Source organism: Pogona vitticeps, chromosome 1, assembly GCF_051106095.1.
Source record: "Pogona vitticeps strain Pit_001003342236 chromosome 1, PviZW2.1, whole genome shotgun sequence".
Classification (NCBI taxonomy): domain Eukaryota; kingdom Metazoa; phylum Chordata; class Lepidosauria; order Squamata; family Agamidae; genus Pogona; species Pogona vitticeps.
The window spans coordinates 302518219-302590307 of record NC_135783.1 but is presented as its reverse complement, the minus strand read 5'-3'; the positions used below and the strand labels follow the sequence as shown (position 1 = coordinate 302590307).

At 41.1% G+C, this 72089-nt stretch overlaps 2 long non-coding RNA genes across 2 annotated transcripts; both read right to left on the bottom strand.

Moving 5' to 3' along the window:
* Window positions 1–21820: 21820 nt before the first annotated feature.
* On the bottom strand, window positions 21821–34018 carry LOC144586740 (uncharacterized). Its single transcript, XR_013541752.1, has 2 exons — window positions 29286–34018; window positions 21821–28392 (listed from the first exon to the last, which is right to left on the bottom strand). It is a non-coding gene; the product is annotated as an uncharacterized LOC144586740 (long non-coding RNA).
* Window positions 34019–56039: 22021 nt separating this feature from the next.
* On the bottom strand, window positions 56040–63379 carry LOC144588516 (uncharacterized). Its single transcript, XR_013544128.1, has 2 exons — window positions 63222–63379; window positions 56040–62657 (listed from the first exon to the last, which is right to left on the bottom strand). It is a non-coding gene; the product is annotated as an uncharacterized LOC144588516 (long non-coding RNA).
* Window positions 63380–72089: the final 8710 nt, after the last annotated feature.

The following is a 72089-nucleotide window of genomic DNA, read 5'->3' as shown; positions in this document are numbered from 1 at the left end:
CTATAATAGCTCAGTGGTTTCGCTCTCTGAGAGTTTGATTCCCCACTGTACCTCCTTGACAGGGGCTGGACTCAATGATCAGCAATTCAAAGTTGATAATAATGAATCCTTTTGAATCCAAACTTTCCAAACTCTGGACCCTCATACCATAAAGTGTTTGCTTGTATCACTTTTAGGTAGAAGTCACAGGCTTTTTAAAGTGAAACAATTCCTTTAACATATGGCATGTGTCTTAATCTTGTCTGCTTCTTTTGCTTTGCTACCACAAAAATGATTTATTTTTGACGGAGTGAATCATGTTTGTAAACTGAACGGATGTTGGGCAAGATCCTGCATAGTTTTTCACAGTGATCAGAGCATTGCGTCAAGAAGCCAGAGCTGATTCTCATTTAAAATGTCCTGGAAATAGATACAGAGATGCGTAGGTTTATAAACTGCAGATGTTGTTCTCTTGTGGTGACAAAATCATTTAGCAGTTCTGTCTACAGATACAAATGAGTATTTTCAAGCTAATGAATTTGCGAGCAAAAGTAGTGCATTGTTGTATTTAATGTGCATTCCAAATCTTTAAGTAGCTGCAATAGGCAGAAGGTGGCTGAGCCGGTTGGAACTGTAGCAGGATTGGAAGGGGTAATCATTTAATCATTTTCACTGTGCTTTGATTTCAGTAACATCCTGGCTTAGTGTTGCTGTTTTCTAATATGAGCTTTTCTCCCAATGCAAAAAACAGTGTTACCGGTTGTACTTTTCATTCAGGATCACAGCAGAGATCCTGAATGATCTCTTTTCCCCCCACCTCCTATAATAGAATTGCCAAATCAACAAATTTCCATTCCCCAAGATCTCAAGGTCAAAGCCTGACATGGGGGGGTGGGGCGATCCTTATGACATCACAGGTAATGACCATATGTGGTATCACAGGGGGAGTCCCACATGTAACAATTACCAAATAATATGTATGTGCTTCTGTGTGTTCTCACACATGCCTGCTTGTGTGTGTGTAAAAGCGAGTGAGTGACAATGTAGTGCAGGAAATGTGATTGTAACGCTGTTAACGTTAACAAGATAAACATGATTCTTCTCACGAAATCTTGGAATTCTTAGCTTGTTCATAAGAAAACTGAGGGGTTTTTATTTTCTTTTAAAGTAGAAATCTCAAGTAAGATCTTAAATATTCAGTCTCAGCATTAAACTTCTTTGACATTTTAAAGATAGGTTAGTTAGCCCTTGGCTTGGTATAATGGGTATTGCTTCTACAGTATTAATTTTTGTTACTAGTTAATGTGACAGGACAATGCATTAACTCACAAAAACTGAAGCTAAAGTAGAAAAGGAGCTGCATTTTCAGGGCCTGTGCTGTTGCTGGGGCATCTGCAAGACTCTTGGCTAGCCCACTGGGAGATTGGGGGTCTTTTTTTACACTTCCTGTATTGCTGCTGCTGCTAGGATTCATGCAATAGGAAGGCTCATAGGTAGAGATGGGAACGAATATAAAAACGGATTGTTTTTTTCGACAAAAATAGCCAATTCATTAAAAATCCATTGATCCGTATTTCTCAAATTTTAAGTCTCAACGAATACGTATCAACAAATATTTTCCTGATTGTATTCATCCTTCATAATTAAAAAACCCACACATTCTGCCTACTGGTCATCGATCAGCTGATCAGCAGGCTGATAGGCAGACACACGCTTGCACAGCTAGCCACACCCACAGTCTACTGCCCCCCTTTCCTCTCCCTATCTTAGCCCCTCACCCCCACTGCCACCCTGTTACTGAGGTCTCCATCTGGCCTCCACAGCTGCGGTGTGTAAAAAGGGAGTCTGGCTGCCCTTTGCAAAGATGGCAGCTGTGGCTTCATTTAGATTAGGGAAACTGCAGCTGCCATCTTTGCAAAGGGCAGCCTGGATTCCCTTAGCCTGCCTTAGGCAGCATGGCGGTGGGGGTGGCAGTGGTGGGAGGGTTGTGGCAGCGGGGACGTGGGAGCAGGGCAGGGCATGTTTTTTTTAAAAATAACCCCCCACAAATCGTTGAATAACTTTGTTATTGGTCACTTCATAGGGGCAACTTCGTACTTCGTGAGTTGTCAACTTTTGATGACTCTTGAAGCAGGACGACTCTCCAAAATGGTGAGTCATCCCTATCTCTACTCATAAGTCACAATGCTGGCATTCCACCCTTTCTTACTAAAAAAAAATGCATGCAACCACTAGCCCTCTCCTGGTCTCCTTCTCTTCTTTTTCTGGATTTTGGACATGTGGATGATTCTTGAATCGAGCAGAACACTCCCATTCCTGCTTGTTCAATATGTTTTTCTATCAATTTCCTTTCTTAACCCCTTTTTATCTACTCCTAAACCCTAGCACTCTCTCCACATCTTCTTGTCCCTACTTCTCTCTAGCCCTATCTCATTCCAACTCTCCTTAAGTGTCTCTTCCAACTCTCTAACTGTCATTCTGACTCCGCCCATAATGCTCTATCCTCTGATTGACATGCATGAATGACGTCATCTTTTGGGTTCCGCTACAGTCACCCTCCTCTGGACACATTCCAGGTTGTCAACATCCTTCTTGAATTAAAGTGCCTAGAACTGGAGTGGTACTATCACTTCCCTTGATCTAGACACTATACTCCTGTTGATGCAACCAAGAATTGGATTGGCTTTCTTGGCAGCCACATCACATTGCTGACTCATGTTCAGTTTATGGTCTACCAAGACTCCTAGATGTGTTTCACAGGTGCTGTTGTCTAGCCAGGTGTCTTCCATCCTATATCTGTGCAATTCATTTTTTCTGCCTAGGTGTAGGACCTTACATTTCTCCCTGTTGAAATTCATTTTGTTAGTTTTGGCCCAGGACTCTAATCTGTAAAGGCCATTTTGAATTTTAAACCTGTCCTCTGGGGAATTAACAATCCTGTCAATTTGGTATCATCTGCAAATTTAATCAACATACTCTCTATTTATTCATCCAAGTCATTGATAAAGAAGTTGAATAACACAGGGCCCAGAACAGAACCCTGAGGCACCCCACTAGTTACCTCTCTCCAGGATGAAGAGAGAAGCCATTTGTGATCACCCTTTGGCTTCGGTCAGTCAACCAATTACAAATCCACCTAACAGTAACACTGTCTATCCCACATTCTACTGGCTTCTTTGCAAGATTATCATGAGGAACCTTGTCAAAGACTTTACTGAAATCAAGATATGCTACATTCACAGTGTTTCCTTCATCCACCAGGCCTGTAACCCTTTAAAAAAAAAGATACCAAATTAGTCTGGCATGACTTGTTTTTGAGAAACCTGTGTTGACTTCTAGAAATGACAGCATTGCTTTCTAAGTAATTACAAACTGTCTGCTTAATGATCTGCTCTAGAATGTTTCCAGGAATTGATGTCAGACTGACAGGGCAATAATTATTCGGGTCTTCTTTTCCCCCTTTTTTGAAGATAGGGACAACATTTTACCTCCTCCAATCTGTGAGGACTTCCTCTGTTCTCCAAGAATTCTCAAAGATTATTGCCAATGGTTCTGATATTATTTCTGCCAGTTCTTTTAATATCCCTCAATGTAATTCATCTGGCCCAGGAGACTTAAATTCATCCAAGACAGCCAGTAATCCTGTAATACTTCTCTACCTATTCTGTGCTGCATTTTCCACACTACTTCGCCTTCTCTTCATCCCTTGGGTTGAGTACTTAACCAATTCCAAGCTATCTTGATATTTTCAAGGATAGCAGAGGATGCTATTTTTTAAAAAAATTGAATAAATTGGCCCGTTTGCTTTTGTATATGAAATGGGAGAGAAAGCGATTGGGGGGGGGGATACCCTGCCTGGTTTACAGCATGGGCTGAAGATGCTTTGTTGTCCCTTCTTTCCACAGCAGAAAAGAAGTAGCTTTGCATTTAGAGTGATTGCTTTTTGGGTTTTTTGTTGTTGTTATTTTAAACACTCCAAGGAATGGAACATTAAAAATAAAGTGGGGCCTGAACATTTAAAGCACGCCTAGGTGTGATTTTCTTATGTGCATGGGGATCTGCGGATCAATGTGATGGTTACAGTCCCAGTCTACATGTTTCACTTCCATCAACCCAGCAGCCCACCCTCCACTCCGGCTGCACTTTGCTAGCACCTCTTTTGGCTTTAGCTAGCATTCAGCTCCTAAGGGACTGGGCAAAAAGAAAAGAAAGAAGCCTAGAAGAGGGGAAAGGTAGGTATAAGCAGGTGTCAACAGGTTTTTGCTCAATCTGCTGTTGGCATCCACATTCTGCAATGCTCTGTATTTATCATTTCCATTTTCTACTAAGTACGCATAGTAAACCGCTACTGCGATTTGTAATCTGTTTATGGGGTTTGCAGGTGACTATAACTGTGAATGAAATGTTTTCTTACAATCAGACATGGAAATAAAATAAAATAAATTGTCTTTTTCTGGGTTACTCTTCTATAACTTGGACACCTGCCCTTATCTATTGGGAGACGAGGCTACTGCAGTTACTTCCACACTGCTGTTCTCCATCTTTCGTGCTTATTGCAATGAACAGATGTAACCTCAAGCGAATCCAAGTTCCCAAACCTATTTGTAGAGAAGAATCAACCAGGTGGGAGGAGGCAGAGATGGAGATGGTATTTAAATCTTGTAAATGAATGAGTGCATAAATGAATGAGTCAGTGAATAAATGAATGAATGCTCCAATCCTCCTTGTTGAATCACATGCACAGTTCAGAGCTATGTTTGCTGTACTTCTTTTTAGCACTGATATAAATACATCAGATACATGCTTGAAATGATTCCAGTGCCATCTTCTATCATATTCAGGGGGCAAGGATCTTACCTTCTAATTAAAGGGTTTGTCAAAATAACAAGTTCATAAAACAAGATTTGGAAATATATTTATTGTCAGCCCTTGATCTGTGGAGAAGGATATTTGTTCACCATCGGGATAAACAGGATAGTCATCAATATCAATTTATTCTTCTTCTTTTAACCTTAATTCATATTCACTGTAGTTTATTCCTCCAGATACTGCTGTTAGTGTAGCATGGTACTAATACCATAGTCATTCTGTCATCATAGTCCAGAGACCACTGTGGATTTGTGTATCATTAAGCATCAATTCCAGTGTGGTGTAAAAATTGGCATGAAAGACTAGGACTCTGAGTCCTGACTTGGCCATGGAAGCTCACTGGGGGTGTGGAACTGGTAAAACCACTCCTTAAATATCTCACTTACCTTGAAAGGCCTATTGGGGTCGCTATAAGTCAGTTCCAACTTGACGGCACAGAACACATACACTACCACACACAATTTAAGATATGTAGATGACACCATCTTACTGGTAGAAAGCACCAAATGTCTTGAAATGACTTTTAGTGAAAGCGAAAGAAGAAAGTGCCAAAACAGGACCTCAGCTGGACATTAAGAAGAACTGTACACAATTTTAATGTTGACAATGAAGAAACTGAAATTATTATGGAGTTTGTATACCTTGGTTCAACCATCAAACCAAATGGAGACTGCATGCAAGGAATTAGAACAAGACTGAGACTTGGAACGGCAGCCATGAAGGAAATAGAAAAGATCATCAAGTGTAAAGATCTTGATCTTTCCAGTCACCATATATGGGTGTGAAAGCCAGACAACAAAGAAAACTGACAGGGTGGTGGTGGTGGGGATTGATTCATCTGAAATATGATACTGGAGGAGAGCTCTGTGGATACGCTGGACTGCCAGAAAGATGAACAATTGGGTCCTAGATCAAATCAAGCCTGAACTACCTCTGGAGGCAATAATAATGAAATGGAGGCTGTCATACTTTGGACACATCATGACAAAGCAGGATTGTAGGGGAGAAAAACAAAAGCACTGGGAAAGGTTGGCAGCAGCAGGAAAAGAGGAAGACCAAATATGAGATGGATTGACCTCCTAAAAGAAGCCACAGGCTTGACTCTACAAGATCTAGCCAGGACATGTTGGAGATCTGTCATTCAAAGGGTCACCATAAGCCGGAGGCAACTTGACAGGACTATTATACTGCTGTTAGTCCTGTCAAGGTGCATCTACAAAATAATAAGGGGTCTGATGTAAGGGAGAAATGCACAGGCAAAGACTTGATATAAAATGGATGTAAGCAAGAGAGTGTCTCTTGCACAGAAAAGGCACTTTTTTTTGCATGCACCACACCCAACATCTTGCACAAGCAACTGCAGTGACTCATCTGTAACCACTAGGTGGTCCTAGTGGCCCAAATTCAGGCAGCCTACAAGAAAAGCTGTACTACTTGGATTGAGCCCCAGTTCCCACCCCATTACTTGTGTCCGGGGGGGTTTGGGATTCAGGAAGTTGCAGTCCAATATAGTAACATTTCCAGCTTCTGAAAAACATTCAGAATTATTGGGGCACGGGGAGCAGTCCATGGTGGGTCTCTTTAATTGTCTATTGGGATGCCCCTCTAAAAGGACCTGTTCAGAGGCCACCTGTCCTCCTGCAGCCCCACTACAAGCACCTCCTTGCTACTTAGAAAAAGCCATTCCAGTGGTCTTTATGCAAACCATTTTCTTTGTTTCACCAGACTCACATCCAAAGAAAATAGATTTTTTTTCCCTATCATTTTCAGAATTGCTGATAAGGAACGGTGAATGTCCCATTCAGCTTGCCCAAAGGACACACAGGCTGACTCCCCGCGCAGGAGGCACGATGGGGAATCAAACTCTCATATCTAGCTCTGCAGCCAGATACCTAATCAGGTGAAAGAGCAATGGGGCTTATTTGTTGATGGTCTTATCCTGATCTATCCAGTCAGTCAGTTTTCTGTCCGTGTGTAGCTAATGAAAAGAAAATGTGTGGCGAGCAATAAAATGCAAAAGAAACACACACAGAGAGACACAAACACTTATAACCTGCAAATGCAAGTTAACTCCACAGAACTCTTCTTCAGTTCCTAGTGACTTGAGGAGGGGCACCCAGGGTGGTGCAGTGCAGTGATGCTCTAACTGGGGGTCCTCAGATGTTCTTAGACTGCAATTCCCAGAAGCCTTCACCACTTGCTATGCTGGCCAGGATTTCTGGGAGTTTTAGTCCAAGAACATCTGAGGAGCCACGTAGTGGATAGAGTGACGGGCTAGGCCCTGGAGACCAGGTTCAAATCCCTGCTCAGTCATGGAAAGTGGTCGGGAGTGGAATTGGTAAAACCGCTCCTTAAATATCTCTCACCTTGAAACCTCTATCAGGGTTGCTCTAAGGTGGTTCCAACTTGACAGCACAGAACAACAACAACAGTGATTTTTTTTAAAAGCCTGCCTTCCAGTTCTCATTGTTGAGAAGCAAGAAGTCAGTCCTCTAGCATAGCATGCCAATGGCTCTGTGCACCATCTTTGTATTCTTGTCTGCTGTCAAGCTACTTTCAAGTTGTGGCAACTTTATGCATTAAAATCCTCCAAAACAACGTTAATTTCTAGAATCACCATATTTGTAAACACACACATACACCCCCCCCAAAAAAACCCAAAGAGCCTCACAAGCCATTGAATTGGTTGATCCAGTATTATTTTTTTCTATATGCAAAAAGGCAAATGCAAACGAAGAGCTCAAAGGAGGTTGTGTTTGATGCATCTCCTCCTGACTAGAGTTCTGACGTTTCTCTCTTAGTCAGCTGGTGTGAGTAGCACAACATCACGGTTCAGGGCACTGACTTCCATTGCCCACTCACCTCCTTGCCCCCGCCCCGCCCCCCACGTGATTCATGCTTACTTTTCACATCGCTCTCTGGACAAAGCAGAAAGGAACTCATGTTCCGGTTGGTGAGGAAGTGAGGAACTGCGCGGACTTTCTGATACCATTAGTCTTCATTTCCTCAGGAAATGGTAGGGACTTGGAAGCAATTAGCTGTCAAAGTCCCCTTTTGTATTTAAGCTCTCCTGTAGGAAATGGTGTTTGGGATTCCCTAGCATTTCTCTAGGGAATGTTATCCTTGAATGAATATGATTTTTATCATTAGGTGGAACAAACATTGTGGCATCTTTGGAGACCTGTGGCATTTTTTTTGGCAGAAAGTTATTCACCTGCAAATATGCAGGTTGAGTGGAGAGTGAACAAGCAGGGAAACAGGCAGCCAGTGTTCATCCCAGAGAAGCATCACTCCTGAAGCATCTCTGGAAACCCTTCACGATTGCTCCTGCCTGCTAGCTCCAAAATGCATGCATGCAGCATGCTAATAACTCAACAGGTTGCTGAGAAAGTAACAGAGTGGGGATGCAGGCCAAACTGCAGAGAAAGACTTACATGCCTGTGACATGCATGAGAAGTATTGCTATTTGCAGTGTCTCAAACATCAGAAAAGAGTAGCACTTTTTTAGAAACATCATATTATTGCACACAGTGGTTCAGGACACTGTACAGTACTCTGCAAAAATACGGTCAGATTGCCATTCCCAGCATCCGCCACTAATGGCTATCTATACAGATGGTGACTACAGTCCTCTGTTGGCTGGCGGCACTTTGCTCAGTTCTTCTGATGCCATGAACTTCCCAATCTGGTTGCTGTGTTCATGGTGCTTTTCCTGTCCCTTGAACAATAGCCTGACACAGGTGGAAATCAAAGTAAGTTGTGCATTTCCTTGCGTGGAGATAAAAGGAAGGGGGGAAAAACTGACTCACTAGATGTTAGTATGTAGGCTATTTGTCCAGCAGCCTTCCCCAGCACCACACTCTCTGAATAAATTAGACTGCCGCTCCCATCATTCTCAGCCATGGCTGCACTCACCGGGGAAGATGGGAGGTATACTCTAGCACCTCTGAAGGGTGCCCTATTAAATGAGGTGGTGTTAAAAAAAAACAGGAAGAATATCAATTTAAAATACACTGAAGCAATATATATCAGAGATCTTGGGAAATACCCATGCTCATTGGGGGATGCTGGATGTTGTAGTTCAGAACAAATAATGTTTCTCAAGCTCCAACTTTGACTACCAGATGCTGGGGATAAACAAAAAAAAGGGAACCTAGTTTGTGTCTTGATTATCATGGCCGAGAGCCAGCAGAAGCAGCTTAGAACTGCTTAGAATGGCCGCCTAGAGTAGTCCACCGCGACTAGATAGGTGGGATATAAATTAAATAAAATGAAATGAAATGAAGAACTGGAAGGGACTCTGCCGACCATTTGGCCGCATGCAGTGGGTTAAATAGCTCTGGATCACATCCAGCTATTCTTGTGTTTTTCTTTCCTGCTGCTTGCGGAAAGGAGTACAACGATTGTCTTGAATCTTTACGAGCTCTTCCATGCACTAAATAAATGAAAGAAATTTTAAAAATCACCCAGCTGACAGGCTAGTTGGGGATTCTGGGAGTGGTAGCTTTCGAAGCAATGTTTCCAAGCTTTGCCAGAAAGAACAATGAAATGCACAGCTGAAGCTTGACATTCAATACAGTCCCATTGCATGTAAAAAGCTCTGCTAGGAAGAGGCTGTCCTGGTGTCCCACATTTTCCAAGGGAAAGAGCAGAGCTGCGTAACATGTACTAGCGGCCTAGAATCCTCCTCTCAGGAGCCAGAACCCAGGCTTTGCTTACAGGATCAACTTGTTTATGTTTTGTTGCATAGCACTCCAATTAAAGGCTGTGTTGCAGAAACTGCCACACACTCATGCTGCCACCTGCCTGCCACAGAGCTGCCAATATGTCTCAGGGCAGACACAACAGGGGTGGGGAGGGAGGCAAAGTAAGAAGAGTATCCCCCTTTCAAGGTCTCCCCATAATGATGCCATTGAAGTTGAAGTGGTGGCGGCAACCTTTAGCTACAATTTCCAGGAGAAACACAGGGTTAACCCTGCTGGTTTACAGCTAATCAGCAGCACTAGAGGAGATGCCAGTGAGGATGGAAAGTGTGAGATAGACATGCCAGCTGCTTGGCACAAACAAGCAGAAGGGACCGCAATAACAAAGGTGAGAACATTTCGGGACTGCTTTCCACTCGGCTTTTGAAATCGTACTATCTACATTTAAGAAGTACGGAACACTGGAAACCTTACACTGCTGGTTCTTCTTTTACAGAACAATTCCGGAGAAGGCAGCCTTAATTATGCGATTTACCGGTCATTTAAACAAGAAACACAGCTAAACAAACAAAAGCCAAAAAAAAAAAAAAAAAAGACATTGCGACACCTTAAAGACTGTTATATTTTAATGTAATCTTTCATGGAACATGCCCACTTCGTCAGACGTATGAGTCAGAATACAGAGATCACATGGTAAAGCAGTCATGCAACGCTCTAAAACAAAGGGACAGTGGTGTTTGGTTGCATTTCACAGCTAATCATGATTTAAGACCACTGTTCTTTTGAAGCTTAGTTCTGTAAAGGATAACAATGATTGAAGGGAACAACAGGAAAAACAACATGTGGTAAAGTAAAGAATGACAGACTTTACCTTTGAGCCTTGTTCTGAAAAGGTGTTAGTTGGGAAGGAAAATAATAGTACGTAACAACATAATAATCACATTTGATAATGGTAATTGCTTAAGAAACCTTGGCTAATATGTAATCCATTGAGATGCGTATCCAGCATGTGTATAAATTTTATCCCAGCTGTTTCCCTAGAGTGTTGTTCTTTACTTTTTCTTTTCCACTTTAATCCTTTTGAATTTTATTAAATTTCATTTAAATCTCATAATGTTCATTCCCAGCAATGGACAGTGCCTGTAACATCACTGAAAATGAGACATAGGGCCCACCCAGACAAGCTTATAGTTTTGGGTTGATGGGAGTTGGAATTGTGGTCCCATTTATTCATGACAAACTTCCATACTTTTGGTCAGTTCTCCTTCAACGTAACCCAGACAAGGATGTTCTGCACCATAACATGTCCTCTCCATTCTTCCTCCCCGTCTCCCTCCTCCCCTTCATGCCTTCCTCATGCCCCACCCTATTTCCACCTTTTATCTGTTTCCCTCTCTTGCCACTGTCTGATTTGGTAGTGGAAGTTTCCACTTTGTGAAGAAAGCTGTGTTGATTTCTTCATAACATGGAGAAAAGGCTGTAGGGTTTGAAGGAATGCTTAAAGCCATTAGTTCGTTCGTTCGTTCGTTCGTTCGTTCGTTCGTTCGTTCGTTCGTTCGTTCGTTCGTTCGTTCGTTCGTTCGTTCGTTCGTTCTTTCTTTCTTTCTTTCTTTCTTTCTTTCTTTCTTTCTTTCTTTCTTTCTTTCTTGTAAATATTTCTCGCTTTCTTGTAAATAGCATGTTACATTGATCTTGCCAGAGATGAAGCACAGAGTGAAAAGCAGCTATGCTGGGGGGGAAACTCCCACTCCCCCTCCATTTAGAGAGGCAGCCCTGCTCTATGCTGAAGAGAACACATCCTCTCAGAACTAATGTTAAGGTGAGTTCTTATTGTACATACCCCCATAGGACTCATTCGAGAGGAAGGAACACACATCTGGAGCAACCTGGACTGCAAATAAAAAGTCTAGCTCCCAAGCAAACCAAAATAACCCTAAAATTCAGGGAAGTAGGAAGGACTGATTTGAAATCCCAGTAAGATCATTTGGCTCTGCTATACTAATCTGAACCAATGGGCAACTGAACCCCCTATGAAACAGAATCATGTGAATACATTCTCAGTTCCACCTTTCTTCAAGGGATATACTGTAGATATATATGTGTGGGCCAATTCTACCATTAGACAGAATGAGATGATTGCCTCAGGAGGCAGATGTTGGTTAGTTAGGAGGAGGCTGTAATAGCTGCCCTCCTGGCTGTTCCACTGTTAAGCTGAATGACAACCTCAGGCAAAAGTTTCTGAGTGTCATGAAAGAAGAGCAAATTCCTAGGTTATTGTATTCATTATTTTACTGCTAGAGGTGCTTCATGGGTCAGAATAGTCTGGCTGGCTTTGCATGCTATGTACAATGACCTAAAGCAAGTAGGTGATGCTGTTTCCTGTGCTTTCTCAGGCAGCAAAATGTTTGGAAACAGACCTAGCTGTTGGAAGAGAGAGCTCTGTATTACCAGTAGCTGTCCCTGTATCCCCTGAGCCACCCCCCACCCCCACCCCCGTTCTCAAGCACGCTGTCCCATTGTTTGCATTAAAGCATCATTCAGCTGTTGGAAGAGTGAACATCTTTAGAGGAACACTGCGATGAATAAGGATCTCAGTGATGATATTGCCCCATGGAATTATAGCACATCTCATCCATGGCCCCTGTTTCAGAGAGTTTTAAAATGTCATCTCTCCTTCCTAGGCTTTTGATTGAAAAATGTATATGATATCCATTCATAGAATCATAGAATCTTTAAAAAAAATGAAGTTGGAAGGGGCCTACAAGGCCATCAAGTCCAATCCCCTGGTCAATGCAGGAATATAATCAAAGCATATCCGCCAGGTGATTATCTAAGTTTTTCTTGAATGACTCTAGTATTGGAGCACTCACCAGTTCCCAAGGTAACTAGTTCCACTGTCATACTGCTCTAACAGTTAAGAAGTTTTTCCCTGATATTCAACCAAAATCTGGTTTCCTTTAATTTGAGTCCATTGTTGTGTGTCCTGCACTCTGGGATGATTGAGCACAGATCTTGCCCCTCCTCTGTATGACAGCTTTTCAAATATTTGAAAAGTGCTCTCATATCACCCCTAAATCTTATTTTCTAAAGGTCTAAACATGCCCAATTCTTTCAGCCTTTCCTCATAAGACTTGGTTTCCAGCCCCCGATCATCCTTGTCACCTTCCTCTGAACTTGTTCCAATTTGTTATTATCCTTCTTGAAGTATGGTGTCCAGAACTGGACACAATACTCAAGATGAGGCCTAACCAGTGCTGAATAGAGGGGGACTAGCACCTTGCGGGATTTGAAAGTATACTTCTATTAATGCAGCCTAAAATAGCATTAGCCTTTTTTATAGCCACATCACACTGCTGACTCATATTTAGCTTGTGATCTACGACAATTCCAAGATCCTTCTCACTCGTAGTTTTGCTGAGCCAGGTATCCCCCATCTTGTAACTGTGCAATTGATTTCTTTTTCTGAGGTGCAATACTTTGCACTTATCCCTGTTGAATTTCATTCTGTTGCTTTTGGCCCAGTGCTCCATCCTATCAAAGTCATTTTGAATTTTGTTTCTGTCTTCTAGGGTATTTGCTATCCCACCCAATTTGGTATCATCTGCAAATTTGACAAGCATTCCCTGCACTCCCTCATCTAAGTCAATAATAAAAATATTTAAGAACACTGGGCCCAAGACTGAGCCTTGGGGTAGTGAATCCACCTGACACTTGATCTATCTAGCCCACACCTAGTTAGCTTGCTAATCAGGCTATCATTGGGCACTTTGTCAAAAGCTTTGCTGAAGTCAAGATATACTACGTCTACAGCATTCCTTTTGTCTGTCAGGGAGGTGACCTGATCAAAAAATGGGATCCAATTAGTTTGGCGGGATTTGTTCTTGACAAATCCGTGTTTGCTTCTAGTTATTACTGCATTGTTTTCTAGGTGCTTGCACAATTACCACTTCACAATTTGTTCCAGAATTTTGCCCGGGATTGAAGTCAGGCTGACTGGCCTGTAGTTGCCAGGTTCCTCTTTTTTGCACTTTTTGAAGATAAGGGCAACATTGGCCCTCCTCCTATCTTCTGGCACCTCACCCAGTGTTCCTTCTGCTGTGCTCGGTCCTGCATGATCACGCCTGTAGCAGACTTCAAGAGAGCAGATTTATTCTGCATTGGACCTAAAGCCTGCCTGATACTGTCATACATTCCCTTGATGCTACCTGTGTCCACTGCTATCTGTATCTGAGAGCAGAGCTGAAGCCAATAATCATTGGAACATCTTCTGGTAGCCTGTTGGACTTGGCTACGAGCAGCTCGAAGAGCTTGCAAGTTGTACTCACTAGGACAGGCTTTGTATGCTGCTAGAGCTCTCCTCTTATCCTTGATGGCTGACATCAACACCTCTGAATGAGCTTCAAACCAATCTGCCATCTTTTTGTCTTCTTTCTAAATGTGGACAGGGTGGTGTTATAAACAGCATTCTTGAAATGTTCCCATTGTTCAGGTGCATTTGCATCAGCTGGGCCTAAAAGGGTTTCCTCAAGTGCTTGGGCAAATTCCTTCACTTTTCTCTGATCGCGAGTCTTGCTGATGTCAATACGTGGTCTTCCTTCCTTTTTTGTGTGATACAATCTGTATGTTAGCAGTTTTACTCTACTACACACCAGGGAGTGATCAGTATCGCAATCAGCACTCTGGTAACTGCGTGCGATCATAATACAGCTTACCTCCTGCCTCAGCTCCTCTTCAGAAAAAGGGCTTAGAGCTTCTGTTCACACGCATTTAAAGCCAAAACCCCACCCCCTCTGACCATGTGGTCAGGGAGAACAAAGGTCAGCCTAGAAGAAAACTCCTTACAAAATAAAATGTCCTCCCAAACACAGTTCACCTCTTACTCTGGCCCACTTTAATGCACTTCCATCAGCAGTCCAGGAAAGGAAGTACAGTATAACAACACTCGCTACACTCAGCGTACATGCCCCTGTAACACTGGTGAGATTGAAACCATCTCTCATGTGTTACTTCATTGTGCTTTTTATTTTGGCATTCTAGACGTCCTTGTTAACCCTTACATAAGGGCATTTCCTGGATGATCAGAGGCGCATTACACACTGCTCTTGCTGACAGGGCGATGCCCTGGCAGATATACTGGGCTAAATCAAAACTCAGATATGTTGACAAAAGTACCTAAATTCTGTGCTGCTGCAATCAAGATCCAAGAAGGAAAGGTTCCACCCAAAGCACAGCTATAGTATCTGTAAATTGGTGTATACAAGTAGAGGCCTTAATGATCATACGGGCTCTATGAGCTTCTAAGTAACAATTCTGTCATTCTATGCAAGCTACAGTAGCCCATAGACAAGGCCTATGATAGGGAAGCAAGAGATATCTAATAAGATGTATGAATATAGTTATATATATGTACAGTGGGGTCTCGACTTACGAATGGCTCGACATATGAACATTTCAACTCACAAACCGCTCTCATAGGAATATATGGACTCGACTTACAAACTTAGATTCGAGTTACGAACTCTTTTTCCCCCTTTTTTAAAGCTAAGTCATCTTAGGTTAAAAGGAAAAAAGGAAAAAATATTCCCCTCTAGTGGCAGAAGGTGGAATAGCAGCTTCCCATTAGTTTCTATGGACAAAAAGAGCAGATACGGATTAAATGGTTTTCAATGCATTCCTATGGGAAATGCAGATTTGACTTAAGAACTTTTCGACCTGAGAACTGCCTTCCAATACGGATTAAGTTCTTAAGTTGAGACCCCACTGTATATAGATGTTTTTAGTGTTTTTAGATTGATTTTATGTTTCCTAATTTAAATAATGTTGCTTACTTTTGCTGGTCAATGACCGTAATAAAACATTTAATTTAATCCAACCACGATTGCTGGATATTTAAAGTTTTCCATATATTTGTTAGACATAAATCCCCTTCATTCCTAGCCAGTCTTGCCAATAATGATGGAAATGGTAGTTCACCAATATCTCGTGTGTCAGAGGTTCCCTGTTTCCAATGTGACCTGCCTTGGGAAGACTACAGGCTTGGCGGGGGGGACGACGACGACGACCAATTAAATAAATAAATAAATAGAATTTGTTGTGCAATGTCACACTGTGGAGTTCTGGGTGAATTCTATCATCCAGGTAGACTCTGATCTCTGCCTTGAACAGCTTTACATGCGAAACTCTTATGAAGGAATCCCCAAAGACCAAAACATGTTTCCTGCCTTGGCAAAATAAAAGTGCTGACTACAGAAGCAAAGATCACTTATAGGTATAAAGTAAGTGTTGCTAAGAATGATTCTAGTGAAATGAAATGTGGCTCCACACCTCAGATGATTTCACAGTCAGCAACAATACAAAGGTCAGAAGCATAGCTCTCCACAGAAATGTTTGTGTTTCATGCAAACTCCAAAAGCATTTGTTTATGCTCAGCTGATGCACTCTGAGCAGAGACGAAAGATAAAAGCTAGGAATAGAAACTTACACATTGAAGAGTTCTAGACCTTCTGAAATGAAAGAAGAGATTTTCCTTTAAAATGTTCAGAAGCTTGGTTAATCAGAGCTTTAGTTACACTGCAATAAAAAGGAGATTTCTACATCGTAACAACCTGCTGTCTTCTGTTATTTGCTGTTCTGTCATTAGTCCCAGACTTAATATTTTACTGTTTACTTCTATTAGCCTAGAACATAACTGGAAGGCTGTATGTTAACATTTAGTTCTCTTGTTTACATAACCCATCAAATGTCTTCTCAAGGTCAATGGGGCATGGCAGTTTTAAGAAAGAATATACAACAGATTGGAATGAAACTTTTTTTTCAAGCAAATAATAATAAAATTGTGGGCTGTGACATTTCAGAATGCACATAATACTTTATGGAGTTAATTAGAGAATTGAAAACTTGTTTATTTCCATTGAAATCAATAGTACAGAGAAACATTTAAGCTTGTTTAGATTATGCCCTTACCATTCAAGAAGATGTTAACTGTGTAAACCTACAGATTCCAAAGAATGTTAGAATCATAGAATGGAGTTTGAAGGGGTCTATCAGGCCATCAAACACAACCTCCTGCCCATTGCAGAAATCCAATTCAAAGCAGATCAGACAGACAATTGTCCAATTTTCTTTTGAATGCCTCCAGGTTTGGAGCACTCACCAGACAACTAGAGTGCTCCTGAGGCAATCGGTCCCATTGTCGTACTGCTCTAACAGTTAGGAATTGTAAGGAAATGGAAAGAAACTGGGAGTTGCAGTTGCACCAAAATGGAGTCTATTAGGTTCTGTGTAAGATGGATTTTAAAAGAGATATTTTTCATGAACTTGTTATGCAGAGTTGTTTGTCTAAGTCGCAAGGTCGAACAGTCCAGAGAGAAGAGATGCAACAAAAACCACTAACCTGGAGAAGTTAGGACACCTGGCCTGGATCATGAGAACTTTGGGTGGTGATCAGAGTGTTCTGAATTATGCCTACTTGGACTTAATTGGTTGACAGCTTGAAAGTGTAATGAAAAAGGTGGTCCTAAAGAGATGTAAAATGAGAGGGTTTATGTATGTGAAAAGGTTGATGGTTCGGTGAATGTTGTGGAATGTGAGACACAGAGCCTTGTTTTTCTTTTCAAGAAGAAGGGGGAGAATAGCCCAGCTTCTAGATGCAAACATGTAGGGACATAGAGCAAAGATGATTACCAAGCTGTTTTTATTTTAATTACCATATTTTTCCATGTATACGACCCCCAATGTATAAAACAACCACCTAATTTTGACCCTTGATGGAGATGAAGGAGCAGTTAATGGGCAACTGCTCCTCCACCTCCACCTCCTGCTGCTGCTGCCTCGGCCACCGGAAGGGACAAACCGTGAGCTGTGGAAGAGTCCATTGGGCAGTGGTGGCAGCAAGAAGCGCCCGAGTGCGCGTGCGATTGCTTCCTTCTGTGTATAAAATGACACTCAATTTTCCCTCTAATTATTTTAGGAAAAAGTGTCATTTTATACACAGAAAAATATGGTAGAAATTGTACGTTTATTTAAACATTGTAACAGATGGATATGCTCAATGCTTATGCTTTAAAGCTACAACTGTGTGCTAATGAATCTACTTTATTTTTTTAATAAAACAAATATAATTCTTCAACAGAGGACTAGTCACTTGGTACAGCAGGACTATCTAAATCCAGTGTGGATGGAAGAAAGTTAATAGTTGCTACTGTAAATAGAGGTCCTACTGTCCTATTTTATAAGGCTGGTGTGTATTCTAAGGAAACACAAAGCCTATGTTTTATTGCTTTGGGAGCAATTAAGGTTACTTTTAAGGTTCAGGCTTGTCTATGGAGCTTACTATGCACGTCTGAGGCCTAAAGGACCTACCTCAGGAAATAAAAGTGGTAGTTTTGCCCCCAGAGGGACTCTCTGACCATGATCTTTGTCTCTTTAGAGAGACAGGATCATTACAGGACATTTTTCTTGATTTTCAACCAAAATCTGGCTTCCTTTAACTTGAGCCCATTGTTGTGTGTCCTGAACTCCGGGATGACTGAGAACAGATCTTGCTCCTCCTCCGTATGATACCCTTTCAAATACAGTATTTGAAAAGTGCTACCATATCACCCTCCAGCCTTCTTTTCTCAATGATAAAGATGCCCAATTCTTCCAGCCTTTCCTCATAAGTCTTGGTTTCCAGCCCCCTGATTATCCTTGTTGTCCTCCCTTGAACTTGTTCCAATTTGTCAGCATCCTTCTTGAAGTATGGTATCCAGAACTGGGCACAATACTCAAGATGAAGCGTAACCAGTGTTGAATAGAGGGGAACTAGTACCTTGCGGGATTTGGAGTTTATATTTCTGTTAATGCAGCCTATAATAGCATTTGCCTTTTTTGTTACCACAAAAGGCTCAAGCCTATCCAAATCATTTTGAATTTTGTTCCTGTCTTTGAAGATATTAGCTATTCCACCCAATTTTGTGTCATCCACAAATTTGGCAAGTATTCCCTGCATTCCCTCATACAAGTAATTCCCTCATACAAGTAATTAATAATGTTCTCTACTGAAATTAGCATAGTTGTTTCTATTCCTGAATGCATATCTTGTTTTCTGGTCAAGAAATCTCCCCCTACCCTGGAGATTATCATAAGAAAGGAGGGGGAAAATGAATTAATGCAAGCTGATAAAAGAAATACACCATTCTGGATCAGATTATTTCTGTGCTAGCCATGCTGTGACTGCCTACATATGTTTATATTATCCAAACATTTTGCATGAACATTACCAAATGAGTTCTGGTTTCCACCAGCTAATCACGCCCTGACACTATGGCAATAAAAGTGACAAATGCCAGCATGATGAGGTCACCAGTTCCCCCTACAACAGTAAAAAATAACAGAAAAGAACAATTATTGTGATTGAAGGAAAGATAGCATATTAATCACAAATTCATTCCTGCAGACACTCAAAGTGGGAAGGTGACCTCAGCACTGAAGGCATGCTACTGTTGGCATTCAGTTCAGCACCAGGCAAGGAAAGGAAATGTATTCACCAAAGGGAGGAAGAAACGGGAACCTCCCAATGATGAAAGACTCCTGCATTTAAATATAATTTTGAGCAGATCTTGGGAAAGTTACTTTTTCGGACAACAACAAACTTCCATACTTACTTTAATTTTTCCTTGAATGTAATCTGGATTCTTCTACTTGTATTTCCACACCTCTTTCAGCCTTTCCCCCTCCTTCCCTCTCATGTCCTCTCCATTCTCTGCTCTTTCTCCACCTTTTGTCTCTTTCTCTCTCATAAGAAGAGGTAGAAATAAGGCACACCCACAGATGACATCACAGCTGTTGTCAAGGGAGTTCAAATTGTGCATGCCCTATAGCAGTGGTTCCCAACCTTAAGTTCCCAGATGTTCTTGGACTACAACTCCCAGAAGCCTTTACCACTGTGCTGACCAGGATTTCTGGGAGTTGTAGTCCAAGGTTGGGCACCACTGCTTTTGGAGCTTCTATAGGACAAAAAAAACAGACGAGGCTGACACATCTAGAGTGAACCAGGCTGCAAAAACAAAAAGACATGCAAAGAAACACAGTTCTCAAGTGGAGAATAACTGAAGTACTGTAGAAGAGAAATGGAAGGGATCAATCCGAATCTGCAATCACATCATGTAGATCTAATCCAAATCATTGAGTGATGAGACCACCTCTTTAACAGGAACAAACAAGAGGTGTGGATGAGCCCTAAACAGATCCAAAGCCTCACCTTTCTGCTCATGCCATACCCTGAGCAGCTCCTTTTTTGCCTCTTCCAATGTTGGACATTGAAAAACAGAACACACCATAAATTGTTACAGTACTTGCAGTGTTCTGTTATGACAGATCTAGGTAATATACAACAAGCTCTAAAAGTAAAAGAAGAGTTTCCTACCTCATGGAAATGGGTTTGGGAATTTCACATGATAAAGAAGGACAAGTGCGTGTAGGAAAAGGACTCTTCCACTCAGGAAGGATATTTTTATAAACAGGAAGTATACTTTCCTAGTAGATTTAATTCCGCATTTCATTACGTTTTTACTAAAAATTAAGGACACCCCCCAAGCCACAATTTATCCTGGTATAGCATCACGAACTGGCACACCATAAAAACCTGTATTGGTTGTAAAGTTACAAGTGTTAATTTTATTCTTGGTGCTACATTCTTTAATAGGACATCCCATTAATTGAGGGACAGTGCAGAAAACAAAATGCAAGTCTGCAATACTGAACACTTAGCTCCACTTTTTCCCTTAAAATGCAAATTGGAAATAAAAGCTCTGCTTATTTTAAGACATTTCCAGACTAAAAGCCTGATCTTTACTGACAATAAAACCTGCTCTTGTATCGGGTTCTGCTAAAAACAAACAAACAAACAAACAAACAAACATACATACACACACACACTCCAATTTAAGCGTACACACAAGGCACATGCACATGGAGAGTAGTGTGGCAGGCCAATAAGCTTTTCTGCTCCTCCACCAGAGATACATTTATTTTGTCAGAATTGATTCCACATATGTCAATGCCCCATAAGAAGAAAAACTCACTCTTGCTCGACCACCCCCACTAACCCAATTGCCTTACTGCCCCTTCACTCACCCCCCCGCCAGCCCGAATGCCCCTTGTTTTGACAGGTGGTGGAGGCAGCGCAGGCGTGGAGGCGTGGGTGGTGGCAACGGCGGCAACACAAAAACTTTGGATTCAGACTAAACCCCACATGACTTTAGCCCGAATCCAAAACAAACAATCCTTCTGCTGGCATATTCTGGCAGTGGGGTCAGGCATTCAAATGCGTGGCTTTCTTTTATCGAAGACTGCATCTCACTAGTATTAATACTGGTTCATTATTGAAAGGTGGTTTTCGTGCACTAAATTGTTTTAGGTGTGTATTTCCCCCCAAGTCACAGGGATTTTGACACACACTTACAGAACTGAGTTTTTTAGAAGCAGACATGGGGACCTTGTACATATGGAAGTGTAAAGAAAAGAGGAATCAGTCACTAATCAGCCTCTCCAACTGCTCAGTAAGCCGTAGTCTTTATCCTGAGCTCAGAATGTTACTTTTTCTTACTACGTTGGATCAGAGGGCAGTCTTTAACTTCCAAAAATTGCAGCCAGCAGGATGATCTTACTGGCTGTGGTGAGTGCCAGAAATAAAAGATTCCCCCACCATCCTGCAGTCCCCAACAGTTTCCCCATTGTGAGAGGGATCCCAGGGGAGCCTTAGAACTTTTGGGGTGAGGTATTGGAAATGTTTAATCTTTCAAGAATTGCACACCTGGTGACATCATTCAGCCTAATGCTGCGTAAGTTGCCCAAGAGGATTTCAGCCATTAAGTCATTGCATAGCACTGTATATACAGTGGGGGCTTGACTTGAGAACTTAATCCGTATTCGAAGGCGGTTCTCAAGTCAAAAAGTCTGTAGGTCATGTCTCCATTGACCTACAGTGCATTGAAAACCGATTAATCCCGTAACAGGCCGTTTTTGTTCCATTTTGGTTTTTTTCTGGTCTGTAAGTCAATTCTCAGGCTGCAAGTCAAACCTAAATTTTGCGGCCAGAGAAGTCTGTAACTCAAAAAGTCTGTAAGTCAAGCCGTCTGTAAGTCAAGGGTTCACTGTAGCACACACTCAGTACAAACTCAGTTTGAAAAGTGCTTCTAAGAAGCCTCAAGATGAAAGTATATGAACTGATATATAAGAATACAAATATTTATGTTACATCTTTAGCAGACTTTTTTTTTTTAAAAAAAAAAGCTCAGTATGTGTGGAGGTGGCTTCATCTTGGGAGTGGCAATGTTGCCAGAAGAGTTTCAAGGAACAGGTTTTAAAGGATGTATTGTGGTGCTTTGGTGGCTAACATTTGTGTTTTATTCACTGACTTTCTAGTTGCTGGTCTATGTTATGGATTATAACTTATAGCTGTTGAAGGCTGCGGAATGGTGGGGGTGTTCTGTTCCCTGACAATTGCCACTGCCAGAAAAATCATGTACATAAATATGAAAATATATCCCTATGCATAAATTTAGATCTAAATGTTGACATTAAGTCCATCTAAAACTCAGTTTTGGAAACCGTTGCCATGTTAGCCTCTGCCTGACATCTAAAATTAGTTACATAAGTGCCGTTGGTTTCTATGAGACATAAAGCACAGACCAGTGCAGTTGATTCTGAAGTCTGACTTACTCACAGATAAGTGCTCATCAGGTTGCAGCCATGCAGCACAATCCTATGAGTGCCTTCTCACAGCTAAGTCCCATTGGACTCAGTTAGGCTTACTTCCTAATAAGTGTGTTGTGAGCTACAGTGATAATTTTAGTTGAACTGGAGTTTTGTGTCTTCAGATCTTTCAGTCTTCGAATTAAATATATATATATTTAAAGCCATGTTTATTCTGAAGACAACAGCCAGATGTACTTCCCTCCCATTTACTCATATTCTTGCTTCTGTCAGGATTCTAATGAAAACTGAGTCACCTTTGACCACTTTGACTTATTACAGGAAAGTGACTTAAGCTATGTTAATAACTCTTGGTTTTTCCCCCAGTGCAGCTTAGTTTTAATGTTTACAGATGACCAACTGTATAAATGTCCTATTTATTTGTTGGTCTATACACAGATTTTGTGTAATTCACACGTCATAAACACAAACTAGTCTCTTGATTATATCAGAAATGTACGTACTGTAAATATTCCCAGCAGAACCCAATGTGAAACCAGTACCATTTCTTGTTTGAAACTTGCTTTTCGGGTAAAACAAGATTGGTGAGATCTCTATTTTCTGAGAACAAAAGCAGCTGTGAAATCCTACAGATACACAACCAAATTTTTAAGTTATTTTTGCAGTTAAAGGTGGTTTTTCCTTCCTTGTTCTGGGTACATTGTTGTATCTGTCACTCATGTTTGTTTATAAGAGGATGTGATTAATGAAAATTGTCTGCCGTACCATGCAACAGCCACTTCATTATCAAACTAGCAAATTTCAGCCTATTCACACTGTTTTTGTGCATATGACAGATTGAAACACATGTTTGTTCAATAAAGTATCTACTTCCTGGAGGGGAAAAGTCATTTTTCAAATATTTCTTCAGATTTCTTGGAATGCAAGGAGATTTTACGGGAAACTGGAGGCACTGAAATATAAAATGGGGGTTTAGAAAGTTAACCTTCCTGCTTTCAGAACTTAATGTCATTTTCCTATGATAGGAAGGGTAGTGTATGTACAGGGTGGGGGGGGAGAGAGTGAAGCTGAGGCTGCTACCTAATGTGTTGCCAGCCCACAACCACTGGGACGTATCTTGTCTGGAGACCTACCAGCAGTTGCTACTGCAGATGAATCAGATTTCTTGACTTGGCAAAGGACAGAGCAGAGAGGAGAAGAGGGAGACAGAGTCAACCGAGACTCTTCTATTCAAAACCCTTTGCTGGAGAGCATTTCTTTATCATACCCTTCCTGGAATATGGCCGTGCCCCCCTCTCTCTGTTATTTGATCTGTTACACTCACTCTTTCATATGTCTTCATGGCCCCAGGGGACATAGTCCCCTCTTTTTGTGAATGAGCGGTGTAAGCTGTTTAACCATGAGGGACATTAATACAGACCATGTGTCATCAAACACGTTTTATAAAATCTCCATCTGGGCCTACAAGCAGGAACTGCAAGGAACAGGAGCCATTGATAAGCACTCTCTGAGTACGATTCTGTAACCAACTGCGAACCCACCTGAGATTTGTTCTATCCAGCTGAAACTTAGCTTGCTAATCAGAATATCATTGGGCACTTTGTCAAAAGATTTGTTGAAGTCAAGATATATTACATCTACAGCACAAATAGTGGTTCTGAGAGTTCTTTAGCCACTTCCTTCAATACTCTTGGTTCATCTGGCCCTGGAGATTTGAACTTGTTCTAAGTAATAAGGTATTCCTTGACTATTTGTTTCTCAGTCTCAAGCTGCAATCCTGTTCCCTCCACTTGTATTTCACATTTGCCTGGAGGACCATAGACTGGGGAAACTGAGCTAAAGTAAGAATTGAGCATTTAAGGCTTTATTTTGTCATCTGTTACCATTTTCCCATTTCAACAGAGTAGCTGAGCTACTATTTCTTTTCTCTGTCTTTTGCTGTGCATGTACCTACAGAATGCTTTTTTGTTGCTTTTAGCATCTCTTGCTAACCTCAGCTCATTCTCAGTTTTTGCTTTCTTAACACCATCCATGCAATTCTTTGTTACTTATCTGTACTTTTCCTTTGTGGCCTGGCCTTCCTTCCACTTCCTTTTTTCTTTGAACGTCCTTTCTGAGCTTTCTGTGAAGCCATATTGGTCTTTTTGTTTGTTTGTTTGTTTGTTTGTTTTTTGCTGTCCTCCACCTCTTTTTCTGGTTGGAATTGTAGGTTATTGTTGGTTATTAAACCTTTAGATCTTCTTTTTTTTCAGAAACTCCCACCCCTCTTGGACACCTTTTCTTGTTAGGATCTCCTGTCATGGGACCTTGCTTACCATTGTCCTGAGTTCATTAAAACTGGCTTTCCTAAAAGCCAATGTACAGCTGCAGTTACACTCTGCTTTTGCTTCCTTTGAAATCAAGAACTCCTGATAACATTCTTCAAGGGTACACATTACTGTCACTTCTTCCACTAAGTCATCTCTATTGATTAGAATGAAGTGCAGGATAGCAAATCATCTAGTTTCCTCCTTCACTTTTTTTGGAGAAAATTATCTAGAACACAAGTCAGGAATTTCTTAGGAAGCGCCATGTTTTGCAGAATTTGTCTCCCAACTAGAGATGGGACGAATATAAAAATGGATCAGTTTTTCTGACAAATATAGCCAATTCGTCATATATTTGTCGATCCATATTTGTAAAATTTTAAATCAGGACGGATATGGCTTGACGAATATTTCCTCGGCTTTATTCGTCGATCCGTTCATATTCATCTATATTCTTTACCCCTTTTGGGGGCCTCTCTGAGCCTGCTGGCGCCAATTCAAAGCTCTCGCAAATCAGGACAGAGATCCTGGATTGGCATGTCCGGCAGCCAGTAGCGCTGCTAAAAGGTATATCTACTTTTACAGATGCTTCGTATAAGCTTTTCCCATCCAGCCATTCTTCTGCTTGAGAAGCCCAGCAGCCTCGTGGATTAACCACCATTGAGTTAGTATAATTAATGGTCATGTTGGTTCTGCTGTTGTTATTCTATGTCAGGGGTTCTTACACTTTTTTTTACAGTACAAACATCAATGGAATAGATCTAAGTATCAAACAAAGATCATTATCCTACTGTGAAATGCCTCATTGAGTCACACAATTTGCAGCTTTCTAACTAACCAACCATGATCTCTGTATTTTGAAACCATTTATAAAAATTTGCTGTTACCTCACTGTTATGTCTGAGGAAGTGAATTTTATCCACAAAAGCCCATATTAAAATGTAATAGATTGTACTTAGGTGCCACAGTGTTTTGTCTTTTAATGTTTGTTTTTGCCTCATATCCTGACTAGAAATGGGCATGATTCACGTCATGCTAGGTTGCCTCATGTCCTCATCACGGCACCACAGGTGGCATGTGTTCCCTTCCCCTGCACTGCTTATTTCCTGCTCCTTGTATGACTATCCAGTCGCAGCAGGAACACAGACGTCCCTCCTCTGCCTCCTCCAGCAGCTGCCCATTCAAAGGCAGCACTGCCAGAATCCCTGCTCCTCATCCAAGCGGGCAGATACTGTAGGAAGCAGAGAGAAGGGATGTCCATGCTCCTGCTGTGACTGGATGTTGAAGAGCTGGCTGGTGAGTGGGGTAACCAGCCAGGGTGGTGGTGGTGGAAGGAAATGCATGGCACCTGTGGTGCCACAACAACAACTTGCGATGAACCAACACAAAGCAAGTCATGCCCATCTCTAATCCTGACCAAGTGAAACCTTTAGCAGCTGAAGGTCTTATCAATACGGAGCATTTAACAGATTTCATCCAATTCCCTAGCTAAACAGTACCCCAATATAAGGAGATGGAAGAGTATGTACAAAGCCATCATTTCAGACATTGATTTTTGCCACTCAGGCTAGAATGGCACAGTCAATGAACTGCTGGATTGTTCAGTGGTTTAGGTCTCTGACTGCAGAGCTGGATTGTTCAGTGGTTTAGGTCTCTGACTGCAGAGCCAGAGGTTGGGAGATCAAATCTCCACTGTGCCTCTTTGACTGGATCTGGACTCAGTGATCCACAGGGTCCCTTTCAGCTCTGTAGTTGTCAGGTTATTATTAATGAGACTAGAAATGACTGCTGCTCCCGAAGAACCTCTGTAGTTGCTGTTGCAAGATGTGACTCCTCAGTGATCCTCTTTCTTTACATTACTCATCATATATTGTGAGGAATATCACATTATGGTTATGTTACAGGCATCATAAGGTCTTTATTTGGCCTTCGGTTCATCATTATATCCGTTGTATATGCCCGCACCCCTATTCTTAGCTTTTCACCAAAAAAAGAGCTATTTCTTTGAATCTTTGCCAATTCCAAGAGCACTGTGGCTTAAAGGACACCCCCGTCTCCAAATCATGGTGGAGCTGCCACGGTTTCACTCTCATTTTCTTTAGTTGGAACATGTTGCCACACATTAACACCAAAAAAAACACAAAAAACAAAACCAAACAGTGTAACAAGAAGGACAATGGCAAGGGAGACGGGGAAATAAGCCCATGCTTGCAAATGCAACCTGACACCTTCCTCGTTCACAGTGCCAGTTATGCTCTCTGTCCTGTTACAGCAAGCTTCATGGCTTGGGGATTTAGCTTCCTTACATATGAAAGCTTGCTTATGCATATCAGGCAGGAAGGGGAGGGGGGAGGGGGGAGACAGGACCATGCAGAAATAGAAGCTTTTAGAGTTAACCACTATGGCAGGATCACTTACTGATTGTCATTTCACTGTGGCTTTCTCCTGCTAAAGCAGTGCGTTCAACAGAGTGAACAGTCATTGTGGGAATATTGCAACTTGCATATGATGCCTTCTAAGATGTTTTTAGCTGGGAGGAACTTTTCTGGACTGGGGTAAATGTCAGTCAGCTCAGTAACAGCCGATAGTTCCCTCTCTACCTCAGTCTGGTTTTTTTACCCATCTTTTCCCAGTCAGGGTTTTTTCAGGGTTAGCTGTGGAGTCTGAAGACAGAACGATGTGTTCTGTCAGCTACAGTATGAAACTAGGCAGATAGTAATAGAGCTAGTTAACCAGTTAAGCTCAGTGATGTAACAAGTTCACATTTTTATGCAGTATGATGATTCTTTTTGTAAATAAAGAACTGGAAATGGAAATGGAAACATTTTATTCTTTCTCATTACCAGAGTCTTTGAGTGAATGTATCAAGAACACAATAACAGTTGAGGTAAACTTGCAAATAAGGGGTGGCCTACTGAAGGAGACTTGTAGCTCAGTCTGCTCTGTAGGTTCCTGGCTGAACCATTTTGTCCACAGCATAATCAGAAGACGTTTATCTTTACTTTTATTTTAATTTTTAAGAAAGCCACACTCAATTTCCTCACAACACTTTGCCCCAAGAACAATTACTCCTGTACTGACTTTATCATTGTGGCTTTTGTGCAAAGTTAGTGAATGCACACATAAAACACACAAGGAGGCAAATTCCCATGAAAAGGACCATATTAACAAGGGCATAGTTATTTCTGTATGTTCCTCTTCTTGCTTACTTTCTAATTCCTACAGTCTTACAAGAGAGCAGTTACACCTCTCTGTAATGTAAGAACTGGTATGAAGCTTATGCGGATTGAAAATTTAATCTGTTTCATTTCTTCATATGAACCTGTCAATATTTTAAAATTATTGATAAACTTCACGGGAAAGATTTGGGGGGTTTTATCCCCAGGAAGGAAGGAAGACAGGCAGGCAAGTAGGCAGGCAGGCAGGCAGGCAATATATGTCCATCCAGACAAAGGGCTATGAATGCTTCATTCTTAAGTCCAGTTTTGCATTTGAATGCTTTTGTATCCAATCACATTATTTCCTGACAGATGCCTCATCTTTAACAGTTATCTGGCAGGCAGGTGTAAGAGAAACAACTTCATACTAGGAATAATGCAGCAGGTTGAGAATTTCAGGAGGCTAATTTTTTAAAAGAATTTACTCAAAATCTCAAAACTATTTCATGGATGTAATGGAAAGCACATCAAATTCAGATTATTGAGAAGATCAGATGGGGGTGGGGAGAAGCTCACGCTCCTCATGCCCCCAGCATCTGGAAGAGGTATGTGAGTTCCCCTGCCCTCTCCATACTGCTGCTGAGACAGAAGAAAGATTTCCAAGGATGTAGCCATGTCAGCCTATTTCAGAAAAAACAACAACAAGAAAGATACTTGTGAAACCTTTAAGACTAACAAGTTTCATGTCACATAGGCTTACATGGATATAAAAAAACTACTGCTGCTTTGGAGGGAGCTTGGAACTATAATGTTAACTAATTGCTTTGAATTGCTAATTATTTTTAAAAAGTAATCTTCAGTCCTCTGGTCAAGTTGCTACACCAAAACAAATGGATGACCTTTGTGAGGAAATATAACATTGAAATAATTCGCAATCAGTATGTCACAGACAAAATTGTCTAAGCAAATGGTAGTGGTTCTCCTCCCCTTCTTCTTCTTCTTCTTCTTCTTCTTCTTCTTCTTCTTCTTCTTCTTCTTCTTCTTCTTCTTCTTCTTCTTCTTCTTCTTCTTCTTCTTCTTCTTCTTCTTCTTCTTCTTCTTCTTCTTCTTCTTCTTCGTCTTCGTCTTCGTCTTCGTCTTCGTCTTCTTCTTCTTCTTCTTCTTCAAGAAAAGTAGTTTTGGCAGGAGGTTATTTGGACTTGAGGAGAGGAAGCATGAGCAAGCTTTTCCCTCTGATACACCTTTCCCTATCAGACACTCCTCTGCTTCATATTGCCCTCTGCCAATGCCATTTTGCCTGGTGGAACAAGAAAGGTCATGGGCACTTAATGCCACACGTCTGAGTGTCATGGATAGATAATAAACTGGCAACTTCCAATGGGAAAAACTGTACAATTTTCAATTCAGGACAATGGGCCTCCACCAGTTATATAAGCCACCAGCCTTTGGGTGCCCTGCAATCTAGCACATGCAGTACAGGAAAAATAGGAAGCCACTATTCTGAAGTGGAATGCTAAATACTGCCTTAGGAGTTAATAACCCTGGAACATACAAATAAATTATTTATAGCTTACAGTACAAGGAATGTTAACTGTGAACCAGGCATGGCTCAACATAGGCTGGCATCAAACCACAAAAGAGTGAGGGACTTTTCCTAATAAAAGGGAGAAAGTATGTTGTTTATTGTGCATGTTGGGTAAAACCTCTTACAGTACAATATACACAGGTGTGTCTGTGGAAAACCTTGTTAGCAGGACTAATTCATACATCCCCCTATGACTTTAAACAAAAATAAATAAATAAAGGTTGATAAATAGGTACATAGACTAAAGAAGAGTACAATTTTATTTTAGAACTTTATATTCTGCCTTATTTCCTAGGATCTCAGAGTACAAAAATAAATCAGTATTAAAATTCAATCTTTTTAAAACTTAAAAAAACCCACCACCAACAAAAAGCTTCCACAACCTATTAAAGCCACGATTCGTAAACCCCAAAACGCCTTGGTGAATAATAATGTTTTAACCTAGTGCTGAAGTGAGATTAGTGTCAGTGGCAGTCAAACCTCTGTGAGGAGGGCATTCCATAAATAAGGTGCTGCAACCAAGAAAGCCCTCTGCTATGTCACTGTATAGCGGATCATTCTGTATGGCAAGACACAGAGCAGTCCCTACCCAGCAGATCTTAATGATCAGGCCAATGTATATATATATATAGGGAGAGGTTTTCTCCCCCATCTAGCGTTTTATAAGTTATTACCAACACTTTAAACTTAGACTGGAAGCATTTTGGCAGCCAGTGCAATTCTTTCAGAACCAGTGTCATACGGGCAATGGATGGTGTTCCTGATAACAGTCTAGCTGCTGCATATTGCATGCGGCTGCAGCATCCATGTCATCTCAAGGGCAGTCCTATATAAAGTACATTCCAGTGTTGCCTGAACTACTCTAGCCAGGGTGCCTCTTTCCAGACATGGCTGTAACCAGTGGGCAAACTCCAAGCCACTGTACTTACTCACCTGAACCATGAGTGATAAAGATGGCTCAGGGAGAACTCCCAAATTATGTACCTGCTCCTTATCAGTGACATCACTGGCCTTAGGTATTAGGTATCCATGACAATTGCATTGCATAGCCGTCTCACCTCCAAGAGTTGTATAATCTTAAGGGGGCCAGGTCACGATAAGTTATTCACCCATTTATTCTGGCCTGATTTGGAGAGAAATGCCATTTCCAGCTAGCATTAAATATGCGAGCTGGGGAAACAATGCCCAGATCTCCCACAAATACAGAGCAATAACTGCACTTTCACATTCTGCTTTCTGTTTTATCTGCTATAATAATCAAACGAAACATCTGTCTGTCCCACCTTTCGGAGGCACCAATCCAAGACCCTAAGACAAAGACATATGAAATTCAGCAAGGCTATGAAGAGGACCCTAGAGATGTGCACCAAGTTGTACTTTCATTCTTAAAATATAATCATTCATTTAAATTTATTCATATGAGTAAATGAATTTGAAACCTTCAGTACCTTCTTTAGTCTCTAGGTGGCAGATTCCCCTAACCTGCACATTGCTTTACAATCAACAGAATTAGAACCTATCAGGACATGGTCCCAGGGTTACAGTAATAGATCTGTGCCCTCTCAGCTGCTGCCATGGAGTTCCACCTCATAGCCATGGGGGTTATAGGGACTATTCTAGATTGTATGTAGTTGGGTTTTTTTACCAGTGTGCAATCAGCCTGGAAAGCCCCATTATGCCCTAAGATAAAGAATAGAAACCTTTGTCTAATATATCTCCCCTATCATCAGTTGAGCCATAATCTTTAAGATTTAATGACCTCCGAAAAGTGTTCACAGTTCTTGGGGTGAGAGTGGGCATACAGTGGCATCTAGTTCTATAGTGGTTTTTCTTTCCTACTGTAAAGCAGTAAAAAGGCCTCCAAAGACTGCATACTTACAGTAATCAGAGGGTAGTCTGGGAATATCACGACTTCAGAGGCATGATGTGAAAGGTCAGAGGAAGCTGCTTCCCCTTTTCCTTTGCCCTCCCTGAGCAAGGTTCAGAGGGTGGAGTGTGGCATGCTGAGTGGGAGTTGCTATTGTTATTTTAGTACAAACAGCTCCAGAAATGCAGCTTCTGGTGATGCCCTGAACTCTGCTCAGATGTCACCAGCTTCTCTTGGAAGCCAAAATAAACACAAGGGGCCAGAGCCATAGAAAGGGAGTTTATACAGCAACAAGTGTAAAGTTTTTTCAGGAAGGCAGGACCCCAAGCACAGAGGCACAGAAATAAGGCAAGAGTACAGCAGCGCGAGGCAAGTGGAAACGCGCAAGCAGAGTGACAGAAAGCCATTGAGGAGCTTCGATGCATTCCAAACTTTCAGCAGCTAAAAAATGTTTACTCTGGTTCTGGTTTCTATTGAGGCAGCTAACTGGGCTGTAACAGCACGCCCGCCTGCTTCTTACAGCGTCCTTGGAGCCAAAAGGCATCCCGAGGACAGAAGCGCTTTAGGCCAAACTTGACTGGGAGGATGCCCCAGCTGGAACAGTGCCATCTGGAAGCTGAGCTCTTCAGCAGATTGCGATGGATCTGATTTCTCTTCTGAATTATGATATGAAAGGAAGTTGAGCTTCCACTCACAGAAGGGTCCCTGGTCTCACAATGACCATTCTCCTCTTCTATCTCCTCCATAATCATAGTTGGGTTAGGGGAAAGAATCCCATTTCAAAGAGCCTGTGTGAAACATGGAAAGACGTTTAGCAACATGGGGGTGGGGGGGTTTCCGATTGTATGACTGGGGATGAGCTTCACTTCTTGGGCAATTGCCATCTCTTACGGTGTTGATCTGCCGTGCACCTCAGTCTAGATTCTCAACTACCACATAGCTAGCAGGAACTGCCATGGGAGGAGGGAGCACTTAAACATACAGTAGCTGACTTCCCAGCACACACTGCATAGGTGTCCTGCAGACAGAGAAAATTTAATTTTTCCCCCACACAACTTCCTGATTACACTCACAGCTGGATGCTGTTGCAGAAATTAGAAACCAAAAGGTAAAATATAACCTAGTAAGGTCGTGACAAGTGGTGTCCCTCTGATACAGCAGATTTTGTCTTTGCACCAATCTAAGTCAAAATTAGTTACATTGATTTAGTTGTAGTTTGTGCTTGATATATATTTAACTGTTTTGCTACAACATTTCTGGTTAATCTTTTCATATGCAACAGAAGAAAGGCAGATATGTAAAACAAAAATAATTTTATTATGTAGCTTTTCTGCCTCTTGACAAAACAACTATTAAAGGTACTGACATCCTGTATTTCTGCAAGAGGAATTACTAATAGTGCAGCCATGATTTTTTTTTTTAAGGAAACACCTAAAATAGACAATGTTGTGATGAGCTAGAAATATTTCAGGACTCTCATGGTGGAATCAGATGGGTATTTGTTCTGCTGCTTGGTCTGCTGCAGGGAGGTGAGGTTTACTTTTTTCCCCAGTGATTAGACATAATTGCTACCCAAAGTATTTCTACTTGCACCTTTCTAGGTCCTCATCAGGGCCTACTGTTTTTTTCAATGAGCTCAAACCAAAGTGGAGCTTGTGGGTTTAAATTTCCCCTCCATTTTCAATTTCCCAATATCATTAAGTTACTTAAGAAGACAGCTTGGCCATTTCACAAAATTAGGAAATAAAACACTTCCTCTGCTCCTCTGTGGAGGGGCAGAGGAAGGAAGCAAACTTTAAAAAAGTATCAGGACAGTACTGATGCACTATACCACACATAATTTTTTTAATTGAAATCTGCTTCTTGGAAGTAGGAAGAGGGAGGATCAAGCAAGGGGGAAATTTTGTTTTGTTTTTCTTATTTTGGTAAGTGAGGTGAACCAGATAGGGTCACCTGAGGTGTATATACCATTTGGATGCAAGCATTGCAACAAAGGCATACCGGATCTCTACCTGACCTTGAGCAACCATATTGAGCCCACTCTAACCCACTTTAATCAAGATTGTGTGGACAAGTCCTTAGTCAATCAGAAGACTGGGGGGGGGGAGTGAGTGGTGTGATACACTTGCACAAAAAAGCAAATCTTTGCCATGACAATTGTGCTTCCCATATTTATTTGAAAGGAAAGATCTCAAGAATGTGGCACAACAATTTATATGTGCTGAGATAATCGCAATCTTGCATAAACTAAAACTGGGTATCAGTGGGAAGGGGCTTTACAGCCTCATGTAATTGTTCTCTGGCACTAACTTGATTGGTAAAGTTCTTTTCCTGGCTCTGCCAATTGAGGCAAGCCTCAGCCCCTCTTCCTGTTTGCTTTTGCTCCCTTTGTTTCATTGATAGGCTCTCTTCTTTCTCTGACCATCCTCCAAACAGTAACCATGCAGGGGACTCCATTCCTTCCCGCCTTTTTTTCCTCTCTGCACCACTTCAGCACCACTTCAAACAGCACTAGTAACTACAGGTGATTATTGTAAGTAAAGATACCTTTTCACTACTGTGTTGTTGTTATGTGCCGTCAAGTAGTCTCTGACGCATGGTGAATAAGAGTTCTCCAAAATGTCCTGTCCTCACCAGCCCTGTTTAGCTCTTGCAGACTCAAGCCTGTGGCTTCCTTTAGGGAGTCTGTCCATTTTGGATTCAGTCTTCCTCTTTTCCTGCTGCCTTCCACCTTACCTAGCGTTATTTTCTTTTTCAAATAATCCCACCTTCTCATGATGTGCTCATGAGTACATCAGCAGCCTCACTTTCAACATTTTATCAGTATTTGACTCTGCACATTTTTTCCTGTCAGTCTGAGAGGCATTGTTTGCCTGTGGAAAAAAGAGTAATATGTCACAGAAGAGGGGGAATGATAGATAGATAGATAGATAGATAGATAGATAGATAGATAGATAGATAGATAGATAGATAGATAGATAGATAGATAGATAGATAGATAGATAGATAGATAGATAGATAGATAGATAGATAGATAGATAGATAGATAGACAGGGAGGGAGGGAGGGAGGGAGGGAGGGAGAGAAATGCAAGGAGATAGGATGTGCCTGATAGGTAGAATTTCAACATCACATAGTGTTTTATTCAGCCTTTCTTTGTTGCACATCCATAATACAAAGGATTTGACACCAGGGCATTATCTGCAACTGGAGACACAAAAGGGCTCAGAGATCTCATGTTTCAGGTACAGTCCCAAAGCTTTTGCTCTTGCTGATCACATGCATGTTATACTGAGGTTTATTACTGTTTGCTTACATTGCAGATCTAGCAAAGGAGCAAGCCTCTGTATCAGACTTAAAATTACGAGTATTTCAGGTTTTAAAATGTGATAGCACTGTTATGACATATTTGATCTTAATCATAATTTTTGTAACTGTGCACATGAAACAAACCTATTTCTTATCACAGCCTAGACCAACCTATTGCATTCCAGATATGATGACCTTTAGTGCCCAGAATCACTCAGCCAGTTACACTGCTTGAGATGGGTTGAATGTCAACATCACACAGTATTTTACTTTATTCCAGCTTCTTTTGATGTGCCTGCACAATATGAAATATTTGATGTAATGCTATTATCTGAAATGAGAGACATGTGCTGTGATGGGTATTTGTTTGATTGTTTAGTCGTTTAGTCGTGTCCAACTCTTCGTGACCCCATGGACCAGAGCACGCCAGGCCGTCCTGTCTGCCTTCCGGAGCTGGGCCAAACTCATGTTGGTCGCTTCGATGACACTGTCCAACCATCTCATCCTCTGTCGTCACCTTCTCCTCTTGCCCTCACACTTTTCTAACATCAGGGTCTTTTCCAGGGAGTCCTCTCTTCTCATGAGATGGCCAAAGTACTGGAGCCTCAGCTTCAGGATCTGTCCTTCCAGTCAGCACTCAGGCTTGATTTCCTTTAGAATTGATAGGTTTGTTCTCCTTGCAGTCCAGGGGATTCTCAAGAGTCTCCTCCAGCACCACAATTCAAAAGCATCAATTCTTCAGCGGTCAGCTTTCTTTATGGTCCAGCTCTCACTTCCATACATCACTACAGGAAAAACCATAGCTTTGACTATTCGGACTTTGCTTTTTAAGATGCTGTCGAGGTTTGTCATCACTTTCCTCCCAAGAAGAAGGCGTCTTTTAATTTCGGGGCTGCTGTCACCATCTGCAGTGATCATGGAGCCCAAGAAAATAAAATCTGTCACTACCTCCATATCTTCCCCTTCTATTTGCCAGGAGGTGATGGGACCAGTGGCCATGATCTTAGTTTTTTTGATGTTGAGCTTCAGACCATTTTTTGTGCTCTCCTCTTTCACCCTCATTACAAGGTTCCTTAATTCCTCCTCACTTTCTGCCATCAGAGTAGTATCATCTGCATATCGGAGGTTGTTGATATTTCTTTCAGAAATCTTAATTCCAGCTTGGGATTCCTCCAGTCCGGCCTTTCGCATGATGTATTCCGCATATAAGTTAAATAAGCAGGGAGACAATATACAGCCTTTTCGTTCTCCTTTCCCAATTTTGAACCAATCAGTGTTTCCGTATCCAGTTCTAACTGTTGCTTCCTGTCCCATGTATAGGTTTCTCAGGAGATAGACATTTCTTTAAGGACTTGCCATAGTTTGCTGTGGTCCACACAGTCAAAGGCTTTTGCATAGTCAATGAAGCAGAAGTAGATATTTTTTCTGGAACTCTCTGGCTTTCTCCATAATCCAGCGCATGTTAGCAATTTGGTCTCGAGTTCCTCTGCCCCTTCGGAATCCAGCTTGTACTTCTGGGAGTTCTCGGTCCACATACTGCTGAAGCCTACCTTGTAGGATTTTGAGCATAACCTTGCTAGCGTGTGAAATGAGTGCAATTGTACGGTAGTTGGAGCATTCTTTGGCACTGCCTTCCTTGGGGATTGGGATGTAGACTGATCTTTTCCAATCCTCTGGCCACTGTTGCATTTTCCAAACTTGCTGGCATATTGAATGTAGCACCTTAACAGCATCATCTTTTAAGATTTTAAATAGTTCCACTGGAATGCCATCACCTCCACTGGCCTTGTTATTAGACAAGCTTTCTAAGGTCCACTTGACTTCACTCTCCAGGATGTCTGGCTCAAGGTCAGCAGCCACACTCTCTGGGTTGTCCGGGATATCCAAATCTTTCTGGTATAGTTCCTCTGTGTATTCTTGCCACCTCTTCTTGATGTCTTCTGCTTCTGTGAGGTCTCTCCCCTTTTTGTCCTTCATCATGTTCATCTTTGCACAAAATGTTCCTTTAATATCTCCAATTTTCTTGAACAGATCTCTGGTTTTTCATTTTCTATTCTTTTCCTCTATTTCTTTGGATTGTTCGTTTAAGAAGGCCCTCTTGTCTCTCCTTGCTATTCTTTGGAAGTCTGCATTCAATTTTCTGTAACTTTCCCCGTCTCCCTTGCATTTTGTTTTCCTTCTCTTCTCTGCTGATGGGTATAGGCTTCTCTTCTCTGTGATGGGTATAGGCTTCCAGATTCTGTAATCCAACACATTTGAGTGGCACCATTTGGTTATGTTGCCTTATGGAAAGGATGAAAATATTGAGTCAACCCACTGCTCCATCAAAGCTGAATGCCATCTACTGTTAACTGGCTTTTGAAAACTACTGGCTGAGATCTTTCTGAGTTCTTCTATTTAAGAGCCTTTTAACTGGAAATATACCCATCTAGGAGAAGGAAAACTCCAATTACAAACCTCCACTGCCTTGTGGCTATATCCGCTCATGGAAAAGGCTTCAGGAGTTAACCTAGAGGCAAAATCTGGAGCTGGAGTCCCAAAGGCAGTTCGTGTCATTCCGCCAACTCCTGCGACGTTGCTGGAACCAGTTGTATTGGCTCTGTTGGACCATTTCAGCAACATGGAGAGGGGGGATTTGCTTCTTGGGTAACAGCCTATCCTCCGTATATTGACTAAGCCGCTCAGAGTGGTACCGATCTACCAGATGGGCGGGATATAAATCAAATAAATAAATAAATAAATAAATAAATAAATAAATAAATACTTTACCCAGGCTTCATGCTCTGGAGAGGACACTTCTCAATACAGAGCATGGTACCATAGTCTCTCGAGACTGAAGGATGCCTATGGATGGAATCTCAGATATTCTGTATTCTATACATGACATGCAGTATATTATTGAGGCCTGCCCTCTGAAATACATCTAGCTTCTCTTTCTACATGTTTATGGCATCTCCCCTGGTAAGTATAGCTTCTCTTTCTACAAGGGTAATAAATTAGAAATGGCTGCATTTATTTATAAAATATATTTGTTGCCCTATAGCAGGGGTGGTGAAGCTTTGGCACTAGTTGCTTTGGATTATAACTCCCAGAATCCTCAGCCTGTATTGCCAATGATAAAGGGCTATGGAAGTTCTAGTCTCACACATCTGGAGTGCCAAAGGTTCACCACCCCTGGAACTATAGTAATAATGCAAACACAAATAAATTGTATATACATCAACTCAGAAGCAGGAAATGAAACAACTGCTTTGAAAGAGATTGTGTGCCACCAAGTTGATTCTGATTTATGTCAATTTTTCCAGGGTTTTCTAGTTATAGAATAGTCTGAAGTGGTTTACCATTCCCTTCTGTTGGGGGTGCTCTAAGACTGTGCAGCTTGTCCTAGGCCACACATGTTAGCTATTATTCCCATACTCCAGCATGCTAGGCACCTGTAGCAGGGCTTCTGATAGCAGTTTCGGACCTCAGATAGGAATATATGGGATGAGGTACTTCTTCTACAGCCTCTGACCATGGAAGACCTTATAGGTTAACACCAGAACATTGAACTGGGTCCAGAGATTAACTGGGAACAAGTGAGGATGTGACATCTTATGACCTTGATGTCCAAATCTAGTCATTAACTGAGTCAATACATTTTGTAGTACTTGAGAGAATTATTTTGTGTTATTTTTAAAGGCATAGGAATGAATACAAAGTCAGACCACTGATTAACATTGCCCAGTACAACCAGACCGGCTGCCAGTGACGGCAATTCTATAGGTCTCTTTAAGGCTGATCTGAAAGATACATGATTAGTGAGCTTATGGATGCCTCCTTGTGCTTATGCAGCACGAGGCTGCATCTCATTTGTCCCCTCCAGCTACCCAGCGAGTGTATATTTTTGATATCAAGTGGTTTATTTTAAAACTCACATGTATATTTCTTCCTTTAAAATGTAACAAGTGCTGTTGTCTCTGGGGCCCTCGCCACACAGCACCATACAAATGTGATGCACAATGTGAATACTGTACATAGGAAGTGGTCCTTAGGTAGAATTTTTTTCCTATTCCTTGGGGTATGGTTTCTTAAACAAATATTTTGGGAGTGGAACATGGGGTCTCATACACAGTCTGTGCCTCTGAGCAACAGCTCCTCTAACAGGCTTATTTTCTTGGACAAAATTACGTATGCAAAAAAGCAGCAAACATAGGAAGTATTGAATATTACTCCATCAGTGTCTTAGCTGTCTTGTCTCATTGGGGCAATGTTTACTCTTTTCCAACTTTAAACAAACAGCCATCTGAATTTGGCATTTTGTTCACGAACGACTCAGTGCAACTCTCCACTCCCTCCTTTCTGCAGGAGGTGAAAGATAAAGCTACCCAGAAGGAGAGCACCAAGCTGTGCTACAATGTCTCTGTAATTCATTAACATTCAATTAGCATAATGAATATTCAGATACCTTATTTGCTCATTGTTCCTCTTCACATGGTGCAATAAACACTTTCAAACTTTGTGCCAGGAGAAAAGAGTTGTGATGATCAAAAGGACCACCTGATTAACAGCTGAGATTAGGAAAACACAGCAAGAGAAACAGACACACACGCACACACACACACACACACACACACACACACAGAGAGAGGTGCTTACATACCCTTTTCAGCATGACTTTCAAATCCACATGTGGACAGGAAGGAAATGTAAGATGATTTTTAGGAAACAAGGTGGAATTTTGTGTGGAAGCTAATGCTGCTAACATGCAGATACAGATTGATCCACTGGTCGTTTCCAATACAGTTGAGATGTGCATTTATGTTACTGGATGGCTTAGAGACAGCTGTCAGGCAGCATCTCTCTGGCATGACGCCAGGCATAGATGCTTCACTGTTAATCAGGACGAGAACATGAACCTGTCTCCTGCCTCTTGATGTGCCCCTGAGACAGAGCTGGAATAAGATATGGTGAATTGCTGTTGAAAAGCAAGCAGCTTCCAGAATGACAGAAGAATGGTGCCAATCCCTAAAAAGAGTGTGTCAGCGCTGTCAGGTGGGCAGGCTGGCTGGCCTTGCCTGCAGTCCTGCCTAGAGGAGGCCTGCGGCACATGCTGCCATTTGTTGAAATTATGTATTTAGGAAGTCATTAAGGGAGAGAAAGAGGAACAGAAGGGGATTTGTGGGTGTTGTTTCAGCAGTCCCACTGCACTTTCAGTCACACATGGAATCATTTATCTGACATTTCTGAATTCAAAACCTATATACATTATCACAGTAATCTTCTCACCCTATAAGGTAGGCCAATAGCATTGTAGCCATATTGCATATGGGAAGGTGAAGTCAAAGATGCAGTGGTGTTTAATGGCACAGGACTGATTGAAAGCAGGGGCATCCCCTTTCATAGCTTCCTCTGTCCCTTAGTCCAGTGGTCCTCAACCTCGGGCCTCCAGATGTTCCTGGACTTCAATTCCCAGAAATCCTGGCCAGCAGAGGTGGTGGTGAAGGCATCTGGGAGCTGTAGTCAAAGAACATCTGGAGGCCCAAGGTTGGGGACCACTGCCTTAGTCAATATACGATACCAGCCGGCAGCTCTTGTCTCCCATGTCTTTATTAGTTCCTCAGCCTCTGGCAGAGTCCTTTTCTTATGTTATTTTGTGTATTAGCTTCAGGTTGTGGAGCAGAGCAGTAAAGAGACTCTCTTGCATAAAATCTGTGGACTAAAGACTGATTCCCTGAGCCCCCTTGCTTTGGCAGAGAAGAAGCCTGACTTTCATCATTCAGTCACAGGACAAAATGCTTTCCTTGGGCTCAAACTCTTGCCCCCTTTCTTTACATAATTCTGATTTTTTTTTTCATAAGTGATGGCTATTGAGCAATAACAGTGACATTCTCTATAATGTTATATTTTCGCAGTCATGGCACATGACAATATCCCTTTCATGAAACAACTTGTAATGCCAATATTTAGGGATGTGTGTGGAATGTTTGCTTGTTCCTTCCACAACGCTGCTTCTGGAGGGTAATTTTCATGAATATGGGACCATTTTTTATTTTAAGGGTTTTAACTTTCTTTTTATTTTTAATTAAACATTTGGTTTAAAAGTACTATTTAAACTACTAAATACTAACATATTTCCCATAAATTAATGCATAATTCATAAATTAATGCATAATGAATAATGACTGGCCCTTTAGTTTTTATTGTTTACTTGCTAGCTTAAAAACAAACAAACAAACAAACTAGAAGCCTACACTTTTCAAGCCACTGCCCAATGCCTATCGGCAGAAGTCCTCAGTGTAAATATATCCTGAAAGACAATTTCTCATTGACCAATAAGACTACAACTGAGATGCATTTAAGCCCTTGTTTTTCATTTTTCCTCAAGATCAGCTGTTCATCCTCAGAACCCTAATTAGACCTTTCTGGGCATCTTGTTGTAGTGGGTGACAAACAATGTGGCTTCTCCCATCCATCTCCAAATAGATGTCTAGCAACCTCTTGGAATTACGTCTGTCTTGCCACTCCCTTCAAGGACTGGCCAAGAGCTCCCTCCCAAATTCTACTTCTGGATAAGGAAAAAAGGAAACGGACATGTGAGGTTCTTTGCTGGGAAAGTCTGCAAATGATTTTCTCTTCAGATCAATGAGCAAGCTGGAAAAAGGAGCCAGCAAATCAGCCAATGATGGCTGAAGCGGGAGGGCCGCTGGGACCCATTGCTAATGTAAACAAGGAAGCCACCTGATGTGACTGGGTCAGATAAGACAGTCGTCACTTTAAAAGCAGGTGCTTCCTGTGTAGAGGCCTGAGTCCTTTCCAAGTTCCATCTCCAAGTAAAAACAAACCCGAGAAATGCTCAGGGATAGAGGCCTGGCCTACGTGGGCTTGGAGTTTACACTGCTGGGAGGAAGCGACTTCAAGGCGGTCCTTTCTAAACTGCGCAGAAGCTATACTTCTGTGTTTTCATTATTGGACAGCTTGTAGCTTCTGGAGAAGCTTCCTTTCATCTGAGCATCTAAGAGCCTTGGATTTTTACAAGTTTGCTTTGGAACGGACAAACAATTTGTGGCATAAGGGGAACAAAAATTGCTGAATGTTACTGACAAGACACAGAGACTTCCATAGGTCACAGCTATTTTAAAACATCAGGGGATGTGAACAGGAAGCCGAAAGGAACTATTTTTTTCCCCTTGGATCTGTCAAAAAGTCCGGTCAGTTTTGTTTTGTTTTTAATGAGTTTGTTGTGAAGTGCTGGCTGTCTCTTGTGGTAGAATGCAGAGAAATTACAGGCACATGAAAGTGTGAAGAGGCATGTCATCTTTGGGGGGGGGGTGTGTGAAAAAAAGAAAAGGCTCTTCACTTCCACTGACGTTACATCTTTATCAACACACACACTCTTCTGCGCAGTCACAACCATACAATTATAAGAGAGACACAAATTCAAGCTTTTTGTTTGTTTGCTTTGAATTAACATTTCCACACGCCCCTGTGCCAATCCCTAATGGAGTGATAGAGTAACAGTTCTCCAGAAAAGGAGACATTTTGCCATATATAGTCAGAAAATTGTTATAGTTACCTGCTGTCAAGTCACCTCTGACTTATGGCGATCCTACAAATTAGTGATCTCAAAAAATGTCCTGTCTTCAATTGTAAACTCAAGGCTGTGGCTTCCTTTAGGGAGGCAAGCCATCTCATATTTGGTCTTCCTCTTTTCCTGCTGCCCTCAGCTGTTGGAAAAGGTTAGAAAATTCAATTCTTCTTCAAAAAAAACAAAACCACACTTTCCAGTTTATGAATGTGGGATTTGTGGTTCTCTATTCACAATTCAAAATGTCAGGTCAAGAGTATGATACTCAAATAATACTCATAGATCACCACAGAACCTTATAATACTCCTTGCTAGTTTGAGTCTATGGCAGTCTGTCACAGCTAACATTTATACAAAATTTCATAAACTCTGCTACCCAAGCAAATCTTCTCTGATAAGAGGAAACAAGAACATTCCTCCTAATTTTTTTTCTCCTTCCTAAGCTAGTGGAGTCAATGCAAAATCTCACTGAGTCTGTCTCTGCAGAGACTTCTATTCATTTAACATTGTTCTTCACATGAGAAGTAATCCCCATAGAGAAACAATGGCCCTCTGCTTAGTTAAAGATATATATGGGATTTAAGACACTTCTGTTTTTTACTCCTCAATTGCCTCTATTGGACATTCAATATACTGCTGCTTAAACAATTACTTGTTTTCTATTTTCAAGGTTACATTTCCATGTCCTAAAGTAGCCTCTAGCAATACATCATGAGTGTTCAAACCTTCATGTTATATTTATATTTTCACATTCCTATGGCTGTAATTTTATATCATCTTTATGTATTTCAACTTTGTTAAACATTTCAACATTTATTCCCCATACAACTGGTAATCTCAACAGCCTGATACTGCTGCACAATATCATGCCTGTGTTGCCAGCAGGAAAAAGAATGCCAAACTTTATATAGCAAAGTGTAGCCTAAATGTTGACAACACCAATGTTAGCTGCCAGGATGGTCTACATTCATGAAGAGACACCAAAGTGGGGAATATACCAGAAATTGACTCCTTTTTTTCCCATCAGTTAACCAATTTTCACCCAAACAAAAAGCAATTGCCAGGGCTGTTTTTCAATCACTTCTTACCCAAACACAGAGCAATTGCCAGGGCTGTCTTCAGCCATTCATAAAGAGACACCTGATTTGTATCTCTTTGTAAATGGTGGGGAGCACAAGGAGATACTCTGCAGACCATCTTAACTGTTGACATTGGTGTCCTCAACATTCAGGCTGCCCTTTGCTATGCAAAATGTAGCCTCCTTTTTCCAGCTGGCACTATGGGCACAATATTGTGCAGCAATATCAGCCCATTTCTTGACAATCTGAATTGGGGACAGAGAAACACAAGATCCCACATTCATCAACCAGAGGTTTTCCTGAAGTATTGAATACTTCCCCAATTGCTAAAATCTTTAACGTCATTTGTCAGGTCTTGCACACTTGCACACTACTGTGGCGCAGTGGTTAAAACACTGTACTGCAGCTAAAACTGTGCTCACGACCTGGGGTTCAAATCCCAGGTAGCCGGCTCAAGGTTGACTCAGCCTTCCATCCTTCCGAAGTCGGTAAAATGAGTACCCAGCTTGCTGGGGGGGCAATGTGTAGCCTGTATAATTAAAATTGTAAACCGCCCGGAGAGTGCTTGTAGCGCTATGGGGCGGTATATAAATCCAATAAATAAATAAATAAATAAATAAATAAATAAATAAATAAATAAATAAATAAATACTGCCAATATGAAGCAGGAAGCAGTTTTTAGAATTAGTACATAAACTTCAGGCGGACACCACATCTTGTGTGAACAACCACACAATCTATTGTCAGTAGATTCATATTTGAACATAGTAAGATAAGACAAGATAAAATAATAGAGAAATGCTTTCAGTAAATCACTGAAATAAATAAAAGAGCACAGCCGAGATCTTTGCATAATTAATATAGTAGCCATGGAAATATAGCAGCTTTAAAAAAAAAAAAAAGAGGTGCAATTAACAGAGGCAGTTTGCCTTGAAGGCATTTTCACTTTAGCTTAGGAGCAAGCAAGTTAGAAAAGTCATCTACAATGACTGTGATCTCTGTAGAGCACAAGAGTGACAGGACCCCTGAAAACAAGAAGAGAGGTTATGTTTTTCCAAATTCTAAGTTGTGTCCAAGTGAATTGCACACCATGTTTTGATCTCTATTTCCTCAGCTTCTCATAGGATGAGGAGAGGCAACAGAAGTCATGACTGCATGCCTTTAACAGTAGTATTATTTATCCTGCTGCTAATTGATGAAGTGTTGGGGCACATCTCAGTTGTGCAACTGGGCACATGATCAGGCATGTGATTGAGACACAACCCACCACTTTATCAATTGGTGCCAATTATATGCAATAAGCTGCATGAACTGTATACAAACATTAACAGGATTCTGGCCAGTGGATTAACTGATTTAAACTCATACCATTCCTTTAACACTTCGCATTACTAAGATTGGAGGACTAAAGTTTGTACATAGCACGTTCCTCAACTGAAGACCATCATACTGTCACAATATTGGGTCTCTAACTTCACAAGATGTTTCAAAGGAAGTGGCCCTACATGGTTCACATTCATTTGTTGGAGGTTGCTTGCTATCTCCTCTCTGGCTCATCTTTCGACAGCTTCCAAATGATTGCTTCCATCAAGTATCTGCAGTTGCTTCCTCTCTGCTCCTTTCCCAAACGGCAGGTCTATTCTTGGAATGTCCGGCTACAGCTCCTGAATTGACGTCAAAATTACTCAACATTTGTTGTCAGGAAGGGCTTAATTTGCATTTGAATAGAAGGGCCTTTTAATGCTTCAGAAATAAGATATTGTTGGAGACAATGTCTGGAAAGGTTCTCCAAAGCAAATGTGGGAATGGACATAGTTCTACTTTAAACCGTTCATGTACCAGCATGGAAAAGTGTGTGTGGTGGAAGAAGTCAGCAGAAAGCCAATTCTGGTCTTTCCTTCCATAGTTCACATACTCCCCAATGCACTGCACGCACAACATTGCTTCAGCTTCCTGCTTAGAAGTGGAAGAAAGGAACGAGTTAAATTATAAAATCCAACATAACACTCTTGAAAGGACATCTGCACATAACCAGATCAAAACTTTGGCATTTCCCAGAAAGGTGGTTAAGAAGGAGGATTACGACTTGAACAGATCAACAATATTCTGTTTGTTATTTGGTGGGGACAGTCTATTAGGATATGGCACTCCAAATCTGGATCTCTTGGGCAGACTTCATAATATTTTCTGAAGAACCTAAACAGAGGGAGCAGGTGTACATTTACATTCCATTCTCCCTGAATCACTCTTTTTGTAATGTTACAGTAAAATGAGTTACCACAGCCACCATGGGTAACTAAGGCTCCTTGTTGAAGACTTCTAAAAACAATGATTTTAGGTTTTGAAAGACCCTTCATGAAAATCTTCTTTTAGGGAAGGTACGATTTGGTAGGCAGATTTTGCCTTCTCTTCTCATTTTCAGCTTTCAGATATTATCATGCACCCAAATGGCACTGGTCTTATAACATTCCATTGCCATCATTTTCCTTAAATGATCTCTGATTAGGTAGGATCACCCAAATGGTTTATACAGGAAATATAAAGAAAGATTGACTTGCAATCTAGCTGGAGTCCAAGGAAAGAAAGGCAATGCATGGGAAGCGAAAACACTGAAGATTTGCACAATTTAAATATTTAAAATTAGATACCAATAAAACCTGTTTTCATAAATTTTGACCCAGGAAATGTTCAATGTATCTGGTCAAGAGCCAGAAAGATAGTCCATATTGGAATAATTCAGATTAATGACTGCTGGGGAAGAAAATACAGTGGTGCCTCACATAACGATTTTAATTGGTTCCAAAAAAAAAAAAGTTATGTGAAACATCGTTATGCGAAACACCATTTCCCATAGGAATGCATTGGAAACCGGTTAATCCGTTCCAATAGGCACGGATTGCCGTCCTTAAGCGAAAAAACCCATAGGAAACATCGTTAAACGATACAATGTTTCCTCCATTGGAATGTATTGAAGCTGACTCAATACATTTCAATGGCTTTGCGAAGTCAATTTTTGCAAATTTAAGTGTGTCATAAAAGGGTCAAAAATGGTTTTAAATGCTTGGATTAGCTTCTGCACCCTCTAAAACGGATGCAAAAGTTAATTTGGCTTTGATCTGACTTTTCGTTAATTTATGGTGAATTTTCCCCCCCAACTTTTGACAGCTGTCAAAATCTGACAGCTCCATTATTTCCTATGGGGGAAGAAAAAATTCACAAAAAATTAAGGAAGCCTCAGCAACTATTCTAAATGCTTGGGTTCGTTAGAGGACCCCCTACGTCGTGTGCAAATCTGATTTGGCTTTGATCTGAACTTTCGTTAATTTATGGTGAATTGTTTTCTCCCCCATAGGAAAGCATGGAGCTGTCAGATTTTGACAGGTCCATTGGTTCCTATGGGCCGAAAAAAAAATTCACCATAAATTAACAAAACGTCAGATGAAAGCCAAATCAGGTTTGCACATGACTTATGGGGTCCTCTAACGAATCCAAGCATTTAGAACCGTTTTTGACCCTTCTAAGACACTTTTTTAATTGAAAAAAGAAACATCGTTAAGTGAAGCAGGGGACCTAAAATCGCATTCGTTATGCGAAGCATGGTCCCAAACTTCGCTAAGTGAAAATCGCCCATAGGAAACATCGTTATACGGTGCATATTATTTTCTAAAAAACCACATCGTTATGCGAATTCATCGCTAAACGAGGCAATCGTTAAGCGAGGCACCACTGTACTTTCCTCAAAGGAACTATCACTTTGTTGACTGCCCCCTCTGTATTTCATCTAGTAGAAATCACTACCAGGCTTGAAGCCATCAGACAGACAGGGTGGACATGAAACTCAATAGATAATCACTTAGGGAAAAACATGAGATGTTATGCCTTATATACCAGGTCTGATAACTGATACATCTGGCCTAGTATTGTCAACACTGGTGGGCAGTGCCTCTTTAGAAATTCAGGCAGAGGTGTTTTTCAGATGTACTCAAGAATGCCATTAATTGAACCTTGGATGTCCTGCATATAATTTATGGTGGCTCTACCATTGAGTTCATCTAGACAAGAAGACCAAGAAAACAGCATTTACTATATAGTATATATAACATCTTGCCTGCACCAATAACTCCTTGGTCTCTGATATGTTACAGCCAAGAGTGCAGGTAGAAACATTACTGTTTTTGGATGTTCTTATCACTGTCATTGAAAAGATATTGTGTAGGAAGTCCCTTTTTTCTTCTGCAGTTTGATTTTTTTTCTGGTACCGTGTTTCCCCGAAAATAAGACCTAATCTGAAAATAAGCCCTAGTATGATTTTTCAGGTTGCTTGAAATATAAGCCCTACTCCAAAAATAAGCCCCAGTTAAGTGAAACCCTGCCCTCCACCATTGTGCAGCAACCAGAAGAAGATGACATGACTGTATTTGAATAAATGTAGATGGTTGTACATGAAAAAAAAATCCTCTGAAAATAAGCCCTAATACGTTTTTTGGAGCAAAAATTAATTTAAGACCCTGTCTTATTTTCAGGGAAGCACGGTATGAAAAAGGGCAGAAGGAACACTAGGGAAATGAGTGAAGGTGACAAGGTAATGACTTCTACAAAACTCCATCAATGATGCAACATGGTTGCACAACAAAGATGTAATGTGGAAGCATCCAGTTTTGCACAAGAAAAGGCAAAATGAGGCAGGGCAGGAGCAAAGTAGAGTGAAGCTGAGCAAGGGTGGTAGGATGAAAGAAAGGCTCCAGTGTGAGCAGCCGCTGCATTGAGATCAAAGTCCACTGATCTCCAGATGACAGAACCCAGCTGATCTATAAAGTGGGTGAACTACTAAAGAGAGATTACCTTAATCACTCAAGTATTACGGAGATCACTATGGCCAATAACAATGCATAGTTCATATAAATTTGTTGGAGGAAATCCAGGCAACTGTCTACAAGGCAACGTTTCATCGTTCTCATGGATGTTTATTTGTTTGTTGCTTGTTTACTTTTAGTTATTTTTACCCTGCTGTTTAGCCAGCAAGACTGCCAAATCAGCTTACATAAAGCCAGCATAAAGAGTACTAACAGTCAACAAAACATAAAAGTAAGTTGGTTAATCATGATAGAAAGAAGCCTTAAAGCAGCCAAGACATAGAAGAGCTTTTAAAATTCAGCATAAAATAAATACATTACTGAAATATGCACCTGGGCAAATAAAGAACTTTACATACCATGCTGAAAATAAAATAAGGAGAGTGCCTGGCAAACCAATCTGAAAAACAGGTTGTGTAAGCGGAATGCTATGACTTTAAAAGCCTTGAAAATGCCACAGTTTCCTAGCAATTAAACTATAGTATTTTGCCCCAGGCTTCTCTTTTAATTAGCACTGGAGTTGTAATAATGATTACGGGGTCAATATACTTGCGTGAATTTAATGGATACGTTTAGTGAATCTACGACCATATGAAGAGCCCTGATGGATCAGACAAAAGGCCTTTCTAGGCCATCATTCTGGTCACACCAGCGGCCAGTCAGATGCCCATGGGCCGCCCATAGCGGGGCATGGGCACCATAATACTTTCCTGCACTTCTCTCTCAGTCACAGGTACTGAGAGGCATACTTCCTCCAATACTGGAGTCATCATGGCTAGTGGCCACTGGTAACCTTATCCTTCAGCATTTTATTTTGCTTCCCTAAAGCATTCAAGTAGGTTGCCATCATTACATTTTGTATTGACAGCGTATAAGAACATTGCATAGTTTTCTTCTGCCCTATGTGAGAAAATACTTCGTTCATCTGTCCTGAATCTCCTTCTATTCACATTCGGTGAATGTTCAAGGATTATAGCGTCCTGCAAAAGGAAGGGAGGAAACTTTCTTCTTCCCGTACACTATGCGTCATTGGATACACCTCTGTCAGGTGCCCCCTTACTTGTGGCTAGAGATGACACCATTGGAGGCAAGCAGTATTCACTCATACAGTTTTGTAAAACTTTCAATATTATATTTTCCTATTAACTCTGTAGCAGTTCTATGCCACTCTGCAGTATCCTTGGAAAATATGGTTCATGTGGTTAGTGAAATGAGAAACGAAAAATCTAATTTAATCATCCAGTTTTTCTCATCCTGATTTGGTTCAAGCATGCAATAATAAATCGAAGATATAGTGAAACAGAGGGCAACAGAATGGGAGAGACTCAACAACGTAACAGTTCTGAATACCACAAAGCTATTGGACATACTGGATCTCAGAAAGTGAGGAAATGAACTTTAGAACATTTCCTCTTTTGTCTCAGAAATTCCTTCTACAAAGTTTTAAATTTTATTTAGACATAGACCCCGCAAATACAAAACACACTGTAGAGAAGATGAGGTTGAATGAGGGCAAAACCCTCAGACTATATTAAATCTGAATTTGGAAACATCAGTTTGAGGGACTATAATGCTCCCAAATCTACAGCCAGCATGGCTGGGAGTTGTAGTCCAGAAAAGCAACTTTCTTAAGCTCTGCGATCAATACATACTCCATGCTTCACCCTTATTTTCTTGTTTACTTACAGCTAAACATGTGGGTCTCCAGTCCATACAGTGAACAGTATGGGCAGGTCCAAGTGCCCCATTGGTTGTTTTCCAAAATCCATTGCCCCCCCCCAAACACACACATACCTTTTAAATGAGCTTTGAACAGGATGAAAAGTTTGGGTGAAAACTGATGGAGGACTTTTTCCAGACCCTGAAAGAGAGTGGTGATTTAAGAAAAGAGATGGGTGGGAGATTTAATCCTCCCCTTCCGATGCACAGGAATCCTGATCCAGATTGGGAGCCCATACACATTCAGCTGTGCACAAGTGAGGGGGGAAACAGATGAATGGCTTGCTGCACATTAAAACATTATGTAGTTGAACTCAGAGAAGAAGGAAGATGTGCATGTCACTGTCCTTGCAGAAATACTTGATATCATGAAGCTTGAAAAGGTAACTCTTAAACTGTGGCTCATTCTTTCCTCGCCTCCCAACCTTCAAGATCCCTCAACAATGCAATTAGGGTAGTGAACTGTACAGTACTAGGGTTTTGTTTTGTATCCTGCTTTTCCCAGGACAGGCATGAAACTCTGAGCCTGGCATCTCTGTTTGCACTGAACTGTGACTTTGTTTAATGGTAAACATTCACTGAAGTCCTATTCTGTGTGCTGTTTCTACAGCCTTACGGAGACCAGATTGACCTTGGTGGTGTCTTTCTGCAAGCTAGAGCAGACTCCTGGGAAAAAGAAGGATTGAGCTCCATTTTACACCACTGCCAGGCATTCTTTGAGGTTACTGAGCACGCCAACCAAAGACTGCATTTTTATTTCCATTCCAGACTGTAGGATACGATTCACCAGTATGGAATGGATTACTTTAATTTTCTCCCCTTTCTTTAAAAAAATACTGTTAGGTTGTGTGCAAGACTTTTAGCTTTTTGTTAGCTACTTTAGCAACGCAAGAAGAAGGAGGATGTAGCATATTATATGAAGGTAATAATAAATTAAATTGTAAGAACTAGAAGTGGAGGTTTGTTAATGGAATGGGACTTTTTTGCCTCTTCCTTCCCGCTAAATCCTTTTGAGACTGCAAAAAGCTGCTCCTGCAGGTTGGAGAGCCCTCTATAACATGCATCCAATTCAGTGCAGGATGATGTCGCTAGAGGGGCAAAACCAATCACCCTTCTGCTGCATACATAGAAGGACCTTCCCTTCAGGTGAGGGTACCAATAAAGCCAAACCTAAATTTGGCCAATATGTTCTGAATTTCTCCACTGGTGAAAATATGCACTTATTACAATGTCCCTTTAAAGCATGTTTATCTATCAGCGCAGCTCCATAAGCATGAGTCCTAACTGAGAGTGAAGATGACCTTTATCCACTGTTCTGTAACTTGTAAAAGTCAAAGCCAGAGCACCACCCAGCTCCAGTCTCTTCTAGAAATCTGGGTTGCCAAGTGATTAGAAAAATCTGGTGTGGCCTGCTCCTTTGCCTCCGATGTTCTAATCTATAGACATCTGCAGAACATGGCGTACCACAATGTTGAAGAAAGCATTGTCATATGTTAAAGTCTGCATAATAAGTTGTTATTAAAGGTACAGAAGCATGGATAAGTAGAACATAGTGAACTCTACTGCAACTTAGAAAAGGATGAAACCCTTCCTCATCTCTCTAGTTTTGGCATGGGGGAAAGTGTGATAAAAATAAAGTCATAATTTAATAATTGAAATAAGTTGCCCAAGTTGGCCAGTAGCTCTAGCATCTGTTTCTAAACCCCAACCAAATGACTACATCACTTAAAATGCAAAGCACCACATTTGACGTACAAAGCCTTTCGGATCTCAAGCCAGGACTATTATTTAGGAATATAGTCCTGTCTAAATAGGTAGTAGTTCCATTCCTGGAACTGTACTCCAAGTAAATAATTTTCCCAAGCTGCATGCATTTCTTTGTTTAAGCTACAATCAACCTCCCACCATCTGAAGTGGGGAAGGTGGCAATAGGCCTCCTGGTCCCCTACTGTTAGAGCTCCTCCCCCAGAAGGTTTCCTTAGCTCCTCCCTCAATGTCTTTAAGGAGCCGTTAAGACCTCCCCTGCCCATTTTCCCAGGCTTTTCAAACCTTTGATACATGTTTTGATTTCTGCTGTGATTATTTTTAGCATACCTTCTACAGTTGTAAACTGTGTTACGTAAACTGTGCTATCTCTGTTTTATTGTGTTTTGCTTTTTGCAAACCACCCTGGATGTTTTTGAAAGGAAGAGTACTATAGATACTGTATGTGCAAAACACCTTCACTGCTGAGCGTTTAGGAGACATGTAGTTTAAATCTTTTCCCTCCTGTGTTTCCCTCAAGAAAAGTGCTGTCTGCTTCACCATCTCAGCAAATTGCATGCTGATTTAAAGAAACCCAACGAAGCTGGGTTTCTCATTTTCAACAGGCATGTTGTGAGTTTTGCCTCTAGTTTGTTTGTTTTAATAATAATAGTGGAAGCTGCAGGCGGACAGGTGCTGCTGGAGCCAACATGAGCTGCTTTCCTCTTTGAATAATGTCAAAGTGCACAATATCATTGCTCTTATACATAATCTAGGATTGTGTTAGCCAAAGAAATAATTATTTGGTTGCCATTTACAAACCCCTGGAGGAGGGAAGCACTCTACCTGGAACTTGCACAGGGTCTACCCTCAAGGTAACCTGTTCAGCATGAAATACTGGACAGAACTAATTTCATTGTGAAAGACCTACTGTAGTATCCTGGGTATGGCCACCAGAAGGAAGAGCTAATTTATGGCTTTCCAGCTGAGCTTTCCTGGGTTAGCAGCTACAGACAGAATTAATTCATCATAAGTTTACATCCGGATAGATTCCATATATACACACGACATATTGCAGACTGAACCGCAAACACATCCAAAGCATGTAAGTAACCTGAAAGCAGAAAAGGAAATTAGCATTGCATTGCATCTATTACTTTAAATTGCATCAAATGCTCTAAATGTCTATTGCTTACTACATCTGCTGGTCCAGGTATGTAATCTTTAAGATGCAAATAATTTAAGGATGCCAGCAATGCAAGGATTCTTGAGAAATCTTTCATGTTTAAAATTGCTACTGGTGGGACGATTTTACTACCAGCAGCAATTTTCAGATATTAGAAACTCTCTCCCCATTCCATGGCTCTCAGAGGCTTTCCCAGGATAAAAAGGATCCCAAAGGAGTCACAGAACCTTCAGGATGAATAGGAAGCTTTTTTTAAAAAAAAAAAATTGACATTGGCTGATAATGTCACCAACAGCGTTATGCAGCATACAGTTGTGCAAGAGAATTTCTAGAACATCATATGACTAGTGAGATTGCCAAGGTATACTTCCATTTCGCAGCCAGAGCTGGCTGTGTGCATTGCCAACTGGTCAGCTCCAGTAATGCCATAAGATCACTTGCAGTTTTTCAACTTTAAAAGACAATCAGACAAACAGAACAGATCTTGTGCCATCAAGTCAATTCTGATTAATGGGGACCCTTTTTCAAGGTTCTACTTAGAAGTAGTTGGCCATTTACTTCTTCTGGGAGCACCCTGGGAATCTGCAGCTCGCCCAAGACCATACTGGCTGGCTCTACTCATAGGAGGCATAGTGGGGAATCTAAGTCACCACATCTGGCTCTGCAAGCCAGTTACCTAAACCACCGACCTAGCCAGCCAGGCAGCTAGCTAAATAACTAGACAGGCAGATAAATATTCATATATATATATATATGATGGGTTGTGGTGGTTGTTTGACTGGTTTTTAAAAAGTTAGAAATGGAAGTTCAATATATTGAATAAACAATCTGCACTTTCAGTACAATCCTAACATAGCTCATGCAGTGTGTTACCCGTCCTCTGTGTTATCAAAGACAGACTGACTGATAATATGCAAATGAGATGATGAGGATACAGATCTGAATAAATTAATTTGCATTGCCCTTTGCATCACTTAAGGGATCATCTTTTTGTGGTCACCTGCTGCTATTGGGATAGCATGAGAAAGCACCATGGCGGGATTGTTTAGAGCACTGGTTCTTAACCTTGGGTTACTCAGGAGTTTTGGACTGCAACTCCCAGAAGCCTTCACCACCAACTGTGCTGGCTGGGGTTTCTGGGAGTTGCAGTTCAAAAACATCCGAGTAACAAAGGTTAAGAACCACTGGTTTAGAGTAGATCTTGTGGTGGTGAGGGGGAAGGGAGCCTGAGGCAAAGTTGGGCAGGATTATGCTTATCACTGCCATTAATGTCAGGTTTTATCCTGAAAAGTACATATTCCCCACAATTTGTGTCGTATGTGAATACTGCTTAATACTGGACAGGAAGCAGAAGGAAACCACTGTTAAATCAGTTGAGAATTCTGGTTGAAGAAGACGTTACTATTCTCTTGTAAGACACTAAAATGCCAAATATGCTTTGGTGCCATAAGAAACCTGTTCCAGAATTTTGTATTGGGGGAAGAAGTGTTTCTGCTTTTACTTTGCAGCATATTTAGTGTGCATAAGGTGTTCTGAGACAGGATCTCTCTGAGTTGTACACTCTATGGGGCAAAGAAAACTAGAAGTGGAAAATGCTACCTCTTTAGATCTCATTTCCCCAAATCCCCAGCCGGCCTGTCTATAGGCCATGCTGGCTGGGGAATGCTAGAAGGTATTGTTGAAAAATAACATTTCTGAGCTCTGGGGGGAACAATGCTAACCTCTTTCTTCTGCAAATGCAGATTGCCCTCTGCCTTTTTTGTATCTGGATGGAGAACACAGACAGAAATTCTATAGGAGGAAGGAGTGAGTGACAAAACACAAAGATTGTTTGCCCAGCTTCCTCTTGCTATGAGAGAGAGAGAGAGAGAGAGAGAGAGAGAGAGAGAGAGAGAGAGAGAGAGAAGCTGTACAAATGGCTCCTGTGGATCAAAACACCATCCAGTCCTGCACAGAAGGAAAGTTAGTTTGTGTGTATGTATGCACTGAGTCCATATGCTATACCTTTGTTAAGCCCCTGTTACTTCCTACTCCTGGTTTACTCTCTGTCCACCATAGCTGTGGCCAAATAACATTTCGGTGTGACACCACCACCCGACTCCCACCTCTCTTTGGAGCTGTGCCGCATCATTTAATATCCTTAGACACATATGTTGGCACTTCCATATGGAGACATGGGTCAGAGAAGGGAAATGGTTAATTCTTTGTCTCCAATGTCTAACCTCCCTCTCCCTTTTTCCACCCCCAGCCTGTGTGAACAGGAAGTTTAAAAAGGAAAAGCTTTCTGAATCCAGCAGCTGGGAATAAAGGAATCCTGGAAATTTATGCTACAGAAGCTCAGAGACAATAACAAAGGTTTCCCTCTTCTCTAATTAGTGAAGTTTTATTGTTTTTAATGTATCTGCAACTAACAAAGAACATGGGAAGTCCAGTGGACAAACACTAGAGCACGTTAAAGCATTCTGCTATGCATCTGCAAATGTCTTTGAACCTACACATTTGCACCTTATCACAGCTATATACACATTTGGAAGTAATTTCTACTAAAATAAGTTGATTGTAGGTCCTTGAAAATCTATCATGATGCGCAACAAGTTAGTCTCATTGACTTTCAAGGAACACCATAACAATTTCATTTTACAAACCTGTACTACCTCTTGGATGATCAGTCTGGAGGTAATGCTGGATTACTGTTGGGATGGGGAGATCTAATCTACTCTGCAGTCCTATACATGTCTGCTCAGAAGTCCCATTAAATTCAATAGCTTCCAGCTAGCTGTGTATAATATACACTTTAGTGTGTTGTAGAGCCGTTTGGAATTTTCATAAGGCCAACCATATAAATGGCATCCTGAAATTTTCAGTCTGGGGCACCAACCTGTAGACTATGATCAGGAAAAGGCTAGCACCTACTGAGGAGTGTGGAGAAGGATGTAACAATGAGAAAAACATTGTACTGTATTCATAGATAGATAGATAGATAGATAGATAGATAGATAGATAGATAGATAGATAGATAGATAGATAGATAGATAGATAGATAGATAGATAGATAGATAGATAGATAGATAGATAGATAGATAGATAGATAGATAGATAGATAGATAGATAGATAGATAGATAGATAGATAGATAGATAGATAGAGCAAAAAACTTTGCTTAGATACCTGACCCAACATGGCAGGATGTTAAGATACCCAAACCTCATGACCATAACTAGCAATGTTGACACTCAGGACAAGTGACACCACCTCCCACCACTCCAGTCTGAGCCATGGTCATCAGACCATCAGAAAAATGGAGGAGGAGAATGTAGTATTTCCCCCACCCCAAAAAGAGGGGGATGCTTTCAGTAACAACAGCAGCAGCAACAAAGGAAAGCAAATAAGGCTGGGACAGGTTGCTGTTTATTTTCCTAAAACTCCTCAGTAGATTCACCACTATATGTTTGTGCCTTCTAAATTTTGATGCCCTGTCAGAAAGCCCAAATTGCTCCATCTGATTTAACAACCTGCCAAACTTTCCTCTTCAATTTGCCTGCCATCCCTAGTTTTAGTGAAGAGGCAATTTGAGGCAAGGTATAAGTTTTAGCTCACAACCACAGCTTGAAAACACTACCTGTTTGTACTACAACTCCCATCAGCCATGCTGGGGTAGGGATTCTGGGAGTTCAGAACCATAACCTTTCAAGCTATGTCCTTGCATGTGCTTTTGTGCAAAGACGAGGACTGCCTTGCACATTTCTGCTCCTGCGACAGCTTATGCAGCTTTGGGACAGGCGCACTTGGGCTGGCACAGTGGCTGTCCTCCATTCTGTTCTACTTCCAGTGTTTACAAAATGCTTTGAAGACATGTAGAGTGTTTCCTGTTTGTAGTTTGAAACTTGTGATGCCAGCAATCTTCCCTGTCCCACCCCAACCCTCCCCTGCTTCCCCCCTACATTATTGTTCCAGGGGGAGCTGTGGTTTTGCAACAATGGGAATGAGATTCATGGTGAGCTTGTAAAATGAGCGTGCCTCAGGCCTGGAAAATGAGTTAGGATATGAGGGGTTTGCAGAACCTCAGTATAAAAATAATAAAATGGATTTATCTTACACAAAAGAACATTTAGATTATTCCTCAGAGGTTGGGGTGAATAACAGTTACATCCAGACCGCATATTACATTGATCAGATTGCATACAGTATTACATTAACCTTGGGGCAGAATAAAGCATGCTTGCACTCCTGATCTAGATCATGTATGGAATCAAAATTTTGTTCGGTACATTTATAACCCACTTTTCCTATCATAAGCTTAAGATGATGTACATGAGTCTCCCCCACTTTATCCTCAAAACTACCCTGTGAACTAGGACAAGCATGACTGGTCCAGAGTTACTCAGAGAGTTGCATTGCCAAACAGGGATTTGAATCCAGGTCTACTGAGTTCTAACCCAGCACTCTAACCAGCATACATCATGCTGATGAATAGCATCTGCAGGTGATTTTATGTGGAAATACAGCTGAGTTTCCAAACTTAACCAGAAGTGCCCAGGAGAACAGAATTTCCTTGGAGCACCTAAACTAGCTTACACAACAACATAAGAAGAGCCCTGCTGGATCAGGCCAAGGGGCCATCTAGTCCAGCTTCCTGTATCACAATGATCCCACCAGATAGCACAAGAGGCAACTAGATACCTGTCTCCAGTTACTACTCCCCTGCATCTAGCAGTTTGACGTACCTTCCTTTTAAACCTGGAGATTATATATTCCCATGATGGTTTGTAACCTGAGATGGACTTTTCCTCCAGAAATCTGTCCAATCCCCTTTTAAAGGCATCCAGGCCAGATGCCATCACCACATCCTGTGGCAAGGATTTCCACAGTATAACAACACATTGGGTAAAGAAATATTTTCTTTTGTCTGTTCTCACTCTTGATCCTGTCAGCACTGTTCCCATCAGCATTGTCAAAGGAAGATTCAAATTTTCCTTTTTTTCAGCATCTGTGTGGAGTGACTATCTTGCCTCAGGCAGCAAAATGTTTCTGCCTGGCTCTGGTTTGATCATAGTCAAGAGGAGGTAGGTTCCCCTAATGATTCTTCCTGAGTCATTGTTTTTTTCATTCCTCTCAGATGTAAACAACGTTGCTGACCAGGCTCTGCCATGTAGGAGAAGGTGGTCAGGAGCAACCAGGTCAGCTGCTCAGGTCATCTCAGTGTTTTATAGACCAATCAGGACTTTAACCAGAGTGCCAGTTATACTTATTCAGAAACTCCTCAGAGCGCCCTGGGATGTGTTGGAATCCATTGGCCTCCAAGGGCAAACATCTTAAGACTTTACTTCTCTTTACCTTGCAGCTACTGAAAGCAACAGGAAATGGCCCAGCTGTGACAAGGGAACAGATATAAAATTCCCCCAGTGCCAGATCACACCCTTTCGTCCAGTGGAGAAAACTGTATCTAGTTACATAGGTGTCATTGACCCTGAGGTGATTCAGATGAAGTGGCCCTGACATGGATACTGGGATACTCCAGAAAACAACAACAGGAACTAGTGACATGATGCCACTAGAGAAAACTTTACATATCAGAGTAATATTAGCAAGAGACAGTTTTACTGATCCTCTTTGGTTGTACAAGCAAGTACTGCATGCTGTTAAGATATTAAGACAGCCAGTGTCGTACAGTGGTTAGAGTGGGACGAGAACCTGGGAGATCCAAGTTCTAAATGCTACAGAGTCATTAAATTAAGTGGGTAACCTTGAGGCAGTTACTCTTGTCTCATTTGAAATACCTGAAATACAAATACATGTTATGAAGGTAAAGCAAGGAGGAAGAGAGTCATGTACGCTCCTTGGGAAAAAAGACAGATTAAAAAATGTAAGATTAAAATAAATAGTAGTACCAGAATAAATAAATATCAGTTAAGTTGCACTGTTAGAAGTATACTGATTTCTTGCTTAGGCTTGTTGTCCAGTTTTGTTTTTCACATATCTGCGTTGTTTGTAATGTTCCTGTTGAACATTCGACAATAAAGCTTCCTTCCCTCATCCTTTTCCACTTGGCAAACTTCGCATTTTTCCTCTCTGTTTTTTTTCTAGAGCCAAAAGCCCCCATGAGTTCCTTTTGTTTACTTCCTTGACCATCACTTGTAAAGCTACTGAAAAACTGAATGCAAGCTCTGGGAATAGCTTGAGTGACACTGCTCACTAAGGTCATTAAACAATCCACTTTCAGACAGATGCCCCTATTCTGTAGATCTCATCTTCAAGGATGCAGGATTTATACATTTCCACTTGTGTAGAACTTCCTGATTTCATCTAGCACCAGAAGTGGAAGTTCAAAAATACTATGAGAACGTAGTAACATTTGTGCAGTAATAATCTAAAGTAAGATAAGAGTAATAAAGCCACAAGCTTTGCGATATCATGTTAGATTCAGTATGAGAAGGTATTCACAACTTCTTCCAGTATAATTTGGAACACACCTAGGAGTAGGGATGTGAAAAATATTTGCAAAATTATTCATTTTTTATGTGGCAGCCTCTACAAGACTTCTTGCCTTCAATGTGAGAATGAGACAGAACAGTATTTCCCCATCAAGGTTTACACAATTTTCAGAAAATGTCTACGCCAAAAGCTAGTTTTTTTCCTTTTCTGAAACACAGCACAAACAGTCAGGGAGCACCATAAGGGCTAGTTCACTGATTTAAAAATGCAAGTTACCCATCCAAGACCATACAAGGCAGCAGCTATTGTAATATTCTACAGTTGTGCTGTTGAGCAAAACTCATTCTTGCAAATGTGAATATTATTATTACTTATCAAAAATACCAGGCATAGTCAATCAAAATTATAAAAACATTGACTGGTTTTATATAGATACAAGCTTTAACCAAAAACCAAAGTATCTGTTAAATATCAACGTAGTATATATGCTGTTCCTAGTACTATATTGTCTAGTATTTTTTGTAGCTCTGATGATGTTATTTCTAGAATCTGCAACTACTTATAATATTGTGTGAAATCTTTTATTGTTCCCAAAGCCCCAATGACTACAGGGACCACTGAAGTGTGTTTCATCCACAAATGCAATGTTTCAATTGCCCAGTCTTTGTACTTCATTAGTTTTTCCAATTCTTTATTTTCAACTCTGGCATCTCCTGGAATTGCAATGTCAATGATCCAAACCAAACATTTTTTCATTCTATTGTTACTATGTCTGGTGTGTCATGTTCAAAGTGTCTATCAGTTTGGATCTGGAAATCCCACAAGATCTTGACTTCCTCATTTTCTGACACCATCTTTACCTGATGTTCCCGTGGGTTTTTGGAGACTGGCAAGTTATATTTTTTTGCATAATGACCAGTGCACTAATTTTGCTACTCTGTCATGTCTAATTTTGTAATCTGTGCAATCTTTGGACGTTCACAGATGAGGTGTGACACAGTTTCATCTTTTTCTTGGCAAAGTCAACATTTGCTGTTAGCATTAATTTCTTGAATCTTATCTTTCATCATATTAGTTTGGAGTGCTTGTTCTTCTGCAGCAAAAATTAAGCCTTTGGTTTCTTTCTTTCTTTCTTTCTTTCTTTCTTTCTTTCTTTCTTTCTTTCTTTCTTTCTTTCTTTCTTTCTTTCTTTCTTTCTTTCTTTCTTTCTTTCTTTCCTTCTTTCTTCTTCTTCTTCTTCTTCTTCTTCTTCTTCTTCTTCTTCTCATCATCATCATTTCAACTTATATATTGCCACATAGTGCTAGAGTGCTCTCTGGGTGGCTTAAAACATTACTATGCAAGAAACATTTATTCAAAGATTTCACTGTTTTTGAGGCAAGACAGAAAACTGGTTTGTTGTTTCCCATACACGAAAATGAGTGAAGCTAGGATTTACATCCCTGCCCAAAAGCAAATAGATTATTGAAAGAGGATAAAATATGATCACCAAAAAAGAGGAAATTCATAAAAAAGGACAAATACTATAAATAGAAATACAACACTGTACATCTCATCATAGTGGGGGAGACTGGGCCCAAGTGACCTATGTCTCTGCTTGCTCTGTTCTCCAGATACTAACTGCTGACAGGCAACTTGGATGTCCTTGCTTTCTCCTTCCATGGTCCTGCTTAGATTGGACAGCCCTCCCAACAGAGAAGGGCAGGGCTACAAGTAGCCTATAGACCAGTGGTCCCCAACCTGGGGCCTCCAGAGGTTCTTGGACTTCAACTCCCAGAAATCCTGGCCAACAGAGGTGCTGGTGAAGGCTTCTGGGAGTTGCGGTCCAAGAACATCTGGAGGCCCAAGGTTGGGGACCACTGCTATAGACTACATGCAGCCCCAGGTTGGCTTGCAGCTCCTTTCCTCCCAGGAACTGGGGCTGCTAGATTTTGGTGGAAAATTGCGCAGCCAATATTACGGGTGTTTGCTATCTTTTTTGCAGCTGGTGCCAAAACAGAAATGGGGGGGGATGTTTAGTGCCAGAGCAGGGGGTGAGGGATTCTGGAGAATTGTCCCTGGAACCAAACCACCAAATCCGCTCAAAGCAACAAGGGGTATTTGCAAATAGAGGACTGTCCTTCACGGTCTACATGGAGAGGCAACAGCTATGAAGGGTCTAAGAGTAGCCAAACATATTTCCTCACTAACCCAAAGCAGCCAATAATTAGCTGTAAGATGTGGGTGCATAGCTTCCTTGGCCATACCAACTGGGGAAGCAAGAGGCCTAAGCAACTCTATGCACCTCCATAAGCAAGGCTTTTACATGCCTTTTTTTTCAATGGAACTCAAATTCCTGCATATGATTCCAGTGTTAATATGACATCCCCATGCCATTCAGAAATGAGTATCAGAGCCAGAATTTCAGCCTGGTGATCTAAGAGATATCTGCTGCAATAGAGCATCAGTGCATGTAGTGTGTTATTTGAATCAGTGGAGGAGGGCACAGTAAGTGAAGACAAATGACCCGAGCTTGGTTTTGCTCTCTTGTCTTTTCTAGATCAGCATGAAGATTGGTGCTCTTAGGCTTCCTTTCTTTTCTCTCTGAGACATGTTCCTGTTTTTTGTGCTTCCATCTTGGCTAAAGGAAAACATGGTATGAATACTTAGCTCTAAGAGCTTCAGTAACAAGGTTCAAAGATCATCCCCCCCTCTTGTACTATCTCTAAGTTGATTTCCTACACAATAAACAGGAAGTATTTCTTTTTGCTTTACTGCTGGTCCCCATAGTGGTTATTCCTTTTCAACAATCCAAAGCCTTGCACTGTGCAAGAATAAATACCAGGCAGCCCTAACAGTTTCCCCTGTGTAAAACTAAGTAGTTCAGGCTGAATGAAGAAATTGCAGGGATAACAGCCAAAAATCCCCGCAGCCAGAACTGCCGAAGTGGTTCCCCTTGGCAGGTGAGGCTTGTAGGTTGATCTGAGCAATTCAGTCCTCATTGTGAGCTCTCATCTGCAATGGTAAAGCCCTAATTCAGATTTAATCCCATAGTGAGAATTAGCTAAATGGGGGCAATTCTTGGTGAAGTGCAGGTTTCTTTTGGCCTCTGCCTGCTTCCCTTCCAACTTTTCCTCATCTTGCCCTTGAATTCATAGGACCTTGAATTGGCAATCGGATGCAATTGCCAACCATAGGAATGTGCCTACAATGCTAAACTTTCCCAGCTTCAGCAACAATGAAATGCTGATGACTTCCCCACTGCATTTCCTCATATGTTATTTGTGGCCCAGGTGGGAACAGTCAACAAAGATGGTGACTTAGGTCATTCTCAAAAATTTATTGGAGGTGTTCGAACATATTTATTAGTCAACAAAACAAACAAAACCAGAAGAGGTTCTCAGGAAAATGGAACAATTTACAAATAACAGAATGCTGGCTGGGGATTCTGAGTATTGTAGACCACGCAAGTAACCTTTACAAACTTTGCAATATATATTTTTTGTCGAGAACGCATTAACTTGTCAATAACTTTGCAGGATGCATGCTCTCTCTCTCTCTCTCTCTCTCTCTGCCATTACATCAGTGGCCATATTTCCTGGGGCTTCTGGAAGTTGAACACCAAACATCTAGAAAGATAAAGATTCCCCAGCTTAAAAGGTTCCCACAGTCTAAAAATATCCATGCTTATTCCGGTGGCATCCCAAAAGCCTTCACAATCAGGATGCAGTACTTTAAAAATCGTTAAACCCCTTCAAAATGATCTTGTTTACTACACTTTTTTTCTCCTCTACTTTAGTAATTTAGCACTAAACAGAAAACTTTCAATGGAAGCAAAAAAAAAAAAAAAGCTTTAAAAACAACAGGTCCAAACTGAAATACCACCACCCCCTACAAGAAATGGCTTTTCATCTATAGGGAAACAGGACTTTTTTACATACTTTGCTATAGCTGATAGTAGTTTAAGCCTTGTGCCATCTAGAATGCTGGGGAACAAATACCAGTATTATCAGGGCACAGTACAGAACACATGCTCCAGCTGGACTAGCCCTGAATTCTCCTGATGATGTTTCAAGTATCCAAGACAGTTTGAAAAGACTTTACAACTATGAGGACATGTAAAGCTCACAATTAACTCAATATGACCTTGCCAGACTATAGAAATTACATATTTGGATGATTAAAAATGAAACCTGTAAGGCTTCTAAGAATTCTTCATTGCTTCCACACTGTTCACAGTGCAATTCACCCCTGTGTGTTATCTTCAAAACCTTCACCAATTTATCTAAATGGAAAATTGTGAAACCCACAGTTAAAAACAACAAATAAGAGATCAGTATTGGGATAATGATTTGTGATCATTTGTATTTGTTTTCTGACAGTCTGATCAATATACTGGACAATGAAATCCTACAAGGAATTTTAGCGATAAAGCAACCAGACAGAAAGAGTAAGATATAGTATACCCCTTTATTAATCTTCCCCTCAATTTTATTGGTGGAAGGGAAAAGCGATAACCTGGGCAGTTATTCAGGCTTGTGTTTGTTTTGCTGTCCAGTTAATCCTTGTATTATCTGAGGCAAGCAAAGCTTCAGTTAGATTAATGAGTCAAATGAAAACAAACCCAGAGGGCTCCAAGAACATGATCCCCAATTTAACACACTGAGATCCGTCAACAAGAACAGGCGCCACTTTGCACCCTTGAAGTAAGGGGTGAGCATTTGCTCCTGTTGGTTAGAAATAAGCACTTTCACGGGGCTTTCAACATCAAGTACATGTTTGCAGAGTGGAAGCTAATGGGCTCAATGACCTACAGGCAGACTCTGACAGAGTTTGGGAAAGTTACCCTTTTTTTGTACTACAGCTCCCAGACTTTTCCAGCCACTGCATCTAATAAATAAATAAATAAATAAATAAATAAATAAATAAATAAATAAATAAATAAATAAATGGATGGATGGATGGATGGATGGATGGATGGATGGATGGATGGATGGATGGATGGATGGATGGATAAAAAAGTTCCACGGTACAGCTAGTCTGTCATTAGAAGTCAACATCTGTTAGTGTTGCAGAGATGTGATGCAGGCAGGCTTTTGTGATTAACAATCATGCTTGCAAATGTAGCTCTTGCTTCCCTCCCATTCACCAAGAGCGAAACAAAGCAAGCTAATTTGCAAAGTATGTGAAATGTAAAAACTCCTGTTAGGACAACCAGTGTTCTCAGCAATTAAGCAATGCTGCCTTCTAGTTTGCAAATGACATGCAACCAGCAATAATTTCTCACCTCTAGTCTGCCGTGCACCAATCAGTAAAGGCTGGGGATACCAGAAAGATACTAAAATTTTGTGCAGTATGAGCGGCATTATGAAGAAACAGAAACTCAAGGCTCCTACCAGCAGAAGAAAGTAAGAAGACAATCCCACGGAAGAGAGAAATTATTAAAGGAAACAGGATCAGAACTCAGGTTGTCTGAATGAGTATCCATGATGCTTCACAGAATCAAGGCATCTGGAGTCAATGCATCTGGTGACTAACACTTTCTTCAGGGGGAAAAGTTCAGCCGATAGCAGTGCACAACCAGGCCAAAGGCCTGTCCTCTTCTATCATTTTATTTTGCGTTTTGTGGCAGAGCACATGTTGGATACACATTAACAGCTCTCGCTAACACTTTTGCACAGAATGCCAGTGGAAGGAGTCCAAAGTCCCACATGCTGTTTGCAATTAGTTGCATCCAATAGCAACTGGACTGGGGCCATCAAATAATTTCCTGAAATGGATGAGCAATTGTCAGATGGAACAAAAAATAGTCTGAGACCTACATAGTGCTGAGACTGCCTCCCCATCCAATACAAGCCTAGCCCTCACTTGTTATGGTTGTGCACCATCCCATAGTATTTCTAGCACCATGTTCCTACATCAAAGGAGGTGAAGCCCATCACAAAGACTGTTCCCACACAGTTATGAAATGGCCTCCCTAGTGGGATTCAGATCAGTACTTTTCTTTTAGAGTGGCCATGCATTTTACTAGATAAAGGACCGACCTCTAACTGAAGGCACAGTCTATTTGAAGTCAAGGGTTTAGAGATAAAACCAAACCAAAGATTTTGAAGGCATAGCATATCATTTTGCAAAGGGTGGGGAAAGAGAACCAGAGATTAACAAGACCATCTTTTGAATTTCTAATTGAAAGTTAAGATTAACAGAATTTACTGCCAAATAAATTTACTGGAGAATGAGACAAATAACTTGGAGAACCATGACTGTGGCAGAAGACGTTTCATTGAGCCATTTCTCAATGAATTACAGGACCAACTTTATGAACTTCTGATTAAATCATTGTTTCCTCCCAGCTCTAGTTGTTCTTCAGCACTCATTCATTGTGACTGATTGAACCTGCCAGGATCAATATAGGGGCTTTTTAAAATGGAAGGCTTTGAGCACTTACCAGCTGCCTTGGCTACAACTTCATGCTGTCTCAGAATTCAAGATGATAATAATTGTATCTCAGGCCTTGGAGGGAAATGACACAAATACATTTATTTATTTAAATAGCTACAATGATAATCATGTCCCATCAATTCAATTCTGACTTATGGTGACCCTTTTTCAGGGTTGTCCACATAGAGAACATTCAGAAACTATTTGCCATTTCTTTATCCTGGGGGTGCCCTATCTTCTCTAAATGGTTATATGCTGCCCAATAACTAAAATTCTCTGTGCAGTTTACTATAAAATGACACCCAGAATCTGCGAATCTAAAACCCTGAGAGCTGGATTGAGCTGCAGAAAGGAGGGAGTGAATTCTAACGATGAGTGAAAGTCAATGCAGAATAATGGGACAATTTTTTAAAAAAATGTTGGCCTGAATCTAATTGGGAATTTAAACCAGCCTAAATGTAATTGTGTAAACATGGCAGCAAATAGCCAGTAATCAACAAGTTGTTGCTTGCATTCCTTATTGCATGCCAGTTGCACAACTTTGTGCACATTGACGGATTCAATTGTACTGTATCAGCTAGGACTCCAGAGGCCTGAGTTCAAATAACTGCTCTGCCGTGAAAACTCACTGGAGTGTGGAACTGGTTAAACACGAGCACTGTCTAGCATCAATAATGGACTGGACAAGGGCCAATAAATTAAAACTGAATCCAGATAAGATGGAGATCTTATTTTTGGGAGGATCAACAGACCAATAAGAAGGAAACTTACCTGGCCTCAGTTACACTCCCCCTGAAGGATCAGGTCCATAGTTTGGGGGAACTATTGGACTCAGCCCTCTCTATGGAGGCACAAATATCTACTGTGGCCAAGAAAGCCTTTCAGCAGTTTCAACTGCCCAGCAGTTTCAAAACCTCTGCCCAGAGAAGAAATGCCTAACAACAGTGGTTCACATGTTGGGCGTCTCTAAAAGAGACTACTGTAATGTTCTTTTCATAGAGTTGCCCTTGAAGTTAGTGTGGAAACTTCAGCAGGTCTGAAATGCGGCAGCCGGACTGATCACCGTTACCAACAGATATTTTACTTTACTTTATTTTATTTCATTCATCATTCATTCATTCATTCATTTGTTTATTTGTTTATTCATTCTTTTGTTTGTTTAATGTGTATACAATCCCATTAGTAAACACACACTATTCTAGCCAGTTTACAGAATAAAACACACAAAACCCCAATCTCTTATAGTTCCTCCCCCATATAACAACACAGCCAGTATGGCAATATACCAATCCAAACATAATTAGTAAAAAAGAAGAAACCTAAATTTAAAAAATAGTGTTAACAGCATTTGAGGATGTGTCCTCAAAACCTGCCTTATATAGTTCTGTCTTAACCAAAGTGTTAAATATCAGGAGGGGCAAAGCCTGGCATACCTCAGTTGGAAGCTTGTTCTGTAGAATAGAGACCACCACTGAGAAGGCCTATTTCCTTGTTGTCACCTTTTTAGCCTCCCCTGATGTGGCCACTTTTAACAATGTGAATCGGGAGGAGCATGTGACATGAGTAGCTGTTTTCTGGGAGATATGTTCTAACAAGTATTGAACCCTAAACTGTTAACGGCTTTATAATCAACACTTTGAATTGAGCACAGAAACTGGCAGGGAACCAATGTAGGCAGAACCTATTAGAGATACCTGATTGAATTTGCTAGCCCTAGAAATCAGTTTGGCCATCATATTTTGGGCCTGCTGAAGTTTCCATACTTTTTTCAAGGGCAGGCCTATGTAGAGAGCATTGTAGTAGCCTATTGTTGATATGACCAGTGTATGAACCACTGCTATGAGGCATTTTGAATCCAGATAGGGGTGCAACTGGGCAATCAACTGAAGTTGATAAAAAGGCATTCCTGGCCACAGCTGATTTTTGAGCTTCCATAGAAAATGCCAGGTCAAGGAGTATCCCTAAGACTCCTTCAGAGGAAGTGTAACCCCACCCAGGTGAGTAAATTTCCCCCTAAGCAGTCCAGCAAGCTTCCTAACAGCAAGATCTGCCTTATCCACATTCAGTTTCAACTTATTGGTCTTTGTCCAGTCCATTACCAACACTAAGCAGAGCTCCAGGAACCAAACATCATCCTCTGCAGGTGAAACAAAAGAGAGATGGAGCTGTGTGTCATCAGTGTACTGGTGAAAGTGAACACCAGATCTCCACATGACTTCTCCTAGTGGCTTCACATAGATGTTAAAAAGCATTGGGGAGATAATCAACTCTTGTGGGTCCCCACACATCCCCAGTCCTGTTTGTTTCCATGCCCAAGTCAATGTGCTTGGTCATGACTGACAAAGCACTGAATGATTTAAGACCTCATTCTTTGTTCAAATGTCTATCCCACAAAACAGCTACCCATTCCACCCACTCCTTGCAGACCATGGTGACACCTAAGAGTTAACACTAAGAATCACCCTTTTTCGGTCATGGTCCCTCCGTTCTGGAACAATCTTCCAACAGAGGTTTGTCAAGTGCCATCCCTCTGAGTTCTTAAGAAATGAGTAACAGCTGTATTATTTAAAATTATGTTTTATTAGTGCCTTTACTACCTGAGATAGTCAGATCTGTTTTAATTTGTTTATTTTCATTCAAAGATAGGTTTAGTTAGTGGCAATGCTTTTTCTATTTTTATGGTGTTTGTTGTGTTGTTTTTGTAGTATATATGACGTGTGATTTAATGGACTGTAAACTGCCCAGAGAGGGTGGTAAAATAACTGTATGTATGTATGTATGTATGTATGTATGTATGTATGTATGTATGTATGTATGTATGTATGTATGTATCAATAAATAAATAAATAAATAAATAAATAAATAAATAAATACATACATACATACATACATACATACATACATACATACATACATACATACATACATACATACATACATACATACATACATACATACATAACACTCCTTAAATATCTCACTTACTTTGAAAGCCCTATTAGGGTAGCTATAAGTTGGTTACGACTTGACATCCCATAACATAATTATGTCAACATAAATCTCCAATAAGATTCTGGTCATTTCAGCTTAAAGCTGTTACTATGACTAACTAAACTTTAGGAGACATACTTCAATTAATTGTGAAACAGAGATACACGGTTTGCCATGTGAGGAAATCTAGACAAATCTGAAACCTTCAAATCTGAAGTAGGGCTGAGATTCTCCACTCTGCCATAGGAAGAAAACAGATACATGATGTCTAAAACAGAATAAAACTATCACATAAAAATAGGGTTGATCTAAAAACAAGTACCATTTGTGCAAAGGACTAAAAGCTTTTAAAACTGAAAACCCAGCAGAGATTAGAAACATACTCAGCTGGCTGACTTTCACAAGTTTGGCACCAAATGAGTCTAGAACTGGGAAGTGGGAGAGATACCTCTCTCATATATCTACCTACTGCATCTCTTTCGGAAATTTATTTAATTACATTTCCATGCCACAGAATAGCGGGAGCTCATCTTCTTTTGCAATTGCTTTTAATGCCAGGTGGAATAACAACAGTAACGATAACAATAGCAATAACAGCATCAGAATTTAGAAAGCACTTTTAAAGTCTTTTTGGCAACTTCAAAAAATTGTACTGTACATAACCCTATGGTTCTTACATCGGTCCCATGTGAGACGCCAATATTTTCTTCCTATGAACAACAGAAGGAATTGAGGCTTAAGCAACAGTTACATCCCTACGGTGATGGGTTCCCTAGTGAGTTCATAAGCCTGGGACTTGACATCTCACACATTTAGCCACTACTACACCATACTAGTTCTTTAAAAATAGAATTAAAAAAAAAAAGAATAAGGAAGTAGCAGGAAAAGCTAAAGAGGGCACGCATACAAACCAGTTCAGCAAAAATAACTTGGGGAAGAGCTGCAACTTGGTGTTGGAGCATATGGTTGCATGGAGAAGTTTCCAAACTCAGTCCTCCGCCGGTGGACAAACTCTGAACTATGATTTCTATTTTGAAACATGCATTTGGCATCAGTGAATAGTTCAGTGGTTTAGGTATTTGGCTACAGACCCAGAGGTTGGGAGTTCAGCTTCCCACTGTGCATCCTTGACAGGACTGGACTTGATGATCCAAAGGGTCCTTTCCAACTCTGCCGTTCTAAGATCACAGATAGAATATTTGCCCATCTTCAAAGCAATGCTACTTAAACTATGTCCAAACTGAAGTACAGAATCCAACCAGAGCTTAGAAATTTACCTTTTATTTCCCCCAGTTCTACCTTACAAAATCCCCACTCCTACCTCTGGCCAACATGACCATCTGAAGAGTTTATTTCATTTCACTTCTGCCTTTCTACTTGTAAAGGAACTCAAGACAGCTTTCAAATGGTTTAAAAAAAAACAAATATTTTAAAATTTACAAAATAAAAAACCCATTATTTTTAAAATGATTTGACGTATTTATCGTTTAAAGCCAGAACATAAAAACTATTGTTAGAACCAATTCAAAATACACATCTTTAAAAGATAAAAGAACCATTCTTCCCAAGCTTCCCTAAAGCTTGCAAACTGGTTTGCAAGCTTTACATTTTAAAAGCCTACTTAAAAAAGAAGGTCTTTGCTTGCTGGTGGAAGGACAGGAGAGAAGGGGCCAGTCTGGTTTTTCATGGATGGGAGTCCCATAGCCTCCAAAGAAAAAGCCTTCCCCTGTGTTTGCACCTAGTGTGCAGGTGGTGGGATTGAGCAGGTGGTGGGACTGACAGAAAGACATTCCTTGAAGATAGTAAAGCTTGGGGAAGCTGATACAGGGAGATAGTCCCTCAAATAGCCTGGACTCAAGTCATTTAAGATCCAAAGAGCTATAGTCCCCCAAAAAGCAATATTTCTAAACTTTCTGTCCAAAGCCACCTATACCCATTGCCCAGCTTTACATATGTGCCTTTATTAGCACCCTGACACACAGAAACGGAGCAGGTGAGCTGTGGGTGCTGTGGAAATCTCCTTTCCCATCGCCGAAGAGACTTGCAGACAAGCTCTCCTGAATTGGTCACAGGGCCACATAACCCAGGATTGAATCCAGTAGGCTTGTTGCAGCTCCATCTCTCCCACAACGACTCCCCAAGCCGCATCTAAATTAAAGAAATCTGACCCACACTCTCTTTAAAATGTTTTCCACAGGGTAAACAGAGAAGCCACAATGCACCTGTCCTAAGCAAAATAGAAGCTTTAGAGCAGAGAACTATGCACTTGTGGTACACTCGGAGGAGGTTGCTGGGCAACAGCAAGCTGGGGAGGGCACTGGTGGAGGAGAGAGATCATTAAGATGCTCTTGACCTCCACAGCATTCATTGGAAAAGCTTTTGAGATACTTTAATTATTAGCAACAAGCAATAAATGGGGTGGAGGGGCAGTGCACTACCGATGGACAGCATGAGCATAACTGGGGACTCAAAGAGGAGAAAGGTCTACTAAAAACCTGTCACGGCCCTCCCTTTTTAATAGGAAAGGGGCAATGAATGATTCGCAGACCTGCGGCCCTGCACCCAGTGCCCTCTACCCTTTCCTTAGTGGTCCCCCCTTCAGTTTTGTTTTTCCCACAATCACTTGTTCCTACCTGCCTTTCACTTGCATGTCACCATTTGCAAGGTTCTACATGCCATTGTTCTGTGTCTAAGTCGCGGAGGATTGTCTTCGGACAAACGCTGGCTCTATGGCTTGGAAACGGGGATGAGCATCGCCCCCTGGAGTCGAACACGGCTGGACAAATTGTCAAGGGGAACCTCTGCCTTTACCTTTACTTACATGCCATTGGGGTGTTTCAAAATGACGAGACAGCATCACAAGGATTGTCCATATATATATTTCTCTAAATGGACAAGACGGAGGTCTTGAGACTGGGTGGTCCCTCCATCAGCGGTCTGGGTGACTCCCTTTCTTTTGGGGGGGTCGACCCTCACCACAAAGAGTGAGGTTCACAGCTTGAGGATACATCTGGACCCGGCACGTACCATGGAAACCCAGGTGGCGTCCGTGGTCCGTTCCACCTATTTTCACCTATGGTGGATTGCCCAGCTGCGACCATATCTTGATGGGGAGGGACCCTCACTGCTCTTGTCCACACGCTCGTAATCTCGAGACTAGACCATTGTAATGCACTTTATGTGGGGCTGCCTTTGAGATTGATGCAGAAACTTCAAATGGTGCAAAATGTGGCAGCCAGGCTTCTGAGTGGGATGAAAAAATATCAGCATATCTCCCCCACCCTGGCTGCTCTGCACTGGTTGCCCATTCGTTTCCACATTGATTTCAAAGTATTAATGATGACGTATAAAGCCCTAAACAGTTTGGGACCTCGATACCTGGCAGATCGCCTTCTCCCACCCAGGTCTACCCAAATCATTCATCACAGCCAGCAAGGACCGCTGAAGGGCCTGATGCTGAGAGAGGCCCAAAAGGAAAGAACAAGAAACCGGGCCATCTGGCTCCCTCGCTGGGTGTTTTTAAAAGCCATTTTAAAACCTGGCTCTTTAGGCAGGCCTTCCCTCCAGTCAATTAATTCTTTTTCTGTTTGTTTAATCTACCCCATCTTGGTAATGTATATAGAAATAAT